This window comes from Homo sapiens, chromosome 2 (genome assembly GCF_000001405.40).
Source record: "Homo sapiens chromosome 2, GRCh38.p14 Primary Assembly".
NCBI classification, from domain to species: Eukaryota; Metazoa; Chordata; class Mammalia; order Primates; family Hominidae; genus Homo; species Homo sapiens.
The window spans coordinates 100,697,626-100,769,714 of record NC_000002.12 but is presented as its reverse complement, the minus strand read 5'-3'; the positions used below and the strand labels follow the sequence as shown (position 1 = coordinate 100,769,714).

The 72,089-nt window shown below is 42.9% G+C and overlaps 2 long non-coding RNA genes across 2 annotated transcripts, besides 1 other annotated feature; one reads left to right on the top strand and one right to left on the bottom strand.

Moving 5' to 3' along the window:
- Positions 1-22,313: 22,313 nt before the first annotated feature.
- LOC105373508 (uncharacterized) lies at positions 22,314-29,757 on the bottom strand. The gene is made up of 2 exons (XR_007087156.1): positions 28,504-29,757; positions 22,314-22,500 (listed from the first exon to the last, which is right to left on the bottom strand). It is a non-coding gene; the product is annotated as an uncharacterized LOC105373508 (long non-coding RNA).
- Positions 29,758-35,856: 6,099 nt separating this feature from the next.
- Positions 35,857-49,834, top strand: LOC105375310 (uncharacterized). Its single transcript, XR_001739612.2, has 3 exons — positions 35,857-38,271; positions 45,359-48,358; positions 48,495-49,834. It is a non-coding gene; the product is annotated as an uncharacterized LOC105375310 (long non-coding RNA).
- Positions 39,074-39,368: a silencer, noted in NCBI's record as "tiled region #3478; K562 Repressive non-DNase unmatched - State 13:Ctcf". NCBI's record gives its function as "represses a minimal TATA promoter and a strong SV40 promoter by Sharpr-MPRA in K562 cells {active_cell/tissue: K562}" and the evidence as "EXISTENCE:reporter gene assay evidence [ECO:0000049][PMID:27701403]".
- Positions 49,835-72,089: the final 22,255 nt, after the last annotated feature.

The window sequence follows — 72,089 nt, the reverse complement described above, 5'->3', positions numbered from 1 at the left end:
TGACCCACCCAACTCCTATGAGAGAAAAACCATTATTACCCTCATTTTTCCATGGAGGAAACTGAGGCACAGAGAGGTGAAATAGCTTAGTAAGTGATGGAGCTAGGATTTGAACCTTGCCAGTCTGGGTCCCAAGCCCTCTCTCTCAAACACTTTCCACTGAGGAGGGGAGACTTGGGATAACAAACTCTCAAAGCTTTGACAACGTGGCTTGGTGTCGATTCAGCCAGGACCTTACCTCTTCTCCTTTTCTCCTTGCCTGTGAGTTAGTGAACCTTACTCTTTGCCAGGTAGGAGTGTATGGAGGTAGAATGAGATTGCTGATTGCATGTCCCTGAAGACGGAAAAACCGCTCTGTTGGTGGCAGTATCAGCTCATGCCCCACCTCCATTGTTCTTTTATTGGTATTTCTAAAATTCTGCAGGACTCAGTTAAAAGTTTCCATCAGTTCAAGTGAACTCCGATCACATGCCTCTCTCTTCTATTCATTTTCTAACAACTTTCTCAGGTTAGAGCCGCCCAATTTAACAGAGAAAAAGTTGGTAGCCCTATAATAAATCTTGGGAAAGTGTAGAGAAAACACTCCCTTGCTGCCTTTGGCAAATCGAATAAGCAAATAAGCTCATGTTCTTAGAAGAAACTCAATTCTTAGAAACTCTTCTCCTTCACACAGCTGCGAGGACAATTGCAGATTAATTAATTGAAGTGCATTGGAAGAGATATATACTAGAAAACATTTTCCAAAGATGGCTTTCTCAGGGTTTTAATTTGAAACTGTTGATGGAAAAGCCTATTTCAGTGACTAGTCCATTGAGCAGGCTTCTTATTTGTATGCATGGGAAATCCCAGTGACCCATCCGCCGGGCTGGTCAAGAGGCTGCTGAGATGTTCATTACCACTCACTTTCTCCTCCAGTGGAGGCCTGAGACACAGAGACAAGACTAGGAGTTTCTTTGTTATTTATCTTTGATGAAGTTCTTCTCCACAGCCAGGGAAGTGTCCCAGTTTATGTGTGGGGTCAGCCAAGGTTAGTGCAGATGGCTGGCCGGGGAGCTGATTCTAGTGCCTCCAGTCTTGGGTGGCTGTGGCTGGGGTAGGGAGGGCAGGGTGTCAGGGTCCTCCCTGAGCATTGTGATGGAGGATCCTCTACCCTGTGCAAAGAAGTCAGCCAGAGTTTAGATTCTGGAGCAGTGTATTCAATTTGGGTAACGTCAGAAGCCAAAGAACAGACTGCCATTCGGGAGAGAAGGACCAGGAAGCCAGGTGCAGGGTTATTGGCCTCTGCTTTGCCTGTGGCTGGCTTACTGGGGGAGCTGCCTGAATTGTCCCTTGAGTCTGTGGTCTGAGATATCAGCTGAAAGGCCGCCTGCCCATTTCTCTGCCACCAGGAAGTTCTGGGGCCCAGACTTTGGCCCCTTCTGAAGCTCTCTCCTCTAAAGGAACCCAGCTGAAGCTTTGATTGCTACTTCACTGTTTAATATTTCCTTTTTATTCTCCCCTGGCTTCTAGCACCCAGTGACTAGCAATGGAGAAGGGAGGTGCTATGGAATTATAAGGGCTCATTTTGATTATCTTTTAAAGTATTGCTTTCAAACTTTAAAAAGAAGAGAGAAAACATCCACTGTATAGCAACCTGTCAAGCAGCTTGCGCCCAGGACAATGGTTATGGCACCTCAGCCCATTCATGAGCCCTGAGGCTCCCGGTGAATTCACAAGGCCATGTTTACTGACACACAGGAAGGGAGTTTAGGCTCCATTGCCTCACCTACTACTCACTGTCTATTTAAACTTTCTGAGTCTTAGTTTCTTCAGCTACAAAACGAAAATCAAAACACATAGCCCACAGCTTTATCAGGTAGAATATGACATTTTAAAGTGCTATGAAACTACAAATAATCATTCAAATGCAAACAAGAGCTTGTTCTTATAACAAAGATCATAAAGCGCTTGTATTTGGCTATACAAAGATCATATAGTCCTTCTTCTTATAACAAAGATCATACAGACCTTGTGTGTGGAGATCTGATACTAAAATCCATATGTTGAATACTGACCATCCTCTGCCAAGGCTCAGAATTCTATTGAGCCTATACTAAGGAAATTCTACAGAGCTTGTCATCCAACTGGCATTTAAAGGGTCACCTTCTTCCCTCTGTAATTGTTGGCAAGTCATATCCAGGGACTGTCATGCTACATTCATTTATTCCACAAATATTATGACTCACTTGCTCTGCAGTCCCGTGGATTTGATTTTATAGGGTAAGCAGAGCTCATTAACCCCTTTGTAAAACTTCCAGGAAGGAAGTGCAGTGAGGCTCTGCAGAGTCTTATTTATTCCAGCATCTCTAGCACCCAGCACACATGTCTGACAAATAGCAGATGCCTAGGAATCTGATGGATGAAAGGATAAGTCAAAGTACTGGAATGCACTGGCTTCTTCCATTGTCTCTGTAGGATGTTTTCCAAGAGTCTACAACTGCCTTTCATTTCTTTAAAATAGGAAGACAGATTATACCTTGTCACCAATGGAAATCAGTGAAAGTTAAACCGTGGGGCATGTAGGCTTTCAAAGGACAGGGTAGCTAGTTATTACGGGAAAGGTTTAAGACAACAACAAGAGCCACCCTGAAAAGTCTTGGCTTGCTTTCCATTCCCAGGATCAAGTCAGTGATGAATGACCATGTTCTAAACGAAGGCTGCTGCCTGTATGGTAATTCTTGCATCTGAGCAGAGGTGCTTTCCACAATATGCAGGAGTATCTGGGACTGCCCAGGGGAAGCAGAGACCTTCTGGAGGGCCTGCAGCTTTGAGTCCCCAGGGAGTAGGTTGTGATGAGGAGTGAGAGGACCCAGACATTTCTATTCTAGGGACAGCAAAGGCCAGTGCCCAGTCCTACTGTGAGGATAGGATTCCCTGCAGTAATAATTGTGTGGTAATGATTCACTGATGGAATCAATGTGGAGTCAGTCCAATCTCAAAACATTTTTGCACCTAACCTGTTAAGGACTTAGAAATCTATTCTTGTACTTGCAGGATATCCAAGGTCTTTCTCTCCCTTGTGTCTTCCTTTCCTTCTTTAACCAGGATTCCTTTTTCTCAGGGTTTCAATGTCGCTCATTGGTGGCCCTTATTCTGAGCCAGGTGCTGAGCAAACAGAGATGTAGGAAGCAGAGTCCTGTTCTCGATGGGCCTCCAGTGCAGTCAGGGAGGAACTCTTCATGGATAATTACTCTCCAAGCATGAGAGGGTAGGCATCCTAAAGCTGATTTGCACAATGCGTTGGGCAGGGAGTAGTTTATGTATGCTAGACTCAAGGGAAAGAGGGTGGCCTCCCAAAGACGACAGCCCCTGAGCAGGGCTTAGCAATCCGCCACGGAGATAGAGGCTGGGCATTCCAGGTTGAGGAAGGTCATGAGCAAATGTGGAGGGGGAAAAATTGAGAAGCCCAGACTAGAGCCAATGGGTGAATGCGAATAGCACAGGGAGAGGCAAAGCTTCTTGTGTCCAGAAGAGCAGATATTCCTTACCTGTTCTGCTCAGGACCTCAAATTTTATTCTGTAGGCAATGGGGACTCACCAAAGGTTTTTAAGAAGGAGAAAATTATAACCAGGTCTATATTTTGCAAGATCATGGTGGCTACCTCAAGGACGATAGATTGGGGTTAGGATGAGTAACAGGGAGCTGGGGACGTAGAAACCTGTTAGGGTGAGGTTGCAATTGTCCACATGAGAAATAGTGAAGGGAAGAGAAACCAACACTTATTAAAGCTCTATTATGTGTCAGGCTGGGCATACTAGGTACCTTGACTAGCTACCTCATTTAATTCCCAGGAAAGCCCTGCAAAGAAGCTATTATTGTTGCTACTCTACCTATGAGGGACTGAGAGGTGCAACTGTGCCAAGGTCATGTGACAAGAAATGCCCTCCCTGCCTCTACGGGGGCCACTGGCTGGAGTATGGGCTGGCAGGGGCCAAGTGAGAGTGAGCTGCGTGAGAGCTGCTGGAAGGAGAGGGAGGCATAGGGCAGGACTAGGGATGAAAGGCACGGGTGGGAGGGCAACAAAGACTTGTAGCTTAAGGAGGTGCTTGGCAGTGGTTCAGCCAGTAAAAGGGGCCAAGAGCAGATTACCGTCCAGACAGCAAGAGCTTATTCTGCCATACATACTTAGGCACACATCTTTATTACTACCAGACAGCATTATTTCTGATGAAGTATTTTTTTTACATAAATACTTTGGAATCTAACATCTAAAGCAAAACATAATATGCTAAGTTGATAATACAAACGTTGATATTTGGAAAAATATTTTAAATAGGCTTTGCTATGATTTGACATTAGCAAAATCATCAATAAGTCTTTAACTTCCTCTTCTTTTTAAAAATCTGCTTGAGTTTGTGTGCTCAGCACTAACTCCTTTAGAAGTTGTTGCACTATGGTTGCTCTTAAATAATATTAAATTAGTCTTAATTTTTAAAAAAGTTCTGTTCAGGGAAAATAATGAGAATTGTTAAAAATAAATAACAATCTCACTTAAACTTACTCTTGTTTTAGAGTTTTATAATAACTCTCAATGAATTCATAGATTTTAAAAATATTTTCAATTTCACTTCCTAACATCATACAAAGAAGTAATCACACCAGTAATGATTCTGCTTGGTTTTGTGAACGTTTATTTTGCATATTCTATGTTATTGTTTATGATAACGAACTTTTCATCCACTTGAATTGATTGGGTTGAGGTAAGAAATGCACCTGTCAGCAACTCAGCTTAACCCTTGGAAATTTGGGTCTAGCTGTGTATTTACTGTATTAGTTTGTCTGTGCTCCTTATACCTTGTATTCATCTGGGTTCTCCAGATATATGGAACCAATAGGACATATGTCTATATATAATATTTACTATAAGAAATTGGCTCCCTTGGGCAAGGAGGTTGAGAAGTCCCAAGACCCACAGTCAGCAAGCTGGAGACCCAGGAGAGCCAATGGTTTAGTTTCAGCCTGAGTCCAAAAGCTTGAGAACCAGGAGAGCTGATGGTGTAGGTTCCAGTGTGAGTTTGAGTCTGAAGGTAGGAGAAGACCTCCGCCCTAGCTTGCAGACAGCTGAGCAGAGGAGTTCCTTGTTGTTAGCAGGAGGGTCAGGCTCTTCATTCTTTAGGCCTTCAACTGATTGGATGAGCACCACCCTCATTAGGGAGTGGTAGACTGCTTTGCTCAGTCCACCAATTCCAATGTTAATCTCATTCAAAAACACTCTTACAAATGTACACCGAATGTTTGACCAAATTTCTGGGCACCTTTGGCCCAGTCAAGCTGATGCATAAAATTAACTATCACAAAGGCATGGCCCACATGTGGGCCTAAAAAATGTTATGAATCAAAGACAAGTAATATTGATTCCTGGGTTTTGACAAGTTGAAGTTGATAAAGCAGCAATATTAAATTTCACTTAGACGATAAGACGATCATATTTTCTACTATATGTTAATGCTAATTCTGAAAAACATTTTAGACTGCTTATGACTAAAAGTACCCAGATATCAAAGGGCTAGCAACTGTTGCTCTTTGTCATTGCCAATGCTTGTAAATTTTCTGAATCCTGTTTGCTGAAATCGCTGGCAAAGTTCAAAGAACTTTTACAGGAGAATCCCAGCATTGCCAGTGAGACCTTGGAATGTCTACTTGATACTTTTGCAGAAGTTAATAGATCAAATAATTGATATTCTGCTCCAATAACCTAAGAAGTAATAAATTGAGAGGGCTATTCTTTGGGGGAAGTAGAAAGAGTCTCAATTATACAACAAACTTGACTGTGTTATTGTTTACATTTGGGTTCCTATATTTTCTTCAGTAACATATAATTCAGTCTTGCAGCTACTTACACAATTAGAAATTAGGAAGGTAGCATTTACATGTTAAATTGACAGAAGGATTGATTGCTCTTTGGGTCGATGGAGAGAATGGAGTCTCATCTTTATGAAATTTCTCCTCCTTTATTGTCATGGAGATAAGGCACCATGCTACAGTAAGTATGCCAGGGCTGTGATTTAGAGCCAGATTTTAAAGAAAAAGGAGCTGAATTCAAAAATTTGAGTGCAGATTTTTTTTATTTACTAATGTCATATTGATTTTTTAGACGTAAAGCCAGATCAATGTCCATGATTGATATCATTGAAGCTCTGAACTTGGGAGTCTATATTAGTCTGTTCTCCCACTGCTGTATAACAACTGCCTGAGACTGGGTAATTTATAAAGAAAAGAGGCTTAATTGACTTATAGTTCTGCATGGCTGTGGAGGTCTCAGGAAACTTATAATCATGGTGGAAGGGGAAGCAAAAACATTCTTTTTTGCATGGCAGCAGGAGAGAGAAGTGCAAGGAGGGGAAATGCCAGATACTTATAAAACCATCAGATCTCATGAGACCCACTCATTATCACGAAAACAGCGTGGGAGAATTGCCCCCATGATTCAATTATATCCACCTGGTCCCACCCTTGACACTTGGGGATTATGGGAATTTCAATTCAAGATGAGATTTGGGTGGGGGCACAGAGCCAAACCATATGAGGGCCTTTCATAGCTCCATGGTCCTGATGTCATAAATTGACTGCAAATGTTCAGTTGTACCACAGGTAGGTCATGGATGAAGCCATTGATTGAAACAGGACAAATGAGCAGAAACAGATTTGGGGAGGAAGATAGTTTGGGACTTGGATTGGAGATGCTAGTGGAAACCCCACTGAATTGTCTAGCTGACCCTTACAATCTGGGTCTGGAATGCATGAATGAACACCAGCTAGCTAGTGGATTTGGAAATTGCTAGTTATGATTCTAAGATGGCCAGGCATGGTAGCTTACGCCTGTAATCCCAGCTGCTCAGGAGGCTGAGGCGGGAGGATCGCTTGATTCCAGGAGTTCGAGACCAGCCTTGGCAACATGATGAGACTTCGTCTCTACAAAAAATTTTAAAAAGTTAGCCGGGGTAGTGGCTCATGCCTGTAGTCCCAGCTACTGAGACTGAGGTGGGTGGAGGCTGAGGTGGGAGGATTGCTTGAGCCTGGGAGGTCAAGGCTGCAGTGAGCAGTGATCACACCACTGCACTCCAGCCTGGGCAGCAGAGTGAGATCCTGTCTCAAAAAAAAAAAAAAAAAAAAAAGAGGGCATAGGTTGGCAAGATTTTTCTGCAAAGCACCAGATAGTAAACATCTTAGGCTTTGTGGGCCAGAGAGTCACTACAGCAGTTCTTCCACTGTAGTGCAAAAGCAGCCACAGGTAATATGCAAATGAATTGTGTGTTGCTGTGTTCCAACAAAACTTTTTATTTTAAAAACTGAGGCTGGAATAGGAATAAGGGAGAGGACAGTGAGGGTGGAATTTGGTCAGAGGTCTACTGTAGACCATGGGAATGAATGAAATTATGAAAAGAGCATGTAGGGTGGACAGTGTCCAGATGAGAACCTGAGAAATGCCTATGTCTAAGGCAAAGGTACAGAAAAAGCCAGGGGAGAGAGATGCATTTTGAGAGGAAGAAGGGAACTCAAAACCTCAAGTGCCCTAGAGACTAGAAGTTGGTGTTTTAAGAAGGAGGTGTGTGCCACGATGTTAAAATACCTCCCGGAATTTCAGTGGGACAGGCATTGAGAAGAGACTGTTGGAATTAGTGATTAGGATGGCATTTCTGATTTTGAGAATGCAGTTTTAGGGGTAGTATGGACACTTAAGCTCATGAATGCAGGTGGTTGTCAAGGTGATGGGTGATGGGGTATACACGACAGCAGTGGGGGCAAGGCAGGCTCAGGGGGAGGGTGGGAAGAGAAAGTGTTTCAGGCTTGGAAAGATTAGTAAGTTGGGAATACTGAAGGGAAGAAGCCAGCTCATTAGGAGATTTTCAAGACGCCAGAGAGAAGAAATTCTAAATGCAGCAGTTCCTGGAGGGGATGCAGTCAGGACCTTGTGGCAGGTGATACGCTGGGCATAGTGCCCATGAAGCCTCATTGAGTGCCATTACAACAGCACAAACAGATATTTGTATCAGACACTGCTAGAAGTGACCCAACATCCTTTCCTCCCTGCTTCCTTACTAATAACCCCTCAAGTTTGCTCAGGGTAGCAATGTGCCCAGCTAGAATACTCACCTTGTCACACTCTTGAGCTGCCAGGGGTGTCCTATGGCCCAGATCTGACCAATGTGTTGTTCACAGATGTCTATAGGGTGGGGCTTTGGAGTCAATTGTTATTCATCCTATTTTTTTTTTTAAATACAGTCAGCTGGCACTACTTTTTTTCCTTTGCTCTTCCTTCTTTCTGCCTAGAATGCAGATGCCTAGAGGTGGGGCAGCCATCTGGTGGCCTTGAGGATAAATCTCCACTTGCTACGGATAGTAGAGCAGGAAGAGTCAAGGGGCCTGAATCTTTGAACAGCAGCACCAGCCCTGACCTCTCCGTCCCTGGACCCCTTCTGAAGTGAGAAAAATGAACCTCAAACTTGTTTACCATCGTTTGTCTGGTTCCTATTATGTGGAGCCAAATGCAAACCTGAACTCCTATTCTGTACCCTCCTGTTTTTCCCCAGTGGAGGAAATGGGCTCAGACAGTTCATCATCAAGATCATCAAGATCACTTAGGCCCTTGAGACTTGCTATGCAAAGTGTGGTCCACGGACCATCAGCGTCAGCAGCACCTGGGAGCCTTTTAGAAATGCAAAGTCTCGGGCTCCACTGCAGACCTACTAAATCAAAATTGGTTTAAACAAGACCCCCAGCTGATTCATGTGAAGTCTGAGAAGTGTTGGCCTGAATAATAAATAACAGAGCTAGGATTAGATCCCAGGTCTCTAAGACTACAAGGTTCACACTCTTCTTCAGAAATAGGAGGAAATGGGCCGGGTGTGGTGGTTCACGCCTGTAATCCCAGCACTTTGGGAGGCCGAGGCAGGAGGATCACGAGGTCAGGAGATCGTAGACCATCCTGGCTAACACGGTGAAACCCCATCTCTACTAAAAATACAAAAAAAAAAAAAAAAAAAAAATTAGCTGGGCGTGGTGGCGGGCGCCTGTAGTCCCAGCTACTCGGGAGGCTGAGGCAGGAGAATGGCGTGAACCCGGGAGGCGGAGCTTGCAGTGAGCCGAGATCGCGCCACTGCACTCCAGCCTGGGCGACAGAGCGAGACTCGGTCTCAAAAAAACAAAAACAAAAACAAAAGAAATAGGAGGAAATGACAAGATACTGATGTTTTCTGTACAAATATGAATGTCTGTTGAGGTAGAAAGAAAGGACGCTGAGAGAGTCTGTGGCAGAGGGCCTCAGTCTTCTCAGGATGAGGGAGTGCTAGAATGTTCATTCACCAAGCAGAACTGCTCATCTACTCTGTTCACCTGGTGCTAGGAGTAAAAGACCATCCCTGTCTTCAACGAATTCAAAGGTAGTGGGTAACAATGTAACCCACTGGTTACAATTGGTCATTATAACAGTAGCCAATAATCATAATATTATGATAAATGCAGTAGTAGAGTCTTGAAAATGGTGGAACAATACCCTGTTTCCTAATGCCACATCTCAGCCCTTAAATTTCTTAAATTAAATGGAATTGTATTGCATCAGTGGCTGTGACCACAACGCCCCGAGTTAAAGGAGGCACAATTGTTAGCAGATTGATTTGATCAGTACTGAGACACAGCCTGGACTAAAGTCCGGCCTGAATTGCAGAAATTACACTGAGCTTTTTAATTTACCTTTATTTTTATATGGAGCAGACACTACTCAGTACAAGTGGTTATTTCAACGTAGAGAAGAAAGGCAAGTTGCAGAGGGCTGAGAAGGGGATAGGCTAAGAGGAGCTGAACCAAAGGCTACAGTTTCTTGTGATCAAGAAATTTTATTTTGCAATTGGCTAAGGGAACTGCAAAGAAACAAGTGCTGCCAAGGCAAAGTCTCAGAATGGTGACTACTAAGCTGATGAAACTTATTTTATCGATGCTGCACAGAAGACAGCTTCATGCAGCTTAAACAGCATGCTACTTGATGCCTAAAGACTGGGTTTGAAGGTTGGGTTTGTGTACCAGCTCTGCCATTTATCTTGAGCCTTGTCTTAGGTTGGCTTCCCCACAAAGCAGGCACCAGTGCCAGATTTGTGCACAAAAATTCACTTGGGAAGTGAGATAGGCTAGGGAAGGAAGCAAATACAAGGTTTCTTTTTCTTTTCCAAATTTTTTATTGTGGTAAAATATGCGTAACATAAAATTTACCATTTTATCCCTTTTTGAGTGTACAATTCAGTGGCAGTAAGTAAATTCACATTGTTGTATAAGTATTATTATTATCATTTTTTTTCTCTGTCGCCCAGGCTGGAGTGCAGCAGCACGATTTTGGCTCACTGCAACCTCCGCCTCCCAGGTTCAAGCAATTCTCTACCTCAGCCTCCTGAGTAGCTGGGATTATAGGTGCCCGCCACCATGCCCGGCTAATTTTTGTATTTTTAGTAGAGATGGGATTTCACCATCTTGGCCAGGCTGGTCTCGAACTCCTGACCTCAGGTGATCCGCCTGCCTAGGCCTCCCAAAGTGCTGGGATTACAGGCATGAGCCACCATGCCTGGCCATTGTTATACAATTATTTATTACCACTATCTATCTCCACAATTTCCCATCATCCCAAACTAAAACTCTGTACTCATTAAACAACTCCCATTCTTCCTCCTCAAGCCCCTACTTTCTGTTTCTATAAATTTGACTACTCTCCCAAGTCTGGCAATAATATGTACCTCATATGAGTGGACTCATGTGGTATCTGTTTGTGTCTAATTGATTTTACTTAGCACAATATTGTCAAGGATCGTCCATCCAAGGTACACTGTGGCATGTGTCAGAATTTGCTTCTTTTTTAAGGCTGAGTAATATTCCTGTATTAGTGTGCTTGGGATACTGTAACAAAATATCATAACCTGGGTAGCTTTTAAACAATAGGGATTTATTTGTCATAGTTCTAGAGCCTGGGAAGTCCAGGATCAAGGCCTTGAGTGCTGAGAAGAAGATAGCCATGGAAAGATCTGGAGGGAGAATGTCCTGAGCTTTTGAGCACAGCAACTGATAAGCACAACGTCCCTGAAATTAAAGTGCAGAGAGAAGGTCAGTGTGGCTAGAGCATAGTGACTGAGGGGAAGAGTAGCTGGAAATGAGGTCAGAGCATGGTCAGGGGCCACATAAACCTTGAAGTCTTTCTCAAGAGGGTTGGCTTTTTTATGCTTACAATGGAAAGTCATTGGTTGGCACAGGGCTCTCTCTGACTGCTGGATGAAGAGTTTACTACAAGGATGACAATATAAGCAGAGACCTGTTAGGAGCTTGTTGTGCTTGTCCAGGTGACAGATTGTGATGGGCTAGGTGAGTAACAATGTTGTTTCTCTTTAGTTCAAACAGTAGGTAATTTACTAGGCCAAATTCCTGCTTTTGGTCTTCCCAGCGCAACCTCCAATGTTAAGGCTGCAGAGATTAGTTTTCCGGTGTTAGTCAAAGTCTCTACTCAACCAGGTGGGTCAGGAAGAAGGCTCTTTTCCATGGAACTGAAGCAGGGTGTCTGAGGCACAAAGAGCAGTGGCATGTCATGGATGTCATCAATCTTGGCTTTAGCAAGATATTAGACACTGTTTCCCATGACTCCTTTTGAAAAAAAAAAAAAGGTTGAAATATAGTCTGAATCCAGGACAGTGCAGTGAATTCACTGCTGGTGGGACAGCTCCACCTGAGAGTGCTGATTTCTGATTCTGTGAAGTCCTAAGGAGTCTCACTGCCTGTTTTTTCTCATCAACACTCTCATCAGGGACTTGAGAGAAGCTCTGGAAGTTTGTTTATCCTCTTTGCAAATGCCGTAGGCCAGGAAAGATGAGTCATGGGTTGGAGGACAGATTCACTATTCAAAGGTCCCAGAGCTTTATATCCATGTTTGTGTCTCTCCGCTCCATCTCTTGATAGGTAGCCAACATAACATGCGTAAGAATCAACCAGAATGCTGTTTTAAGTGCTTAATATGGTCTGGCTCTGTGTCCCCATCCAAATCTCATCTTGAATTGTAATCTGAATTATAATCTCCACGTGTTGGGGGAGGGACCTTGTGAGAGGTGATGAGCCATGAGATCTGATGGCTTTATGAGGGGCTTTTCCCCCTTCACTCAGCACTTCTCTCTCCTGCTGCCATGTGAAGAAGGACATATTTGCTTCCCCTTCTGCCATAATTGTAAGTTTCCTGAGGCCTCCCCAGCCATGTGGAAGTGTGAGTCAATTAAACCTCTTTCCTTTATAAATTACCGAGTCTCAGGTATTTCTTCATAGCAGTATGAAAATGGACTAATACAGTGCTGGTGGTTTCCACTCCTGGTGGGCTTTGGGGAGGTCAGGAACATGTGCTTTTAATGAGTGCCAATCAGATTCTCAGGTAGGTGGTCTGGAGTCCACACGTTGGTTAACCCTACTTGATGCCACAGCATCGTCACACGAGGTTTGTAACTGCTTGTCCATGTGTTCACCACCCCACTAGTCTGTGAGCTTCTTCTTTACCTATTGTCAGTGCCTAGGACCTAGTGCCTAGTACCGATACACAACAGAGCTAATCAATGTTGTTGAAAGATCAGGCTGGAATATTGTACTATAAAACCAACAAAACTACATTTTAAGGGGATACAAGTAGAGACCATTTAAGATGAAAAACTCAGTTGGATAAATACAAAATGGGGAATTCGTGGCTTGGAAATATTTCCTGTGGAAAAGAGCCAGGGCTTTTGGCTCAATACCAAAGGCTGTTAAATAATAGCATATGGTAGCATCAGGAAGTTGAGAGCCCTTCATCATTAAAGATAATCAAGCAGAGAATATAATGAACCCAGGAATCCTATGTCATATAAGAAAAATTTCCCTTTCCATTTCTGTAAAAGTGACCTCAGTTAGGTAGCCATTATTTCTTAGCTAGAATGATGCCATTTCCTTCTGGGTCATGTTTTTGCTTCAAATTCCTCCCTCATGGAACATATGTAGGCCCCATTTATTGACTCCTCAGCACCTGTTTCTTCCTTCTTCCTTATTTGCAGAATTCTACTTTTGTTGGGGAGTCCAGCCTTCCTCCCAATTTCTCAGGTGTAAATAAAAATCAGGTGAAGCCAGTTGTGGTGGTCCCATTCTCTTTATCCATGATTGGTTTAGGCCAGGACATCTGACTCAACTCTGGCCAGTGAGTTGTAAGGGGAAGTCTCCTGGAAGCTTCCGTGAATGATTCCCTCATTCCTGAGAGAGATAGCAGGAAGAGATCTTTTCTTCTTCCTCTGGATATCGTTACATATGATTGCCAGATCTGGGAACTGAGGCAGCCCCTTTCTTAGAGGGAGCTACACTGAGTAGAATGCTGACATTCTGAGAATGGCAGAGCAGAAAGATGGAAGGCTGCTACTGAAAGAACCAACACTGGGACACCTCAACTTCTCAACCATCTTTTGAATGAGTTAGTAAATGCCTTTGTTGGTCAAGTCATACTGAGTTGGGTTTTCCGTTCTTTGCAGCCTAAACATCACAGGAGATGCACAGAACACCCTACTACATACAGTGTTGCCAGACTAACCTTTATAAAAGGCAATTTCGATCATGCCACACCTCATCAAAAACCTCAAATTTCTCCCTCAGTTTCCAATGTGTTTAAAATCAACCGCTCAAGCCTTGCTTTCCAAGGTGATTTGTCTTCTGCACTGAAATCAAATTTAACTTCCTGATATTTTGTCCATACGGCTGTTCCTGCATGGGGTTCCCATCCTGGGGTCCACTTCCCTTCCACCCCTCTTTGTTTGTTGAAATGTTACCTCTAAGGCACCTTGCCAAATCCTACCTTTTCCATGACAACCTTTTATGGTTAGCATTCCTTTTTTTCTGAACACTGCTCCCTGCCCTAGTGCTTTTGGGTACCTCTCTTAGGACTTAATATATTCTTCCATGTTGTATTATTACTTATATAGCTTTCTCATTCTGCCTACTAGTTGGTGAGCCCTGGGCACAGGGACCACATCTTGCTTGTCTTGGCAGGTTCAACAAATTCCAATTTGGTGCTTCACAAGGTGGACGCTCAGTAACCACTTGTTTAAATGTTGTATTGGGTGAGACATCAAAGGTCCTTCCCAATTCTTAAGCTCTGTGGTTTCTGTGCCTTCAGCTTTCTAATTTTGACTTAATTATTAAAACAGAGAAGCACTGTAACCTCTAAGTAAGAATGTGAAATGGCTCCAATCGAGTTTGAATTCATTAGGAAGACAATTCTTGAAACTTGGTCCTGTTATATTTATGTGTGGATAATCATGCAAAGGATTTAAAATTCCTAGGCTTCAGTTTCCCCTCTATCAAATGGGGATAATAGTGGTTACCTCATAAGGTTGTTGTGGGGACTAAGTGAAATGAATTATATGTAGCAATCCCTTCTGAACGTTCACTCGCATCCATGTCCCTTCCTTCTGGTTTAACTCTTCCTTCTGGTTTAGCTCAGCTTTGTGCAGCCAGGAACATCTCCAAGGGAATTAGCTAGTCCAATTCCTTTGTCGGTGGTGAGTTGAGGCTTGGAGGGAATTGTGGCTGATATGATATGAGGAAACATCTGCTTGGGACATTCTTGGAGAGGTTTCCTCATTCATAGAAAGAGACCCAGTGGAAGAGTCAGCCTCTTCTACTGAGCATTATCATCTTGAGAATGACAGCTATATTGTGACTGCAAGCGGAGCCCCAGGATGGCAAAATGGGATGGTGGCTTTGATGGCACTGAGTCACTGAATTAGCCAACTAGGAATGATCCTACTTTGGGACTTCTGTGATGTGAGGTAGTAAACCTTCTTTATTGTTCATGCTATTATTCAGAGCTAAGTTTTCTATGACTGCAATTGAAAGCAGTGCCTTACACGTGGTATGTATTCCACAAATGTAAAGTTGTGCATCATTTAGTCCTTTCCTATCATCTCATATGAGAACATCTGAGAAAACTGGAAAGAAAAATACTTAACTAAATTAAAATAGTCTTGAATAAAACAACTTTTATAACTTGACAGTTCTTTTTTGTTTGTTTTTGCAGAGCTTGCTGATTATGAAATAAAAAAAATCAGTCAGGGCAAAGGCTAGAATAGGTGATAAATGCAACCCATCTGGTGCTATAAGAAATATTGAACATACCAGGAAAAAATACAAATAAATGTAAAGGTTAACTTCATGCCAATATTATCTACTGGAAACTGATGTCTTGTTAAAACTCTAACATGTTTTATTTTCATAAGACACAGTGAAAATAGAAAAATCATAAACCAGTGCAAGAAAAATAAATGGAGGCTACTCCTGGGATTGAAGATTTAGGATTGTTGAATGTTAACAAAACTAGGTTTTGCTTTTTGTTTGTTGCTTTGTTTGTCTTAAAAATCAATGGACAGCCTTTGAGTAAAAGAATCTGCCAAAATATTTCTGGAGAGATTCCTAGGGTCAGTAGAAGAGACTTTCTTCCTCTTTCAGCTTCTTAAGGGACAAAAAATAGAAGTATATAAGATAGCATCTCTAAGCAAATCTACCCATATACCAACTATCTGAAAGAAAGGCTGACATTTCATTGCAAAGAATGTGGAAAGTTAGTTGCTTAAAAGCTAGGTATAAGCAGGTTCTTCTCCAACTCAAACTTCTCCCTGTTCTGGCCTTAAACGAATCTTGGAAGCTTTGTCCTTTGTGGACTGTGTAAGACTTGGACATTAAAACTCACTAGTGTGTCCAATGGACTTGAAAAATAGAAATCCATGGGCTATTGTGGCTTCATGTAGGAGGAAATGAATGCTCATTTAGAATTCTTTACCTAAAGATTAGCAGATAATGCCTGAAGGACTGAGAAAGAGGATCCAGAAGCCTAGCAAAGACCCTCTGTGCGTAGTTGGAACAATGAATACAACTTTATTTCGAGCATCCCCCTGGTTCAAGCCTGAGATGCCTGTCACTGGTTCCTGAATTCCTGACTCCCAGCAGGCAGGACTCCCTCCTTCTGTGCTCAGTCTCAGGGCTGCTCCTCTTACCAGCAAGCCAGGCAGTTTACCCATATGCAACAAGGTCCACCCATCAGCTCAGGATGCATCAGTGACTTGGCCTCCAGCTCTCTAAGTCTGCTTCCAGAAGCTTCCCAAGTGTCTTTCTATGAAGCCACTGAAGGTTGAGAGCCTCCACGTTTCCCTCCCTGGGTAATGAGGTGAACTTACCATCCTCTCGTTTGGAATTTCAGTGAGCTGAAGGCAGATCTCTGCTGCTGGAGACAGCTTGGTGGGAGATTAACTCTTGAGGTAGTGCCTGCCCTTCATATCCCCCCTCCCTGATAGACACACTTGGAACTGGGAGAGGAGTATGGTAGTTTCAGGTAGTCATTATAGAGTTGGGGACCACTGAGGATCCTAAAGAGCAAAACTTTTCTGTTGTACCAAGACTATTTGTAGTTGGTTTGAGAACAGAGTGTTTTGATCTAATACTCCCCAAAGAGCAGTGGGCCCCATCTCAGTTCCTTTGGTACCATGCCCATGTTTCTGTACCATGTCATGACTGTTGAAAGGAGCTTAGGCTTTGGAGATATGCCAATCTGTGTTTGCATGCTGGTTCTGCCACTTACCACCTGGGTAACCTTAAGTTAGTTACTTAGCTTCTCTGAGCCTCAGTTCCTTCAGGTCTAATACTGAGATTATAACTCCCAATTAATAAGGCTGTGGTGGGTTGAAATGAGATAAAGTGTATAAAATGGCTTGCATAGAGTTGGTGCATGGCAAATGCTAGAGAAATGGGTGAATATTATTCCTCCCCATTTATCACATTGCCTTTGACGTGGTTTCATACCATCTGCAGTGTTTGATGACAAGCTTTTGAGAACAGGAACTATTTGTCTTCTATTTTGAGTATCTAACCCTGTACTTGACTCATAGGTATTGCACAATAAATACTTTTTGAATGAATGGAGAAAAGACATTCATGAATCTGAAATTTCCACTCTTCTAAACGTAGAATAATTGAGAAACTGTGTTTCTGTATACTTTTCTTGTTGTTGTCTTTTATGAGATGTATAGATTCATTTTCAGTTTTCTCATTCAGGCAATAGTTTGAAATGATATGCCACCTTCATACTGTATAATAATCATATAGTGAAGTGAAATAGCTACACTACTATCTTAGTCTGTCTCTATATTTGTTTTTTGTTTCCATATTGGTCAGGTCAAGCAAGATGACACTATGGTAATAACCCCCACATCTCAGCGACATGGCAGGTCGCTTTCTCACTCATGCTATATGTTCAATGTGGGGCAGCAGTGAGGGTCAGAATGATAAAGATTTTGTCAGAGCATGTAGAGGAAAGGGAAGCTGGTGAATGACGCACCAGCTCTTAAAGCTTCTCAGAAGGGGCATACATCTGGCAGGGCACGGTGGCTCATGCCTGTAATTCCAGCACTTTGGGAGTCTGAGGTGGGTGGATCATGAGGTCAGGAGTTCAAGACCAGCCTGGCCAAGATGGTGAAACCCCATCTCTACTAAAGATACAAAACTTAGCCGGGCATGGTGGCACATGCCTGTAATCCCAGCTACTTGGAAGGCTGAAGCACAGAATTGCTTAAACCCAGGAGGCAGAGGTTGCAGTGAGCTGAGATCACACCACTGCACTCCAGCCTGGGTGACAGAGAGAGACTATGTCTCAAAAAAAAAAAAAATTGTTGGGGGCATACATTCTTTGCCCTTGAATTTTAGTGGCTGACACAACTTGTATAGCCAGGCAATCCTTTCTTGAGCTCAGAAGGAAGAAAGACAGAAATACTTGGTAAATGGTCTGAGTGGCTCCGCAGTTCAGGAAAGCAGAAGTCACAGCTACAAAATGGAGAGTGGAGGTAAGAGAAGGCAGTCCCCAAAATCTCAGCCTGCAGCAGTACAGCCAGGGAAAAGGAGCTCACTTGGAAGCCCCTAGAAGTCCCAAGAAACCCCAAGAAGCTTGTGAAGACCATCTAAGCCTGCAGCATCTTAAGAAGCTGCCACCCGGCCGGGTGCGATGGCTCACCCCTGTAATCCCAACTTTTTGGGGGGCCGAGATGGGCGGATCACGAGGTCAGGAGATCGAGACCATCCTGGCTAACATGGTGAAACCCCGTCTCTACTAAAATTACAAAAAATTAGCTGGGTGTGGTGGTGGGCGCCTGTAGTCCCAGCTACTTGGGAGGCTGAGGCAGGAGAATGGCGTGAACCCGGGAGGCAGAGCTTGCAGTGAGCCGAGATCATGCCACTGCACTCCAGCCTGGGCGACAGAGGGAGACTCCATCTCAAAAAAAAAAAAAAAAAAAGAAGCTGCCACCTACTAGGTCCACTGCCTACATTTTCAGGCAGGGGATGCTTACCTGGAAGCTGCCATGAACCTCCTACCTGCTGGCTGCCCACACATCTGCCTGTAACTTCCTCCTGGAATAACTCCTTCTCCACCTCCTGCTCCTCTCAGTGGCAGACTCTACCCTGCAACTGCATAGGGAAAGTGATTCTGGGAAATGCAGTTTTGCATCTCCCCTGCCACAGAGGCCACAACATGTCAACATCAGACAATGCAGCAGTTTTAGTTGTCAGAAGGATGATTAGCTGCTTCAAGTTCCAGCCTGTCACCTAGGGACTGTCACCTCTGAAATAATCTGAGAGATTATAGGGGCAGAGTCAGGGGATGAGGGAGGGTGCACATCCAACACAGCAACATGATACTAGCAAGAAAAATTCTGCTAGACAGGAATACGCCAGGGTGATGAAAAGGAGGTACAGCCAGGTTGCTCATGTGAGATATTTCTCTATTTCAATTCTCATTAAAGGTAAAGGACCACCTCCTACATCCTCACTCCTGCTACATGCAAGGGGAAATGAACCTCCAGAGTATAGACAACGGGAACAGTACAGTGAAATGGGTTGGAGGGGGCACAGTCTGTGTTTGGGCTTGGTGTGTGGGCAGAAGAGACCCGGATCCTAGTCCATGCCCTGCTAACTGGTCATGTGACTTGAAGTGGGTCCCTTCCATTTTCAGGGCTTTCTTTCCTACATTGAATTTAAAGTGTGTTTCTTGTCAACAGCATATAGTCGGGTCATGATGTTTTAGCCTCTTTATCAATCTGTCTTCATATTGGTACATTTAGGTTATTTACATTTAAGGTAATTATTGACAAGTTAGCACTTATGTCTCCCATGTTATTATTGTTTTTAATTTGTTTCCTATGGTTCTTATTCGTCTATATCTTGCCTTCCTGTGGTTACTTGAATATTTTTAGGATTCTGTTCTGATTTATTTATAGCTTATTTTGAGTGTATCTGTAGGGTTTAGTGGTCACTCTGGTTATTATCTTAGCCTACTGTATCAATGTTTCCACTGCAAGTGAAGTGTGGAAACCTTATGTCCTTTTAGGTCCCTTTACCTTCCCCGCATTCAAATATCATTGGCCTGAATATTAGCTGTTGTCATAATTTTTGTTTCAGTTATCAAATTATTATTTCTAAAACTCAAGAAAAGAATTATCTACAGTATGTACCCATATTTCTTCTATTTCTGTTGTCCTTTTGTTTTCCCAATGTTCCAAGCTTCCTTCTTCTATCGTTTTGTTTGAAGAGCTTTCTTTAGTCAATCTCTGAAGATAGGTCTGCTACTGACAAATTCCCTTAGTTTCCTTTGTCTGAGAATGTCTTTATTTTCCCCTTTCATTACGTAAGGACAGTTTTGCCACATATCATGGTTGTCAGTTCCTTTCTTTCAGCCCTTGAAAAATGTTGTGCCACTGCCTTCTGGCCTCCATAGTTTCTGATGAAAAATTCAAACTGATGCTCCTCTGTAGGTAATGTATCATTTTTCTCTAGTTGCTCTAAAGATTTTTTTCCTTTATCTTTAGTTTTCAGAAATCAAATTGTGATGTATCTTGGCACAGATTTCTTTGGTTTGTCCTATTTGGGGTTTTCTCAGTTTCGTAATTCTGTAGGTTAATATCTTTCACCAAATTTGGGAAGTTTTCAGCTATTATTCCTTCAAACATTCTTTTATCCCAAGTCTCTTTCTTTTCTTCTTCTGAAGATCCAATGATGCAACTAAGTTTCATTTTTTCATGAGGCTCTTTTCACTTTTTTGCCTTTGCTATTTTCTCTCTGTTATTCATTGGGTAAATTCTATTGATTTGCCATCTAGTTCACTGATTCTAACCTTTGTCTTCTCCACTCTACTACTGAGATTGTCAGGCAACTTTTTCATATCTGTTCTTGTATTTTTCTGTAGTATAATTTCCATTTGGGTTTCCCCTTTCCTCCCTCCCTCCCTCCCTTCCTTCATTCCTTCCTTCCTTCCTTCCTTCCTTCTTATATGGCAAATGAAATTTTATATATATATGTGTATATATATATATATATTTACTGTGTACAAGATGACATTTTAAAATATGTATACATTGTAGAATGGCTAACTCAAGCTAATGAACACATGCATTACCTCATATACCGTCTTTTATAGTGAGAACACTTAAAATCTACTTTCATAGCAATTTTCAGGAATATAATACATGGTTATTAGCTACAGTCACAATGTTGTACAATAGATCTCTTGGACTCTTTTCTCCTATCTAGCTGAAATTTTGTATCTTTTGACCAATATTTCTCCAACCCCCTGAGTTTCTTTTTTTATAGCATCTATTTCTTTGCTGAGATTTTTATTTTTTCATTCACTTTAAGAAAGTTTGTAGTTGATTATTGAAGCATTTTTATGAAGGTGGCTTTAAATTTCTTGTCAGAAAATTCCAACATCTGATTCATCCTGGGGTTGGAATCAGTTCATTGTCTTTTCTTACTCAAGTTGAAATTTTTCTGGTTCTTGGTACAGTGGGTGACATTGATTGTGTCCTGGACCTTTTGTCTATTATGTTAGAAGACTCTGGTTATATTTAACTCTTATATTTTAGTAGGCAGTCACCCTGTTTAGATTTAGCATGGGAGTACTGACCTACTTCTAAGGGCTGTGCTTCCAATGAGAGTTAAATTTTCTGGGCATTTTAGCTTTGTTTAGCTGGTGCTGCTGAGGCTCCCCCAGGTCCCTGCTGAGGTCCAGCCTGAGGGGCTGGAGGGTCTCTTGGTTGCAGAGGGGAGTTGCAGGCTTGCAGGGACCAACAGGCTTCCCAGGCCAGGTGCTTATTGTAGGGTCCCACCTACTGATCCCCTCTAGCTCCCCTGGTGCCTCCACAAAGAGGCTTCCTGAGCCAGACCACTTGTTATGTTGTGGTTTTCCCTTCGCGGTCCCCCTAACATCCATCTCTCAGTAGGTAAAGGGAGTGTTGGACCTGTGCAGAGAGACTGTTTCCCCTTGCTGCTTAGTTATTGCGGCTCCTGATCAACCTACTTGCCAGCAGTTTGGGGCTCATCTGATATTGGAGAAACTCCCACTTGATCTGGGGGAGGAGTGATTACCTTCTGTTGTTAGGTTGGGCCGCCTCAGACATGATTTCTCTAGGAAGCCTTTCAGATCCACTTCCCCACATGACTCCCGATTCCCCAGCACCCTCTCCTCCCCCTGCCTGGCACAGGACTGCAATCATTATTTCCTCACCTCTTCCTCCCATCATGCTGCAAATCCCCTGAATCAGAGGCTGCACCTCAGAGGCTCTGTGGCTCCAGTGCCTTGCAAAGTGGCCACCACTCAGGGGGCCAGGATAAATATGACCAGATAAGTACAGAGTAAAGTCAATCATGGAAAAAATATCTGAGTTTTAATACAGCTTCTTGCAGATAATGTCTTCCCAACGGACTGAGAACACAGGGATTGAAGACACCTGAGAAGTTGCTAGAAGGGATATTTTTCAGAAACTAGGCCTCTTGTGGCTCCTCTAATCTCACCAAGGAGGTAATCACTACCTTCAGGACACTTAGACTAGAGTGGCCTGGCTTATCATAGGCCTTAATGTATGACTAATAGGGTTCGGAATTGGCCTTTATGAGGAAACTGGCTTCCATTTAATTTACTTCATGTAAAGATAATTTTTTTTCAGCTTACCCTCTATTCTATCTCTCTAGCAAGCATCTAACATGTCCCTACATCTGAACCACATGCTTCAGAGGCACTCAGAGCTAGAGGGAATGTAGACAGGCTTGCTTGTAGCCCATGCCTTCATTCCCCATGCGTGAGGAAAGGACATGCCTGAATTTCCACCCAGGGGGAGATGGGCACTAGTACCTAGGTCCCCTTCCTGGACCAAGTTTTCCTGCAGGTCGTCCCACCACCACCTTACCATTTTGGTATAAATGTGGCCATAAACTATTTTTAAAAATTATTTTTAAATTTTTTATTTTTATCTTTATTTTATTTTATTTTATTTTTGTGGAGACAGGGTCTCATTATGTTGCCCAGGCTGGTCTTCATCTCCTGGTCTCAAGCAATCCTCTTGCCTCGGCCTCCCAAAGTCCTGGGATTACAGGTGAGATCCACCACACCAAGCTGCAAGAAACTATTCATCACAGGAGATAAGAACACAGAAAATTAGCAAATGAAAAGAAAAAGCCACTTGTAACTCTATCACCCAAAGGTAACCATTGTTGATTACAGTACATATTTCTCTATTTCTTTTTTTTTTTTTTTTTTGAGATGGGGTCTTGCTCAGTTGCCAGGCTGGAGTGCAGTGGCATGATCTCGGCTCACTGCAACCTGCGCCTCCCAGGTTCAAGCAATTCCCCTGCCTCAGCCTCCTGAGTAGCTGGGACTACAGGTGTGTGCCACCATGCCTGGCTAATTTTCGGTATTTTAGTAGAGACAAGGTTTCACCATGTTGGCCAGGCTGGTCTCGAACTCCTGACCTTATGATCCACCTGCCTCGGCCTCCCAAAGGGCTGGGATTACAGGCATGAGCCACTGCACCCAGCCCATATTCCTCTGTTTCTAAAAGCTACATTTTAGAATTTAAATTAGAGTTATGCTAATCATCCACTTTTGTATCCATTTTAGAAAAATTGATAATATATTTGTGAAAACGTCTCATATCATTCACCTTCTATGATAGAACTGTTAATAGTAGGAAAATAATCCTAGTAGCTAATTCATATCGAAGGCCTCATACATATCAGCGAATTTTCTAAGGCCTGTGCTTCTCATCTTAGCCCCGCTTTGTGGATGAGGATGTAGAGGCACAGAAATGCTAAGTACTTGCCCAGGGTGCACCGCTGGCAAGGCCCAGGCAGCCTGGCTTGAAAATCTGGGTTCTCAGCCTGTCCGCACCTCTTACCTAGGCATGTCATCCAACCACTGTGTATAGTTAGGATGCTTATAATTCTCACTCCAATTAACAACACTGTTCCCAGTGACTTTGTATGGACATGTTTGTATAAATTTCTGACTATTTTTGTAGCACAAATTCCTAGAAGTGCAATTGTCAAATTGACCATGTTGAAGAGTTTTGTTACGCATGTGCCAAATTCTCCACTCTGAGACGTGAAGAGCTTGAGAATGTCTTTGTCACTCACCCCTCTGGGCTGGGAAAGCACAACTTGTCACTTTTGCAGTTGTCCCTAAGATTAATGAAAAGATGCTGTGATGGTTAATAATTAGGTGTCAACTTGATTGGATTGAGGGTTGCCTAGATGGCTGGTGAAGTATTGTTTCTGGGTGTGTCTGGGAGGGTTTTGTCAGAGGAGATTGACATTTGAGTGGGTGAACTGGGAGCAGAAGACCCTCCCTCAATGTGGGTTGGCACCACCCAATCGGCTGCCAGCATGGCTGGCACAAAGCAAGCAGAAGAAAGTGGCATGGTTTTGCTTGCTGAATCTTCCAGCTTCCTTCTTCTTCCAGTGCCGGACACTTGCTTCTGCTCCTCTTGCCTTTGGACATCAGATTCCAGGTTCTTTGTCCTTTGGACTCTGGGGCTTGCACCAGTGGCTTGCCAGGGGCTCCTGGGCATTTGGCCACAGACTGAAGGCTGCATTGTCAGCTTCCCTGGTTTCGACGCTTTGGTACTCAGACTAAGCCACTATTGGCTCCTCTTTCCCCAGCTTGCAGATGGCCTTTCGTGGGACTTTGCCTTGTAATCATGTGAGCCAATTCTCCCTAATAAACTCCTTCTCATATATACATATATCCTATTTGTTCTGTCCCTCTGGAGAATCCTGATTAATACAGATGTTCTCACTAACCAGTTCTACAAGAAGCTGGATCCTCATCTTTTCAGCAAACCTCCTTCATTCAACAGATAGCTCAGGCCAGGCACTAGGAACATGAAGACCAAAGCATAAACCTTGTAAACAAATGGTTGCACTGGACTAGAGTGTTTCCATCAGTTGAGGGTTTTCCTGTGTCACTCTTCATGCAGGTATATCATCTTACCGTTAGGTAGATATTCTCATTTTCCAGATGAGGAAACTGAGGCTTGAAGAGTGTGACTTGCCAGGGTGCCCACTGGAAAGAAGCAATATCCAGACCCCAGGTATCTGACTCCCACACTTCCTGGGCTCTTAACTATTGCTCCTACTGCCAGGGACAGCAGACACAGGATGGAAGCAGGGACAGGGGCCGAGGCAGAGGCAGAAATGAAGTGAGTATCTGTGAGTTGCTGGCAGGAAAGGCAGAGGGAACCATTTAGGCAACTGTCTGGGGCCCAGCATGAACTGGCAGGCTCTGGGCCTGAAATGTGGGGGTGAGTGTGGAGGGAGAGTAGCCACAAGGGAAGAATCTGGAGGGGAGATCAGGTCACCAGTGGTTGGGTTATGGCTGTCTCTCTGGATGTCAGTCTAGTGAAAAGCTCATTTTACTAGACTGCGGCCTCTGCAATTCCCCTCAATCACATTTGTGTGTGAACACAGGTATGCCAGGGAAAGTGGTGGTTGTTCAAGTTGCATGGATCTATTGCAGTAGTCCGGGTGAGAAACTGCTTCTGGTTTCTCCACTTTCACTTTCCCTCCTGATGAGGTCATCTCTCACTTGGAGGTAAGGTGACCAACTCAGCCCGGGTTGCCTGGGACATTCTGCTTTTAGCATTAAATGTTCTGCATCCCGGGAGACCCCTCCGTTCAAAGCTATCTGGGGGACAATCATTTTGGGGGCTGGGAAGCAGAGCAGCCAGTTTCAGAGGGGCATGGGTCTGGGTCGGTGCAGTTGCAGCCAAGAACAAAGGGACTGGTCTCAAGTCAGTCAAATCTGGATGGAATCCAGTGACGGGGGTAGGCGTTGAATGTGAAATCCGTGCGTCAAGCTTCATGAGGGCAGGCTTGGGTCGGCTTGTCCTCAGCTGCCTCAGCAGTGCTCCGCGAAGTGTAACACATCAGAGCTGCCTAACTCAGGGCTGAAAGGGACCAAAAGAGATTGTTGCGTTCAGATCGACTTAGATCTTCACAGCTGCTTCACGTCTGCTCACTGGGTCCACATGATTCCTAGTAAAGCCTTTTTCAGTTTTCCATGGTTGCTGTGACACCTCAAGTGACCTCCCCTTTAGCCCTGAGTTCTACGAAGGTGTAATGTATCTTGCAGCAGGTAAACACCCTCAAGTGGCAAGTGCACAGAAAAATAAATTTTGCAATGGGCCAGAAAATGGAGCCTCAGTCTACTCTTGTGTGTGTCTGGTCCCCTGCTCACAGTAGATAGGAACACACATATTTTGGTTTGAATTAAACCCTGGGAAAATTTGCAGCATTTATGAAAAATGTGGGAAATGTGAGTGGATGCAGCGTGGCTGTTTGCCTGGGCCAATTCTGCCCCAGCCAACGATCTGAGGAAGGAAGAAGGGTTACTTAGCACAGCGGCAACGCTTGTTCAATGGCCTTCACATCCTCCCTGGGTACCCCCAAAGCGGCCCCTTCCTTGGTTGTGCTCTAGAAATACAGAATAAGTAAACATCCAGGTGTCCTTGATGGAAAGATGAATAACTTTCCACTCTGAATGGGGAAGGGGCCAAGCTGGTCCTGTGGTGCTGCTGCCCAGAGAACAGTGGAGGAGACAGAGATCTCTTAACTGTTTCAAACACAGGCGGGATTGATACTCCATTTTTTTTGAAAAAAAATTTTTTTTTTGAGACACAGTCCCACTCTGTTGCCCAGGCTGGAGTGCAGTGGCACAATCTCGGCTCACTGCAACCTCTGCCTCCTGGGTTCAAGCAATTCTCATGCCTCAGCCTCCTGAGTAGCTGGAACTACAGGTGCCCGCCACCATGCCTGGCTAATTTTTGTATTTTTCGTAGAGACAGTTTCACCGTGTTGGCCAGGATGATCTCAGTCTCCTGAACTCAGGTGATCTGCCCACCTCAGCCTCCCAAAATGCTGGGATTACAGGTGTGAGCCACCGTGCCCAGCCTGATATTTAATTTTGAACTTCCATGTTGTATTGGAAATAAAGCATTAAATTGTTAATTCTTGCTTCTCTATTCACCCGTGACCTTAAGGTGTTAGGGTCTGTGGATGAATCAACCATTTGGACTCTTACATCTGCTCCTTTATGTGCAGAAACACAGGGAGAGAGTCAAGCCAAGTGCGGCTCCCCTACTTGGCCAATGTGAATAGTAAAGTGCTGTGTGAGTGGAAAAGCAGTTAGATTTCCTAACTTTACTACACTGGGATTTCCCAGGAAAGCACAGGCTGGAAGAATGATGTAATGGGTATATTTTACATATGTTTTCAATAAGCATGCCTGTGTGGGCCATTCATGGAAAAACCCTTCCCATCAAGTCACACCACGTGGGACAGAGTCTGGCAGTACCAGCAGTGCCCCAGTCCCCATAGTCTCCTGTTTCAGTCGTTAAAAGGCGATTTTGACTCTCCCTTTGTAGAAATCATACAGCTTCTGTATCTGATCAGAAGGTCAACAACACAATCATCTGATGTTAGGCTAGAGGTAAGAACAGCCGGCTCTGGGGTTCCCGGAGGAAGGAATTGCCAATCTCGCCTGAAAGAACTGGTAAGAACCCTCCTCCATTCCCTGACACTGAAACATGGGAAGAAGCTCAGTCCAGCTGTTCTTGATCAAGGCTGGGACTTGTCAAGTGTCATGAGTAGCCTGCCCAGACAGAAATGAGCGGGGGAGAGGGTTTTCTTAGTTTGGACCAATTCTGGCATCATAGTTTTGATCACAGTTGTCTGTTGGAGTGAACTTGGCAGAGAAATACAGTAAGTCTGTAGAAACTCAGTCAGGATGGAATGCACAGTCTTCAATGGGGAATTTTATAAAGACCACAAAATAGCTCAGTTAAGACTGACTAACCCCACACAATGGCAGAAGAACGACATAGTTTCATTTATTCCACAAATATTTGCTGAGTGTCTGCCCCAGGCCAGGCACTGTCGGCACTGAGGAGATAATAGTGTACGGTGTGGCTGCAGCCCCTGGGTTCAAAGGGCTTGTATTTTAGATGGAAAGACCCACGACTAAACAGTCCATGACACAAATGTGTAAAAAGTATGGTGGAAAGGGAAACTCAGGGTTGCACAGCCAACACACACCTACCTGGTCTAGGTGCAGCAGAAGATAGCCCTTGAGCAAATGGCTATTGGAAGATTTATTTTTAAAAAATTACTTGTGGTAAGATCATGTAACATTAGATCTACCCTCTTAATAAATTTTTGAGTGTATGCTACAGTATAGTGAACCACAGGCAGAATGCTGTACAGCAAATCTCTAGAACTTACTCATCTTGCCTAACTGAAACTTTATACCCATCAAGTCACAACTTCCTATGTCCCTCTTCCCCCAGCTCCTGGCAACCACCATTCTACTTTCTGCTTATAAGAGTTTGACTATTTTAGATACCTTTTTAAGTGACATCATGCAGTATTTGTCCTAAATATGTCACTTGCTATAATGTCCTCGCTTTCATCCAAGTTGTTGCATATGGCAGGATTTCCTTCTTTTTAAGGCTTAATAATATTCCATTGTCCATATGTACCCTATTGTCTTTATCCATTCACCTGTTGATGGATATTTAGTTTGTTTCCACATGTTGGCTATTGCGAATAGCCAACAGTAAACATGGGAGTGCAAATATCTCTTTGAGATCCTAATTTTACTTCTTTTGGATAAATACCCAGAAGTGAGATTGCTGTACCATAAACTAATTCTATTTCTAATTTTGTGAGGAATTAAGATACCGTTTTCCATAGTGGCTTCATCATTTTATATTCTCACTAACAGTGTAAAAGGGCTCTAATTTCTCCAATGCTTACCTTCTGTGTTTTTTTGGGGGGATAGGGGTGGGGGTGGGGGCGGGTAATAGCCCTCCTAACTAGTGTAATGTGACATTTCATTGTGGTTTTCATTTGCATTTTCCTGATGATTAGTGATGTTGAGCATGTTTTCATGTACTGTTTGGCCATTCGTATGCCTTCCTTAAAGAAATGACTACTCAAGTGCTTAGCCCATTTTTAAATTGGGTTATTTCACTTTTTTACTATTGAGTTATATGAGTTCCTTATAAATTTTGAATATTAACCCCTTGTCAGATATATAGTTTGCAAATATATTTTCCCGTTCCATAGGTTACCTTTTCACTCTGCCAATTGTTCCGTTGCTATGCAGAACAGCATTCCCATTTTCCCATTCCACAGGTTACTTTTTCACTCTGTTAATTGTTCCGTTGCTGTATTCTGTTTTTGTTTTTGTGTACTGTGCTTTTGGCATCATATCCAATAAATCACTGCCAATACCAATATAATGAAGGATCCTCTGTATGTTTTCTCCTGGGAGTTTTACAGTTTAAGTCTTTAATCCACCTTGAGATCATTTAAAAAAACTTTATCAAGGAAAAATTTACATAAAATATAATTTACCAACTTTAAGTGAACAGCTCCATGAGTTTTGACAGTTGATTGTAAATACTGTCACAATCAAGATGTAGAACTTGCCCACCACCCCCAAAAGTCAGGCTTGTGAGCCTTTGCTGTCAATCCTGACCTCACACCCCCAGTTTTAGATGACCACAGATCTATTTTCTATGATCAAAGATTAGATTTGTGCTTTCTAGAGTTTAATATAAATGGACTAATATATAATATATTCTTTTATGTCTGGGGTCTTTTCCTCAACATGACGTTTTTGACATTCATCGATGTTGTTGAATGTGTTAGTGGCTCATTCCTCTTGATTGCTGAGTAGTATTTTACTGTATGAATATTCCATACTTTAGTTATTTGTCTTTGGATGGACATTTGAGTTGTTTCTACTTGTAGGCTATTATGTATAAAACTGCTATAAATATTCATGTATAAGTCTTTGTATAAACACGTTTTATTTTTCTTAGGTAAATACCTAGAGCACAATGCTGGGTGTTAGGGTAAGTGTCTGTTTAATTTTATAAGAAACTGCCCAACTGTTTTCCAAAATGCTTGTGTCATTTTATGCCCCACCGTAACTGTAGGGCAGTTCCAATTGTTCCATCTCTTGGTTATCTAAAGCTGCATAACAAATTACTACACATGTAGAGACTTGAAAGAACATGCTTGATGACCCACAGTTTCTGCAGGTCAGGAATCTTGGCATGGGTTACCTGGGCCCAAGGTTTCAGAGTCTTTCATGAGGCTGCAATTAAGGGCAAGACTTATCTGAGGCTGGAGTGGAGAAGGATTCACTCCTAAGCTCTTGGGACTGTTGTCAGGATTCACTTCCTTGTGCACTGTTGGAACTCAGTTCCTTGCCAGATGTTGCCTGGTGGTCACACTCAATTCTTTGTTTCATGGGGTGCTGCATAATGTAGCCTACTTCATCACATCCAGCGAGGGAGACAGTCATTAGAGAGAATGGGCTGGCAAGACGGAAGTTACGGTCTTCTGTGATGTAAACACGGAAGTGACGTCCAATCCCCTTCACCATATTCTATTGGTTAGAAGCAAGTCATAGGTCCCACCCATACTCAAGGGGAGGGACGCCACAAGGACAGGAGTACCAGGAAGGGGGGTCAGTGGGGACCATGCATCATCCACCTTTTTTTAATTTTAGCCTTTCTGGTGGTCGTGTGCTGCCATGCTGCAACTTTAATTTGCATTTTCCTGATTATTAATATGTTGAGCATCTTTTCACAAGCTTATTTGCCATTTGTATATCTTTTTCTGCAAAGTGTGTGTTCATATCTTTTGCTCTCATCTCTTTTATTTTTTTATTTTTTTTAGATGGAGTCTTGCTCTGTCATCCAGGCTGGAGTGCAATGGCGTCATCTGGGCTCACTGCAACCTCCACCTCCTAGGTTCAAGCACTTCTCGTGCCTCAGCTTCCCAAGTAACTGGGATTACAGGTGCACACCACCACACCTGGCTAATTTTTTTGTATTTTTGGTAGAGATGGGGTTTCACCATGTTGGCCAGGCTGGTCTTGAACTCCTGACCTCAGGTGATCTGCACACCTCAGCCTCTCAAAGTGCTGGGATTACAGGTGTGAGCCACCACCCAGCCTCATCTCTTTTAAAATTGAGTTCTTTTTATTTTATTTCTGAGTTACAGAAGCTTTTTATTTCTTTTGGATATAAGCCCTTTGTCAGATAATGTTTTTGCTAACATTTTATCACAATCTGTAGTTTTCCTCTTCATTTTCTTAGTGGTGTCTTTTGATGGGCAGAATTTTAAATTTCGATTAAGGGTAATATATCAATTTTTCCTTTTGGGTTATTGCTCTCTGTGTCCTGTCTATGAAATTGTTGTCTAATCCCAAATCAGTAAGATAGTCTCCTATGTTTCCTTCTAAAATATATACGATTTTAGCTTTTACATTTAGGTCTGTGATCCACTTTGAGTTTTACTCTGAGTGTTCTTTGTTTATGCTGAGACGGCACCGAGCTTCATTTTCTTCCCTCAGTATGAATACACAGTTGTTCTAGCACCATATGTTCAAAGGACTCTCTTTTTCCTGTTCAATTATCTTAGCCCCTGTGTTAAAAATCAATTAATGTGTGGATCCACATCCCTGTGTTAAAAATCAATTAATGTGTGGGTCCACATTTGGCATTTTTTAATGTTCTGTTGGTCTCACATTGTCTTCATCACTGTAGGTTTCAGTGAGTCTTTAAATCAGGCAATGCGAAGACTCTAATGTTTGTCTTCCTTTTCAAAGGAATATCTTGGGATATTCTAGGTTCTTTGCATTTCCATACACATTTGAGAATTATCTAATATTTATAAAAGAAGCCTGTTAAGAACTTGATTAGGATTGTATTGAGACTATAGATTCATTTGAAGAGAATTGCCATCTTAATAATATTAAGTCTTTTTTCCCATTTATGTGGTATAGTTATTTATTTAGGTGTCCTTTAATTTATATCAGCAATGTTTTATAGTGTACGGGGTGTAGATCCTTAATATATTTTGTCTAAACATATTGCTATGTGTGTCATTTGGTGATATTGTAAATAGTGTTGTTTTTAAATTTCAATTTATTTTTTGAGACAGGGTCTCCCTGTGTCACCCAGGCTGGAGTGCAGTGGTATGATCATAGCTCACCACGGCCTCCAATTCCTGGGCTCAAATGACCCTCCTGCCTCAGCCTCCAGAGTAGCTGGGACTACAAATGCATGCCACCATATCCAGCCAGATTTCAATCTTCAATTGTTTGTTGCTAGTAAATGGAAATACAGTTCATTTTGTTTACTGGCCTGTGATTTTTACCCCATGTCCCTGTTACACTTCAGTTTGTCAGTCCCAGCAGCTTTTTTGCAGATTCTAAAAATCTTCTTTGTATATAAATATATTGTTTCTCAATAATGACAATTATACTTCCTCCTTTCCAATCTGTATGCCTTTTATATCTTTTATTCTTTGTCTTCATACACTGACTATGACATCTAGTATGATGTTGCATAAACCCCTAAAAGTAGACATACTGCCTGGTTGCTGCGCTTAGGAGGGAATTCATCATTCCTCTTGCTATGATGGTGGTTGTAGGTTTTTCAGAGATGCCTTTTATCGTGTTGAGAAAGTTGTCTTCTATTCCTAGTTTCCTGAGAGTTTTTTCTTAATTGGATTTTTAATTTTGTCAAATAATTTTCTTGCATCTATTGGTTTTGCTTTATTTTTTAATATGGTGAATTTACATTGATAATTTTCCAATGTTAAACGTTGAATTCCTGAGATGAAACCCAAGAATTATTATTTTCATATATTACTGGAATTAATTTTCTAAAATTCTCTTAGAATTTTTGAATCTATGTTCATGAGGGGTATTTGTCTGTAATTTCCTTTTCTTACAATGTCTTTGTCTCGTTTTGGTATCAAAGTAAGAAGGCTGATTCCATGAATTAATTGGGACATGTTCCTTCCCCCAATTTCTGAAAGGGTTTGAGTAGGAATGGTGTTTCTTCTTTAAGTCTTTCAGAAAATCTGCCAGTAAAGTCATCTGTGCTTGTGATTTTCTTTGTGAGAATGTTGTAATTATGAATTCAATTGCTTACATAGACATAGAATTATTCGACTGTCTATTTTTTTTCTTGAGACAATTTTGGTACTTGTGTTTTTCAAGGAATTTTTCCATTTTATTTATGGTTGTTGAATTTATTGGCATAAAGTTGTTCATGTATTTTCTTATCTTTTGGCTTTATTGAGCTATAATGACACCATAAATTGTGCATATTTAAGTGTATACTGATACATTTTGACATATGTCCAGCCCTGTGAAACCATTTTAGGGCTAGTTTTTACCCACTCTATAGGCAAGACCCTTCCAAGTGTTCTCTCCATCACCTCTCTCATATGAGGTTTTCATGTCCGGCTGGTTAGAATAAACACCATTTCTGTCCTGGTGTGAGCTCCAGGTAATGTTCCCCCTCATCTTTTTGGGCGGTTCCTTCTCTAGCCTCACCCATTTCACTGACCAGTGCTCTATCAGTAGTTGATGAGGAGCCTGCAGACCTCCAGAGTCCTCTCTGCAGCTCTCTCCTCTCTGGCAGTCTGCCCTGTAATCTCTCGCCTCTGTCCTCTCCCTGGGCCATCAGCTCCATCTCTTCCACTCAGGGAATCCACTAGGTTCTAGCTGTGTGCCCCATCCCTGCACCAGGGCCTGGAGACCCTCTTCAGGCAATAAGACAGGCAATTATAGGCCTCACCTCACTGGTTTCCTGTCTCTCAGGGATTGTTGTCCTTTGTTGCCTGATCCGATGTCTCAAAAGCCATTGTTTCACGTATTTTGTCTAGTGTTTTATGTTGTTTCATGCAGGAAGGAAAATCCTGTGCAGTGTTTCATGGGTTTTGAATCTCTGCTATTGGGTACAAACATTTTTAGTGTTGTTAAGTATTCTTGCTAAATTGATCTGTTTATCGTTTTTGAAATATTCCTCTTTGTCTTTGGTTTATGCCTTGTTTGGAAGTCTGAAGAATGTCTTTGTCTGACATGAATAGAACTACTCCAGCTTTGTTATGAATAGTGTTGGCATGGTATAGCTTTTCTATATTCTTTAACTTTTGATCTCTCTCTCTCTCTCTGTGTGTGTGTGTGTGTTCCCTTGAATAATAGTTCTTGCTTTTTCACTCAGTCTTATAATCTTTGCTTTTAATTGGAGTGCTTAGACTAACCCTTTTCAATAGACCTTTCTGTGATAATGAAAATGTTATAAATGTTCCGTCTAATGTGCTACCCACTAACCAGATGGCTACTGAGCACTTGAAATATGGCCACAGTGACCGAGGAACTAAATTGATTTTATTAAAGTTTAAGTTAATTTCTTTTTTTCTTTTTTTTTTTTTTTTTGACAGAGTCTCACTCTGTCACACAGGCTGCAATGCAGTGGTGCGATCTTGACTCATTGCAGCCTCACCAACCCAGGCTCAAGCGTAGCTGGGATTACAGGCGCACGCCACCGTGCCCAGCTAATATTTTAAATTTTTTTGTAGAGCCTGGGTTCCACCATCGCACCCAGGCTGGTCTTGAACTCCTGGGCTCAAGCTATCTGTCTGCTTTGGCCTCCCAAAATGCTGGGATTACAGACATGAGCCATTGCACCCAGCCTTAACTTAATTTCAATAGCCCCACGTGGCTAGTGGTTTGTGTACTAGACAGAATAGGTTGACTATATTTAATGTAATTATTGATGTGATTTGGGATTAATTTTACCATCTTGTTATTTGTTTTTAATTTTTAAAAATATTTTTCATCTCTTCTTTATTCGTTTTTTCTCTTTCCCTCCTGATTTTGTATTGAATTTATTTCTTTATTTTACCATTGGCTTATTAGCTATATCTTTCATTTTGTTTTGTGGTTGTTCTAGGATTTATCATATTCTTCTTTAATTATAAAGTCTACCTTTAATTAATATCATATCGGCCAGGCATGGTGGCTTACACCTGTAAGTGCTTTGGGAGGCCAAGGTGGGAGGATCTCTTGAGCTCCAGAGTTTGAGGCTGCAGTGAGCTGTCATTGCGCCATTGCACTCCAGCCTGGGTGACATAGCGAGAGCCTGTCTCAAAAAAAAAAAAAAGGAGATATTATACCTCCTCACATATAAGGACCTTATAATATACTTCCCTTCCCGACATCTTTTGTGTTATTATTATGTATTTAATTCCACTTATGTTATAAACCTCACAATATATTGTTATTTTTACTTTAAACAATTACCTTTTAAGGAATTTTTAAAAATTATAATAAGAAAAAAGTATTTTTATTTTTATTTTTTATAGAGATTGGATCTCCCTATGTTGCCCAGACTGGTCTTGAACCCCTGGGCTAGAGGAATCCTCCTTCCTTGGCCTCCCAAAGTGCTGGGATTACAGGCATGAGCCATGGTGTCCAGTCTAGAGTATTTTTATTTATCACATATTTAAATTTTCTGTTGCTTCTCGCTTCTTTGTGTAGATCCAAGTTCCCATCTGGTATCATTTTCCTTCACCTTGAAGGACTTTATTTACCACTTCTCATGGTGCAGGGCTGCTGATGAAGAATTAGCTTTTTTTTTTTTTTGTCTGAAAGTCTCCAATTTTTTTTTTTCATTTAGAAGATATTTACCGGGTATATAATTCTAGGGTGACTCTTTTTTGTCATCTTAAAATACTTTGTTCCAATCTCTTGTGTTCTTAATAATTTCTTACTAGGCATTTACTGTGATTCCTGTCTTTGTTTCTTTGTGTGTAGTGTCATTTTTGCCTGGTTGTCCGGAAGATAATCTTTCCAGGACTCGGTTTCAGGAATTTGATTATGACGTTCACCTGGTGTCGTGTTCTTTGTGTTTATCCTCCTGGGCTTGGTGATCTTCATGGATCTCAAGATTTATAGTTTTTGCAAAATTTGGAAAAAATTATTTCTTCTTGTATTTTCCCCTCTACATCTTCCCCTTTTTTTGGAATTCCAATTGTGAATATATTAGACTGCCTGATTTGTCTCACAAGTCACTGATATTTTGTTCATTTTTAAAGTTTTTTTTCTCTTTCTATTCTACATTTTGGATAGTTTTTTGTTTTGTCTTGTTTCTTTTTTTGCTACGTCTTCACCTTTGGGTTCACACCTCTTTTCTTCTGCAGTGTCTAATCCGCCGTTGGTCCCATCCAGGACAGGGGGAGAGACTCTGCAAAGGTACAGAGATAGGCAGCAGCCGGGGGGCTCTGGGAACTGCAGCGTCCCCTGTGATCTCACCATGCTCAGCTTCAGCTCAGCCTCAGCTCAGCGGCAGGGAAGAGAAGTTCTGTATGCTGACCTGCTGCAAGGAGTCCTTTCAGGCAACTGAGTGGAAATGCAGCCATTTCTCAACTGCAAACTCTCCCTAGAGAGTCAAATTCTCTTCCCTTTTGTAGTGCAAGGGAGTAGTCATCTTCCTATCTCTCATGAGGCAACCTCCCACTCTCGCCTAATTGGAAATATCTCCTGGTCCACACAATGCCACAGCTGGCAGTTCCCCCCGCCTCACCCCCACCCCGTTCCCTCCTTGCAACAGAGCTGCTTCTCTAACTGCTGTGAATGATGAGGAAATCTGAGCCACGTGAAAGAAGCATAGGAACCTATGCCAAGCCCTATTGTGCCACTGACCTTCGGATTTGAATGAAATTAACAATTGCCTAATGAATTGAGTTCTGATAATTTCTATCAAGGCACTTTAAAGTGATGGGCCCCAAGAATTCATCCTGGGGATGAGGTAAAGGCAGTGTCTTTTTATTCAATGTGCAAATTATTTGAAAGTCTCTTCCACGTGATTCAGTGTCCTCGATGACTCATTTATAATTTTTCTGCAAGGGAATGTTAAAGTGACGGGGCCAGTGACCTTCCAGAGAAAGTGCTTTGCTGCTCTTCTGAGACCTTTTAGCACCTATACTAAATGAATGCCAGTGCAGGAGCTTATGTGTGGAAAGACTCAATTCCATGAAGGGCCCTGTTAAAAATATGACAGTACCCAAACCCTCGTGACCCCAAACCCTCACAATCCTGTGCTTGCAGCAAAGCAACCGGGAAAGGTCAGCTCACCCTGGCTCATGTTGTTGTCAACTCTCTGAATTTAGGATTTCGAACTAAAGTTAGAAAAGTGTGCATTGCTTTGTGTAGTCAGTCTCTTTTCCAGAAAATACGTTTTGATTTTTTTTTTTTTTTGGTAGATAACATCATTTTCAGCTGACACTAGGTGAATAATTTATATTTAATAAATTCATTTAAATGGGTACTATAATGAACGAATTAACACGATGAGTGACAGAAGAGGCAAACAATGTGATTTTTGTGATCGAGCATTTAGAAAGGTTAAACTGACAATCTTGACGCTTATGGAAGTTAAATGGTCAGGTGCTGGGACACTTCGTAAGAGAACTGGCCAGGTTGGGGAGAAATTGAGAACACTTTGGAAAACGGAGACGTAGGTCCCAGACCTGCCAGTTATGGGCTAAGGAGGGTTTGTGAATCACTTAGTATTCTAAAGTTGTGGCCTCTCCCTTTGTAAAATAATTTTATCTGTTTAATAGGGTGCTTGGAAAGTTAAATGCCAAAATAAATGCCATGGTACTTTATAAACTGGAAAGCCCTGTTACTATTAAGAGGGGCCAGATTTCAAAGAAAGCAGAGGCCTTGTGGGCTGCTATTGCCCCAGAAGAGGATTTGGATGTAGAGAGACTGAAGATTGGTTGAACCTTGGAGAGGCCACGGAGAGGAGGAAGAACGCTCACTAGAAAGACGGCATGACTGAGGAAGTCGGTGGGAACAAGCCTGCTTCTCCCATGGGAATGTTTCTAATCCTTTACTGTGGCCACCCTTCTCCAAACTCTGCGGAGGGAGATTGCAGGCTGACCCTACCATGGTGCAGCATTTGGACCATGACTGTCTGGGGGCACGAAGTGCTTTGTGATTTGGTTTAAGGGTGAAATCAGTGGTTCCAAACATTGAGCGCACATTAAATCACCTTGGAACATTGCATTGCAAGAATGCCCAGTTTCCATCCCTGAGCTGCACTAATCAGACTTTCTGGGATATGACGGTTTGGGTGATGTCGTTTTCATAGATTTAAAAGTGATTCTGAAGAAAAGCAGGGTTGAGAACTGCTGTTGAGTTCTTGATGTATGGATTGAGAAATTCGTTCTGAATCGAAACACCCTGTCATCCACTAGTTAAGAAAAATTAACTCTGTTTGCTACTGGTCCCCAAATGGGGCCAGTTGGGCTCTTATGGGAGGGCCCAGCAAATCTGAAACCTTGTTAGTGTACTCCAGACTTCTGCCTCATGCCTGTGTCCTTGGAAACCTAGGCTCCTCCTCTTGCCCTGTGATCCCAGGGGTCTGGCAGGTGAAGGTTTCAGCCATGTTTCACAGTGGGACACCTGCCATGGCTCACAAAGTTGTTGACTGTACGAATTCTGTGTAGTGTCCACTCATGTCCTCCCTGCCCACACCAGCCCTGCCCAGCTGTCTACATGAATCCTGGCAGGACTGAGGGAGGCAACTGAATCCAACCATCCTCACACAGGACAAAGCTATTGTTATGACTAACAATAAGTCACTCTCTATCCGTCTTAATTGCATCAGATCTACTGTTATTTAAACATTGCGTTTATAGTCCTTCTCCTCAAGTAGAAAGTAAGATTCATGAGAGCAAAGATCTTTATTGTGTCACTCACTGCTATGTTGCCATTGCCTAGAAAGGTGCCAGGCATATAGTAGACACTTAATTTACACATGATGCATGAATGGATGATGCAATAGCACCCATTTATGGAGTATGTATTATGTGCCAGGCTCTATATCACTTCACATGTATCATCATGTTTAATTCTCACAACAAGCTTAAGAGGGAGGTGCTACTATCTGTTCTCATTTTAGAGAAGCGGAAATTGAAATTCAGACAAGTTTACACACCTGCCCAAGGTTACACAGGTAGGAAGAAGCAAAGCTAGGACTTGAACCCATGACTTTTCAACTGCAAAGACCACGATCCTAACTATTATATTATACTCATTCCTCTTGCTGGGTATGGTGCAGGGACATGTATTTAGCAAGGACTGGCTGCTTGTCTGTCAGCCAGTCACAATCTGGTTGACTCTGGCACTGAGTAGTCATGTTAGTGGCACAATCTCCAGGGAGAGTTATTGCAATCTAAGGGCTGAAAAGGAAATAGATTCCTATACCTTACTCCCCAAATCCAAGGTTCTTCAGGATATCTACTGCAATGCTAGACAAGCTTATTAACTTTTTTTTTTTTTTTTTTTGAGACAGAGTTTCACTCTTGTTGCCCAGGTTGGAGTGCAATGGCGCAATCTCGGCTCACTGCAACCTCCGCCTCCCAGGTTCAAGCGATTCTCCTGTCTCAGCCTTCCAAGTAGCTGGGATTACAGGCATGCACCACCGCGCCTGGCTAATTTTTGTATTTTTAGTAGAGATGGGGTTTCTCCATGTTGGTCTGGCTGGTCTCGAACTCCCAACCTCAGGTGATCCACCCGCCTCGGCCTCCCAAAGTGCTGGGATTACAGGCGTGAGCCACCGTGCCCAGCCAACTTTTTTTTTTTTTCGGAAGTTTACCCTAGCAGCATATTGAAAGGGCCAAGGTGAGATCAAAGTATGTCTCTCTTGGGTAGTGAGACCCTGAATGACTTTTATTTTACCCTTTATATTTTTCTGCAATGCATATGTATATTCATTATAACAAAGATCCCCAAGTGCATTAGCCTACGTGAGTTCAAAGATTATTTTTGCCTCAGGTAAACAGTCCAGGGCAGAAAGGTGAGCTCTGCTTCATAAGGTCATCAAGGTTTCCAACTGGCCCAGCATGTCTGCCTTCAACATGTGGCTGTTCTTTGGGTTAAGGCTCCTGCTCCAGTTGTTCTCAACTTCGTGGTTGAAAGTAGCTCGCCAGCACCACCTCCAGGAGAGGGGCTGGAGGATTAGGAGAATCTCAACAGCTTCATCTTTAAGTAATTACTTATATCCCACTGCCCAAAACCTAGTTACATGGTTACAACTAGCTGCAGGGTTGAGGTTCATGTTTTTGTGTGTATAAATGCCAACACAATTTGTTGAAAACACTATCATTTCTTCATTGAATTTCCTTTGCACATTTGACAAACAAGATTGATTTGTGTCTATTTCTGTACTTTCTATTCTGTTCTGTTGATCTATGTGTCTCTCCCTCTGCCAATACCACACTGTCTTGATTCTTATAAGTCTTAAAATTAGATAGTGGGATTCTTCCAAAGCCAATTTTCTTTTGGCTATGCTAGTTTCATTGCCTTTTATATGAATTTCAAAATCAGCTTGTCAAATATCTGCAAAAAATTCTGCTAGAGTTTTGATTGACATTACATCAAAAGCATAGATTGATTTGGGTAAAATTGTCCTTTTTCTTGTTGAGTCTGCCAATCCATGAACATAGTATGTTTCTCCATATATTGAGGTCTTCTTTGAGTTATTTCATCAGCATTTTAGTGTTTTCAGCACATAGATTCTATGTATGTTTTGTTAAAATTATTTATACGTATCTCTTTTTGGGGGGGAGCTCTTATCATTTTTTGTTTGTTTCTGATTGTTTATTACTATCTTTATAAATATACATGATTTTTTGTATTGACCTTATATTCTAGAATGTGTTTAAACTCAGTATTATGTTTTCCCCAAAAATTTACATATTGAAGCCAGTTAACTGTATTTGGAGATAGGGGTTTTAAGGATGTAATTAAGGTTAAATGAGGTCATAATGGTGGGTCTCCAATCCAATAGGACTAGTGTCCTTATAAGAAGAGGAGAAGATACCAGGAATGCAAGTGTAGAGAAAACATCATGTAAGCAAGAAGGCAGTGATCTGCAAGCAAAGGAGAGAGGACTCACCAGAAATCAACTTGCTAGCACCTTGCTCTTGGACTTCTAGCTTATAGAAGTGTGAGAAAATAAATTTCTTCGGTTTAAGCCCCTCAGTCTGCAGTATTGTGTTATGTAGCGCTAGTGGACTAATACACTCACTGATTCCTTAAAGGAGCTTTTGGTAGACTTCTTGGGTTTTCTATATAGACAATTGTGTAAACTGCAAATAGGGAAAGTTTTATGTCTTCCTTCCAATCTGTATGTATTTTATTTATTTTTCATGCGTTATTGCAGAGTCTAGAAGTTCTAGTGTTATGACGTATACTGTGGTGATAGTGGACATCCTTCCCTGGCTTTGTTCCTGACCTTAGGGGCAAAGTATTCAGTTTTTCCCCATTAAGTATGATATTAGATGCAGGTTTTTGTTGATGCTCTTTATCAGGTTGAAGTGATTCCCTCTATTCCTAACTTGCAGATAATTTTTATCATGAGGTAGTGTTGTAGTTTGTCAAATATTTTTTCTGTGTCAATTTACATTATCATATGATATTTCTCCTTAGCTTATTGACACAGTGGATAACTTTGAATGATTTTTTGAATGATGAAGCAATCTTGCGTAACTAGAATAAATCTTACTTGGTTGTGGTGTATAAGTTCTTTTATATATTGCTGGATTCCATTTGTTAATATTTTGTTGAATATTTTGACATTTAGATTCATGAGAAACAGCCTGGGCAACATGACAAAACCTCATCTCTACCAAAAAGACAAAAATTAGCCAGGGGTGGTGCATGCCTACAGTCCCAGCTACTTGGGAGGCTAAGGTGGGAGGATCACCTGAGCCTGGGAGGTGGAGGCTGCAGTGAGCTGTGATCATGCCACTACATTCCAGGCTGGGTGACAGAGCGAGGCCTTGTCAAATAAATAAATAATAAATAAGTAAATAAATTGATGAGAGATATTAGTTTGTAGATTTAATTTTTATACTGTCTTTGTCTGGTTTTGATATCAGGGTAAAAATGGGCTCATAAAATTAGGCGGGATATATTCCCTCCTCTTTTCTGGAAGAGATTGTGCATATTTAGTGTTATTTCTTATATGTGTGGTAGAAGTTGCCAGTGAAACCATCTTGGCTTGGAGATTTCGTTTGTAAAATTTTTAAACTATAAATTAGTACTATTCAGGTTATCTGTCTCATTTTGAGTGAGTTTGGGTAGTTCGTGGTTTTTAAGGAATTGATCCATTCCATCTAAGTTGTTGAACTTATGTATGTGGAGTTATTCACAGTATTTCTTTATTGTCATTTCAGTGGCTGTGGGATCTATGGTTAGTTTTATTTTTTAAATATTTCTTGTTACATTTCACAAGAAAGCATGCTGCATTGGTTTTTATAAGAAAGTCTGTTCTAGACACTTCTCAAAAGAAGACATTCATGCAGCCAACCAACATATGAAAAAAAGCTCATCACTGATCATTAGAGAAATGCAAATCAAAACCACAATGAGATACCATTTCACACCAGTCAGAATGGGAATTATTAAAAAGTCAAGAAAAAACAGATGCTGGCGAGGCTGTGGAGAAACAGGAATGCTTTTACATTATTGGTGGGAATGTAAATTAGTTCAACCATTGTGGAAGACGGTGTGGTGATTCCTCAAGGATCTAGAACAGAAATATCATTTGACCCAGCAATCACATTACTAGGTATATACCCAAAGGAATATAAATCATTCTATTATAAAAATACATGCATGTGTATGTTCGTTGCAGCACTAGTCACAATAACAAAGACATAGAATTAACCCAAATGCTCATCAATGATAGACTGGATAAAGAAAATGTGGTACATATACACCACGGAATACTGTGCAACCATAAAAAGGAATGAGATCATGTCCTTTGCAGGGATATGAATGGAGCTGGAAGCCATCGTGCTCAGCAAACTCACACAGGAACAGAAAACTAAACACTGCATGTTCTCACTTATAAGTGGGAGGTGAACAATGAGAACACAGGTACACACTGGGGGGAACAACACACACTGGATCCTGTTGGGGGAGGGAGAGCATCAAGAAAGATAGCTAATGCATGCTGGACTTAATCCCTAGGTGATGGGTGATAGGTGCAGCAAACAACAATGGCACATGTTTACCTGTGTAACAAACCTGCACATCCTGCACATGTATCCTAGAACTTAGAGTAAAAAAAGAAAGTCTGTTCTTAATTTGCACTAAATATTCTTTAAAATTTATAATTTTTGATTTTTTAAAATGAAAGCCTTTTGTATTCAATCAAGAAAATCTTGACTAATCAGAACCACACAAATTAACCCCTAAGTTAATCGATATTTTGGCTGCCTTCAGATCCAGTTAATGAGAAATAAGCAGGGTGTATTGAGAGGGAGTGGCAGTCCTTTCTGCCAGCCACAGCCTGCCTTCATGGTTCTGGGCTGACTCCGGGGCAGTGAGAGCCTTCAGCATCCAGACAGCCTTACTTGGGTTCATTAGCATGAAAGTACAAGGAATCTACCTGTAGAGAGAGAAAAACAGAAATATTCTTCTTCCTTCTCATTCTTTATCCCTTCCTCCTCTCTTGTCATTCCATGTTCTTGAAGGGATGGAAAACATATTCTCAGGACTAAGCTGGGAGCCAGCAACTAATAAAATACATCAATTTAAGCTTAAGTATGAGACCCCCAGGCCAGCAGTTTTTAAGATGTTCTCCCCCACATTCCCATTTTTTGAAATATTTCCACTTAACCTGTGTCTGAGTAAATTTAGACCAGTGTTTCTCAGATAAGGTTTCCAGGATCACCTGCATCATTCCTCCTGAGGTGCTTGTTATCATGCAGATTCCAGGGTCTTATCCTGGTCTTTATTGAATTAGATTGTCTGGGGCCATGAATCTGCATTTTAACAAGTGCTTCCAGGTGACTGCTGGTTTGAATGCTTTATTTTGACCTAATCATTCGTGTTTATATTATTCCACTCACTGAGATGATGAAACTCCAGTTCTAGTTCTAATAGAGCAGTGAACAATTGTCCACGCATAAGCCACCTTTTTAATTGTATTTTTATTTTACTTTAAGTTCTGGGATACATGTGCAGAATGTGCAGGTTTGTTACATAGGTATACATGTGCCATGGTGGTTTGCTGTACCTATCAACCTGTCATCTGAATTTTAAGCCCCACATGCATTAGCTATTTGTCCTGATGCTCTCCTTCCTCTCACTCCACATCCCCTGACAGGCTCCAGTGTGTGTTGTCCCCCTCCCTGTGTGCATGTGTTCTCACTGTTCAATTCACATTTATGAGTGAGAATATGTGGTGTTTGGTTTTCTGTTCCTATGTTACTTTGCTGAGGATGATGGCTTCCAGGTTCATCCATATCCTTGCAAAGGACATGAACTCATCCTTTTTATGGCTGCATAGTATTCTGTGGTATATATGTACCACATTTTCTTTATCCAGTCTATCATTGATGGGTATTTGTGTTGATTCCATGTCTTCGCTATTATAAATAGTGCTGCAATAAACATACATGTGCATGTGTCTTTATAGTAAAATGATTTATATTCCTTAGGGTGTATATCCAGTATATGGGATTGCTGGGTCAAAATAAGCCACCTTTTAAAAAAATTAAAATATAAATACCTTTATTGAGTCCCAGGGGAAAATTGTGTTTTAGGTCATTTACTCTTTGGAACAGAAGAATGTTGTGGTAGAGTGAATGGGAAATGTCTCAAATTTTTTCACTGTTCCATCCTTGCATCCATGTTTGCAATGTGACATTGCTGGGCCTGGCATCAGAAGGTAGTCTGTTCCTTTTCCTCTTGAATTTGGTCTGCTTTGTGACTAGCTTTGGCCAATCAGATGCAGGAAAAGTGGAGGCCCACAGAGGTCCTGCAGTGCTCCACTGTCTTGGGCCCCTGGCACTGTCCTGTGAACAGGCCTGGGCTGGCCTGCTGTGGGTAAGAAGCTCCTGAGGGAGAACCCAGCTGGCCCAGTCACAAGCATTTTGGAAGTTTATAGCCATAGAGGAGCCAAACCCCCACAAAACAAGGAAGCACAGCCCAGATCAAGAGAGCCACCTGCAGCGCCACAGCTGGTGGCACAAGCCCCCACTGAGTCCAGAAGGACTGCCCGGCTGATCTGCAGACTGTGAGCAATGGGAAATGGAATTGTTTTAAGCAATTGAGCTTTGAGATGGTTGGTCATGCAGCAACAACTGATTCCTGCAAATGTCAATGAGAATAATGACCATGAAAACATTGCTACTAAAAGGTTAATATTATAACTGGCCATGTTTTCTCATCTTTCATCCCGAAATCAAAAGTCAGGCAGCAAGGAGAAATGGGTCAGGCTACAGTGGCCCATTGGCCATGGTGACACATCCCCTCCTCCTGCCATGTGTTCTAATACATCCATTTTGTTGCTGATTTTCCCAATTCCAATGGTCCAGAAATTTCTGGATGGTGCTGTCATGGCTACTTCCCCATTTTGAGCCTGGCCACCTCCCTGCCCTTGCAAGGAGATTTGCTCCCTGCAAAATGTGGAGGTGGTCTAGGCTTATTCATCTACCAACCTAACAATAAAACAGTAAGCACTTGAGCAGTGATCATCTAGCAGGTGGGGTCTACCCTTGGACTTCATCCCCAATCAGAGACACTTAAGAAGCCAAGTGTAGTGCAAACAGCATATTCAACATTGTGTAGGCATTTACCATTACAAAGTTTTAAAAAAGCTATTAGTTTTTATAGTACAAACTACCCAAAGTAACATTCAACAGAAGTTTTTTTTGGGGTAAAGGAAATATGCAAAGTATATAGCGATTTTTAGCTGGGTGACTTGCAGAATTTGAGGGCGGGATGGGAACAGTATGAGATTTATACATTAATAGTAAAGAAGGGGCCTCGGATACAAAAGTTTAGATGCTGTGGCTTAGAGCACTGAATTTAACTTGTATCCCCCTTTCAGCAAGGCTTGAGTGGTCTCCCTATGACAGCACTGAGTGGGGTTTTAATAATGGAAATAATAACTGCATCATCCATACAGTGTGGCTTCTGCAAACCATAGCTCTTGCTTTTAGTCTAATAATATCCCTGAAATGTGCTGAAATCCCTTAAAAATCCCTTTTATAGATTCTGAACTAAGAACATTTTATTTTAAGGTGGTAGATTGAATGAGACTTCAAGCAAATACCAAAGGGTCAACCTTCATCCAGTCCTCTGAGCATTACTGGCAGACCTCCCTGAAATGGGCACATCACAAAAAAATTGTAAATGCTTCCCACCCAGCTCCCAGACAAAACTCCAAGAATGCACTAACACCACTCCCAAGGGGTTGCACCAGCTATTGGAGTGGCTTGGGCAGGGAAAATGTTTGTCTCTGCTTTTTTTCACACCTGGATGGGAAACAACTTGTGGAGTTTCCCATTGTCTACCAAAGGTTTCAGCTGGACTCCATCCCATGGGCTGCTTCCACTCAAGTAGCAAGGAAGCAGTGAGGATGGTGTCAGGGAAGGAAGAGTAATTTGCTGGAAAAGTGCAAGTGATCCAAACTGTACTTCTAAGAGGGCAGAAGCAGGCAGGGCAGATGTCCAGTGCTCATGATTCCTGGTGGGCATTTCTACTGGCAAAAATGCAGGTACCCAAAGGAGGAAGCTGCCTTGCTCAGGGGAGTAATGTGGGAGCACGGAGGGGGCTGCTGAGGACAGAAGCTACACAATATGTCCCTGCGTGTCCTTGGGTTAATCAGATGGTCTCAGATTTCTTTGGGGCCTGACTGCATTGCTAAATTCAGGGGGGAAATCCAATTCCATGGCCATGCTTAGGAACAAGGAAATATGCTCTACACATATGGTCCTGGGAGCACCCCCTTCTTCCTTGCCTCTGTGTATGACAGTGCACAGTACCTCCCTTACCTGGGCTAAGTCAGTTCAGACCCTAGTTACCTACAGTGAAGCTGAAGTGGTCTATTTGGAGAAGCCATGAATGACAGTTTGGAGGTCATGAAACAAGTAACTATATGGAAGTAAAAAACACATGGTGTGGTCCAGTCTCAATGACTTACCCCAGGGTTATGGGCAGACAACTTCCCTCCCTGGCAACTTTCTAACCAGCTCACCCTCTGAAATAAGTTCACCCTAAAAATTCCCAAATCTGCATTGCTCAGGCTGTTTCTAATACCTGCCAACATTCCTAGACTAAACTTGACACAGCTGTTTTTCTAGTAGAGGTAAAGATTTGGGGTGTCATCCTAATGCTTCAATAAGCCCTTCCTAAGGTTGCTGGCAGCCCTCTGCTGGGCTGCATCTGTGACTATATGGGAAATACATTAAACTATTTGGGGTCAGGTTTTCAAAGAGTCAATTACAGTTGAAATTAGGAGAGAGAGAGAAGTTAGACACATTGAGTGTCAACCATGAGCCAGGCACTATTCTAGGTCTTCAAAATACGTAATCTAAATTTGAATTTAAAACTGGATTGAAATTTACATAAGAACGGGGTAACACAGATAATTGGTATAAGGACTGCAGATATTTCTGCAGACTTTGAAGACTCCACTGGAGTTGGGGGCAGACGTGGAGGTGGGCGGGGCGGTCCTTTACATGGATGGTGTCTTTGTTACTAGGGTACTGTAAGTGCCTTTATCCAGAAGAGCCCAGTGAAGACCTCTGCTCTGTTTTCAGACCACGAGGACACTTGGGAAGCTGCTCTGAGAAATTTCATCAGCTGTGGAAGCAGAGGGGCTGTTGATGGATTTCTGGAGGAGGGATGGTTGTCTGTTCTCTTCGCTTGCCCTACTCAGAAAAATGTTCAGATTTCTTTTTAAGGCGTTGCATGTAGAATCATTCTTGTTGCAAGATATGCATATGTATCTTTTTAATTTTAACTCAAGCTCTATACCAAAAGGCAAGTTCATTTACTCAGAGCCTAGACAGAAGGCTTTCCCAGTCCTGACACCTTGCTTATTTGCTACTTAAAGTCTTTTGGAAGAAAAGAACAGATTTTTGCATTTTGTTCCCTTTCCTATTTCAGGAAAAAAAAAAGAATTTTTTTTAAATCTACACAACTGTCCTAATTGGAAGGGATTCTTGATCTGTTTCATTGCAGTCTGTTTATTTCTGGTAGGTGTCCAGACCGCTTGGCCCCCACCCCTGCCAGGCTGTTCTCCAACAACATCCCGACTCCATTCCAGAGCAGCTGGGAGCCTACAGCAGCCTAGGAATCTCCATGCAGCCCCAGGTGGCATGCAGGGCCATGTCTCCTCTTGAGGACCTGTCTTCAGCGTCTCTTTTAGGCCCACTCTGGCTGTCCTGCCACATCAGCATCCCTCTGTCTCCTCCTTTCAGGTCACCCAGCTTGTCTTGCTCCAGGCAGGGCTGCCCTACCCTAATATCCCCACACTCTGTACGTAGGCATGGACCTGAGAAGTTACTGTGGCCAAAATTTCACTCTGGAAGCAACTAGAGCCCCCGTAGTGTGGTGCATGAGCCCAGGCCAGCTCCCGCCTGCACAGAGCTGCTTCGGGTTAAGGACTTGGGTGTTAAGAAGGAAACTGCCTAAGGCAAACAGCTCAGACTGGAACAGGGCCAAATCTAGAGTTCTGGGGTTCAGGTGGAGAACAGTGTTGCTCTATAAACGCATGGTGATGCAGAGGAAATCAGCATCAAGGATAGCCTCAGGGCTGGTGGGGAGTGGAGAAGCCGCCAAGATAACATGCAGTCATGATAGGTGTTAAAAGAAAACCTTTAGACCAAATAAACTTAATAGGGCTTACTGGAGCAAAGGACAATTGACAAATCAGGCAGCACTCAGAACCAGAGGAGGTTCTGGGAGTTCTGCTGAGCAGTGTGGGCACTGGGCCTTTATAGGCTGGAGCGGAAGGGATACAAAGAAAATAGATTCAATTCGCTAGAATGGAAAGTCCCTGGTTAGAGATTCATTGAGGGTTTCTGACTGGAAAAGTGTCCAGGTTCGTTTGCTGTTTACCTAGAGTTTGTGCTTGCTTATGAAGAAATTTAAAGAACAAAGCCACCATCACCTAATGGCCTCCCAATTAAGATGAAATTTTAACACGGATGGTGATGGTGGATCCTTAACACAAGATGGCAGAGAAGGACCCTAGAGATGATATAGACCAGAAGTGGTCTACCAGTGTCCTCCAGGTATGTTCTATTTGTCCTATGTAATGTGTGTGGGGGAGTGGATGGGTGTGTGTGTGTGTGTGTGTGTGTGCATATTTTCCCCTTAGTTGATGCTGAATGCTTTTTGATGGCACATGAATTCTGTTCTTTCCTACAGCTCCTACGTATGCTCACTGACCTCCTCTTCCCTCTTGTATATTACCACATTACTGTATATTACTGCATCACTACTGTGATGTGGTATATTGTATATTACCATTATTATATTGTATATTATATTATATTGTATGTGGTATATTGTATATTACCATTATTGTATATTACCACATTACCTGCTGGAGCAGCGATGCAGGGCCCAGAGAGAAGGAAGGAAAGTGGTGGAGGAAGAGTACCTTGGCTGCACCTGGTCAAAAGCCTTGGGAAGGATGGCTTGGAACTCAGCATCAATTCCCCCGAATCATCAGACTTGGAAATGAGCATGGAAGTGGTGCTTCCTTTTCCTCATGGAAATCACATGCAGCTTCAGAGAGTTTCATTTGCATTGAAACTTAGAGACAGATATAATCTATAGACTCCAAAACATGGGTAAGGGCTGCAAAGAGCTGCAAGCTCACAGGAAGAGGAGCAGCATCTAGGGCGGCAGCGGAACTTTGAGAGCACAAGCAGAACTACACTTCCCAAGGATGAGGCACACACCGGCCCCTTGTTTGCATTTCCTGGGAAGGAGCTAGAGGTCCCTGCAGCAAAAGCCCTCAGGGACCCAGTATGATTCAGAGAAGCTGAGGAGGCAGAGCTCTATAAAGGATAATACCATATTTTCAGGAAGAAGTCTGTCTCTGTGAAAACAAAGAGAAAGAGGTCCTGTGAGATGAAGAATTCTGGAAGACTGTCCTTGCCCCACCCCTGGTTAGAACATCTTGCAAAAAGCTGATCTAGGGAAGTTCAACCAGTACACTCCATGAATAATTTAAAAGAAGATGGAATAACCTCAATACAAACATTCTATAAGACACAAAGAGCAGCAAATCACATCAACCGAAGAACATGCACCCGTAAAATGTGGGCTGGAAGAGGTGAAAATTATGATGAAACATTCCACCATGAATTAGAAACAAAGCACCTTGACAAGGCAATTTGATCTCTAATGGAAAACCACAAAGCACAAATGCAGGAACTCAAATAGAAGATGAAAAGCTGATGGGAAGTGATGAGATGGAGCTAGAAGACTCAGGAAAGAAGCAGAGGATAATAAGGGGGCGAAGTCACTGCAAAAGGCTCTGTAAGAGAAGCACAGGATGGGAGTGTGGAATGCAAATCTGATGTCGTAGAGACAGGGAGTTAAGATTAGAGAGAAAGTGATCGCAATAACAGGGAGGTGAAGGAAAGCCACACGTGCAAAACTAGAGTCTCTGAAGAAGCCAAAACAATAGGATGTAAAAAACGTTTTAAAATACAATTCAAAACATTTCCTAAAATAAAGCAAGACTTGAATCTGCATATCGGATGTTCACACTACTTCCCAGGGAAACCTGATTTAAAACAGTCTCCACCTGAGATGCAATCTAGTCAAGTTATTGGATTTAAAGAAAGTATCCTTTAGGCAGTAAAGCACAAAATACTAAGTCACATACAGGGAAAAAAAAAGTCGAGTTGAACTCAGACTTCATCAAAACAGCATTTAACATTAGAAGAGGATAGAGAAACATTTAGAAGATATTTAAGGAAAGTGCAAACCAAGAATTTTATATCATCCAAGCTGTTCAACAATTACAAAGGCTATAGCAGAATGTTTTGAACATACAAGAGCTTAGAAAGTATAGTTCTTGTGAACCTTCTTAAGGAAATGACCAGAAAATGAACGTCAGCCAATTGAGAGTCTACTATGGAAGCTTTAACCACAAGTCTGACTGTAAGTATTGATTATACTTAAGTTCAGATCTAAGACTAAATATAATGTGGGGATTAGTGTAACATAATGGGATGTAAATCTTATAAGCCCTGGCAATGTAGAAATAACACAACTAACACAAATTGGGATGGGAAAGGGGTAAAGATGGCAGGAAGTAAAGTAATTGCTTCTTGGATAAACTCAGGGAGACAAAAGAAATAATTTAAAGCCAAAGAAACAAACAGTGTTTTTGTTAAAAATGTATTTAAGAGTCCAAAGTAAAAATTAACAAAGATAATATTATTGAATTGAGTCAGGAAGTGGAGGGAGAGATAGGAGAAAGGGAAGAAAATACACACTTATTTTATTATGGCCTAATGCTGTTTATGAAGCAGATGACCAGAGTTTTATATGACAATATGATTACAAAGAAATAATGAAACCACATTAAAAATCCTTCTAAATACCAGAACTTAATTCACTTCTCGTCTCCTGTGGCCTTTTCTCCTTTCGTCGCCTCTCCTCTCTTCTCTCTTTTCTCTTTGCCCACTCCCAAAAAAGCAAACTGACCTTATGTTGAAAGACTTTAAATAATTGTATTCAGAGAACAACAACAAAAACAACAACAACAGATCAAAGATCAACTCACCTGTCATGTCAATAAATATAAATGACATTAACTCATTGTGATACGATGATATGTATATATCTATATATATTTTTATTAACTCACTGTGATATTATGATATCTATATAGGTTTTTATCCATGGTTCCTGGCTTATAACTCCCATAGCCCTTGTTATAATATTGGGGCCCTTGGGCCAGCCTCAGAAAACAGAATCTCTCTCTCTCTCTGGCCATCCCTTGCTCTCCTTTCACCTGCTCCTTTCCCTCCCCAAGGCAGGACTCTAATCTTCCCCTGCCTTTCTGTCTTGGCAATTCTCTGACCTACCTTATCTCATTGTGGGACATCAGATCTCCATTTCAGACATGATCCTGCCCTGCACCCTGGAGGAAGGAGTGTCACACAAAGAGGCCAGGAAGAATCTGAACAGACAGTCCTTGCCAGGTTTCCCCACTCAGTCTATTAGCATTAGATCATGCCCTTTTTGTCCAGTTACATTTCTACATGGTTATCAATCAAGCTTATCCAATGAAGGCTCCATAAAAGGCCCAAGAGGACAAGGTTCAGAGAGCTTCCGGATAGCTAGATGCTTGGAGGTTCCTACAGGGTGGTACAGCACAGGAAGGCAGGGAAACTCCACGCCCCTTCCCCCATACCTTGCCCTATGCATCTCTTCATCTGTATTCTTTGTCATATTCTTTATAATAAACTGGTAAACATAAGTGTTTCCCTGAGTTCTGAGAGCCGCTCTAGTAAATTAGTCAAATCTCCTATTTGTAGCCACTCAGTCAGAAGCACACGAAAAACCCGGGGCTTGCAATTGGCATTGGAAGTGGGGGTCAGTCTTGCAGACTGAGCCCTCAACCTGGGGGATCTGATGCTACCTCCAGGTAGATGGTGTTAGAATTGAATTTGAGGACACCCAGCTGGTGCCTGTGGCAGAATGGATTGCTTGCTTGGTTGTGGGGAACCCCTCCCCTAACACATCTGGTCACAGAAGTCTTGTGTGTTGATTGTTGTAGGTGTAAGAGCAGGGGAAACACAGTTCGTGATTTTCCCCCTTGGATTCATTCATTAAGGTAAATGATTTTCACATTGTATCATAAAGCAACATCCAATTCTATGCTGTTTAAAGGAAACATATCTAAAACAAGTGAACCATAAAAGATTGGAAATGATAAGAATGAACAAATGTGTACCAGGTGTATTAGTGTTATCTTAGAGAGACAGAACTAATAGGATATATATATATGTATGAGTTTATTAAGTATTGACTTACATGATCACAAGGTCCCACAATAAGCTGTCTGTAAGCTGAGGAGCAACAAGAGCCAGTCTGGGTCCCAAAGCTAAAGAACTTGGAGTCTGATATTTCAGGGCAGGAAGCATCCAGCACAAGGGAAAGACGTAGGCTGGGAGGCTAGGCCTGTCTCACCTCTTCATATTTTTCTGCCTGGTTTATATTCACTGGTGGTTGATTAGATGGTGTCCACCTGATTAAGAGTGGGTCTGCCTTCCCCAGCCCACTGACTTAAATGTTAATCTCCTTTAGCAACACCCTCACAGAAATACCCAGGATCAATATTGCATCCTTCAATCCAATCAAGTTGACACTCAGTATTAACTATCACAAGTCCACCCCTTGTCAACTTGAACCCATACACATCTCCTGAGATCATACATAATCTTCAAATAAAGACAATAATAAGGTCATAATTATACCTAACGTAATACAACTATCCTTCATACAACTGGAAACACACCAATCCCCAACCAAGTACTATTACATAAAGTTAACAATACTTAAATGCTGATATGAAGTCAATAAATCTTATGTCACATGATAAAGGAAAAGGAAATAAAACAAAGATATTTTCTTAGTACAAGTGTATACATGTACAAATATATTTTTAATAAAAGAAGGAGGAAATACTCATGACAATTACAGTCTTTATTTCTGCAGCTGGTCACATGGTCATAGCTGGTATTGATGACTACCTCCTTCTACTACCCATTCTGTATTCCCTTTGCCTTCAGCAAGCATCTCAGCAGGACGTATTTTTTTTTCCTGGTGGAGTGACCCAAACCTTCATTCCTGAAGGATCTGAGTCATTTGTAGTCCTGCCTGGATTGGGATGTAGTAGTTTCCCATTGACCTTAATCATGGGGCATGGTAATACTAAGAGACTGCCTAATCGATCTCCTATATTCCATTTTTACTCTTCTTTACCTCCATTGTGGAGTAGTAGACTGATTTTGTCTTGATATTCCAGGTCAATCACCCCAACCAACACTATAACTCCCTTCTTAGCCTGTTGACTTAAAGGTAGAAGGATCCCAAAGTGGCCAGGTGTCAATCTTAACTTCCAGTTTAATGGGATCGTTGTTGTTTCTCCTGGTGGCAGCATTCCTCCCTCTGGAACTAAGACCTCTAGGCCAGTAGAATGTAATGTCGTGGGAACAAGAATGGGGCTGATAGTGAGTGGTGCCACTTCCAAGTCCACTCCTTGATTCCTGGACCCATGAATCCTGGCTATGGGAGAAACAGTACTATATTTTGGACACTGATTCAGAGCGTACGTGGCCTTCTGGAGAACTTTGCCCCAGGCCTGCAAAGTATTGTCACCTAGTTGGCATTGTAATTGTGACTTCAGAAGGCCATTCCACCGTTCTATCAATCCAGCTGCTTCAGGATGATGGGGAACATGGTACAGTGAATTCCATGAGCATGAGCACACTGCCGCACTTCTTTAGCCATGAAGAGAGTGCTTTGGTCAGAGGCAATGCTGTGTGGAATACCATGACGGTGGATAAGGCATTCTGTGAGTCCACAGATGGTAGTCTTGGCAGAAAGATTGCATGCAGGATAGGCAAACCCATGTCCAGAGTATGTGTCTATTCCAGTGAGGACAAGCGTCTGCCCTTTCCATGATGGAATAAGTCCAGTGTAATGAACCTGCCACCAAGTAGCTGGCTGATCACCCTGAGGAATGGTGCCATATCAAGGGCTCAGTGTTGGTCTCTGCTGCTGGCAAATTGGGCACTCAGCAGTGGCCATAGCCAGGTCAGCCTTGGTGAGTGAAAGTCCATGTTGCTGAGCCCATGCGTAACCTCCATCCCTGCCACCATGGCCACTTTGTTCATGGTCCCATTGGGTGATGACAGAAGTGGCTGGGGAAAGAGGCTGAGTGGTGTCCACAGAACAGGTCATCCTATCCACTTGATTGTTAAAATCCCCCTCTGCTGAGGTCACCCATTGGTGAGCACTCACATGGGATACAAATATCTTCACAGTTTTTGACCTCTCAGAGAGGTCCATCCACATACTTCTTCCCTAGATTTCTTTGTCACACATTTTCCAATCATGCTTCTTCCAAGTCCCTGACCATCCAGCCAAACCATTGGCTGCAGCCCATGAATCAGTATATAATCAGACATCTGGCCATTTCTCCTTCCATGCAAAGTGCATAACCAGGTGCACTGCTCGAAGTTCTGCCCACTGGGAAGTTCCCTCCACCGCTGTCCTTCAGGGATGTCCTAGAAAGGGCTGTAGTCCTGCAGCTGTCCACTTCCGGGTGGTGCCTGCATATCATGTAGAACCATCTCTGAACCAGGGCCTAGTCTTCCCTTCCTCTGTCAACTGATCACAGGGAACTCCCCATGAGGCCATCGGTGCAGGCTAGGGGAGAGAAGGCAGGTGGCAGGAGTAGAGACCATGGGCACTTGAGCCACTTCCTCATGTAACTTACTTGTGCCTTCAGGACCGGCTCGAGCCCGATCACATATATACCACTTCCATTTGATGATGGAATGCTGCTGTGCATGACCCACTTTATGACCAGATGGGTCAGAAAACATCCAGTGCATGATAGACAGTTCAGGTCGCATGGTGACTTGATGACCCATAGTCAAACATTCAGTTTCCACCAAAGCCCAGTAACAGGCCAAGAGCTGTCTGTCAAAAGGAGAGTAGTTATTTTCAGAAGATGGTAGGGCCTTGCTCCAAAATCCTACAGGCCTCCACTGTGATTCACTTATGGGAGCCTGCCAAAGGCTCCGAAGGCCAAGTCAGTGGCTGCATACCAGGTACCAGATGTGTTAATTTGCTCAAGCAATGAAACCACATCTGGTACAGCAGCTGAAATTGGAGTCACCACTTGATTAAGCTTATGATAATCCACTGTCATTCTCCAAGATCTATCCCTATCTGCCACTGACATTTCAAGCACCTTTGGATCTGCTGGGTCATATGGCCCAAGTGGCAGAGCAGCTTGCACAACAGCCTGGAACTGTTGCAGAGCCTTCTTCTGTTCTGGACCCCACTCAAAACTGGCAGGCTTTTGGGTCACTCAATAAATGCGCCAGAGTAAGGCACCCAAATGAGGAACGTGTTGCCTCCAAAATCCAAATAGACCCACTAGGCATGTGCCTCTTTCTTGGTTGTAGGAGGGACCAAACGCAGCAACTTATCCTTTACCTTAGAAGGAATATCTCTACAGGCCCCACACCATTGGACCCCCAGACATTTTCCTGACGTAGAAGTTACTTTAATTTTAGTCAGATTTATTTCCCATGCTCTGTCATGCAAATGTCTCACCAATAAGTCCAGTGTATTTACTACTTCTTGCTCACTGGATCCAATCAGCATAATATCATCAATGTAACGGACCAGTGTGATATCTCATGGAAGAGAGAAGCGATCAAAGTCTCTCAGATAAGATTATGACACAAAGCCAAAGAGTTAATATATCCCTAAAGTAGGACAGTAAAGGTATATTGCTGGTCTTGACAGCTAAAGGCAAATTGCTTCTGGTGGGCCTTATGGACAGGAATGGAGAAAAAGGCATTTGCCAAGTCAATGACTGCATACCAGGTACCAGATATGTTAATTTGCTCAAGCAATGAAACCACATCTGGTACAGCAACTGATATAGGAGTCACCACTTGGTTAAGCTTATGATAATCCACTGTCATTCTACAAGATCCATCTGTCTTCTGCACAGGCCAAACGGGAGAGTTGAAAGGGGATGTGGTGGGAATCACCAGCCTGCATACTTCAATCCTTGATGGTGCCGCTAATCTCCGCAATCCCTCCAGGGATGTGATATTGTTTTTGATTTACTATTTTTTCTAGGTAGAGGCAGCTCTAATGGCTTCCATTTGACCTTTCACCATAATAGCCCTCACCCTACCAGTCACGGAGCCAATGTGGGGGCTCTGCCAGCTGCTATCTATGCCAATTATGCATTCTGACACTGGGGAAATGACCACAGGATGAGTCCAGGGACCCACTGGACCCACTGTAAGTTGGACCTGAGCTAAAATTCCATTAATTACCTGACCTCTATAAGCCCTTCCTTTAACTGGAGGATCACAATTATGTTTTGGGTCCCCTGGAATCAACGTCAGCTCAGAGCCTGTGTCCAGTAGTCCCCCAAATGTCTGATCATTTCCCTTTCCCCCACGCAGTTACCTAGAAGCAAAAAGGGGTGTTGGGGTTGGCTCCTGAGGAGAATCAACATTATTTTACCTGGCCACTGCCTCAGGGGAGGCTGTCACTATTGCCTCAGGCAGCTCAGGGTTTATCTCCTCAGACAAAAGTGGAAAGGCTGATGGCAGCATGGGTTAGAGAGGGGATGTTGCCACTACTGGGGATAGGGAAGCTGTTCCTTCTGGCAAAAAAGGTTCATCAGAGTTTACAAACATCAGGGTCCTCCCACATGCCCCTATTCCAAGTTGCAGGGTCCCATTCTTTTCCAATCAATGCTCTCACTTTAACAGTAGACAGCTGGCGAGGCTGTGCATGAACCTTTTGTTGCAGGTCAGCCACTCGCATGGTAAGAGCTTGTGTCTGTTTTTCCACAATTTCAGCTCTTTCTCTACAGGAGACAAGACTCTCACTCAGGGCAATCTTAGCAGATTTGAGGGTCAGTATCTGCTTCTGAAGCCAGGAGACAGAATCCCTGAGTTCACCATTTTCTGTCATCACTTTGTCCACTGAACTTAGGAGCAATCAACCAGCTTCATTATGTTCCTTGGGTCTCCACATATGGCCGAAGGTATTATGTGAAGTGTCACTAAACTCTCATGAGCAGTGAATCAGGAGTGTCAAATGCATTTATTTTGTGTAATTCTCTAAACAGTTTCCACCAAGGACTATCAGTGTTCTCCATACTATTAGAAGTAGAGTCCTTAGCATTTTTGTGTTTAATCATATTAAGCAGCCAACTCCAGAAACCCCAAAACCAATGAAAGAACTCCACCCGTAATATTCTGTTTCTCTAGAACCACTACCTGGTACCAAAATCTTTATTAGTCAGGGTTCTCCTGGAGGGACAGAACTAATAGGATATATATAATATATATATATATATATATTTTTGTTATATATATTATATATTTTATTATGTATATATAATATATAATATATGTTTATTAAATATTAACTTACACAATCACAAGGCCACAATAGGCTGTCTGCAAGCTGAGGAGCAAGAGGAGCCAGTCCGAGTCCCAAAACTGAAGAACTTGGAATCCAATCTTCAAGGGCAGGAAGCATCCAGCATGGGAAAAAGATGTAGGCTGAAAGGCTAGGCCCGTCTCTCTTCTTCACGTTTTTCCGTCTGGTTTATACTCTCTAGCAGCTGATTAGATGGTGCCCACCTGATTAAGGGTGGGCCTGCCTTCCCAGCCCACTGACTCAAATGTTAATCTCCTTTGCCAGCACCCTCACAGACACACCTAGGATCAATATTGCATCCTTCAATCCAGTCAGGTTGACACTCAGTATTAACCATCGCACCAGGCAAGCGCAAACCAAAAGCTAGCAAGTGTCGCCAGTTTGCCTTCAAAGAGGAAGAAATTCAGGGCCAAAGAACATTAAATGAGACAAACAAGGGAGCATTCTAATGCTAAAAGACACAACGCACAGAAAAGATGAAATAGCTAATAAGCGTCTGTGTGCAAAAGCACATAGCATCAATATTCATAAGGCAGAAATTACAGAGGATATGAGGAGAAATAGAAACACACTTGTAGTAGAAAACTTTTCAAAGCTATTAATTCATGTCAGATCAAATAACAGAAATAAGTAGAAAGTAAGAACATTGATCTGGTTGATATATGTCAAAAATCTATATCCTGAAAATGGAAAGTTTACCTTCTTTACGAAGGTCAGTGAAACATTCATGAACTCTGACTACATAAATGTACATAATAAAATTTCAACAAATTATCAAAAGTAGAAATAGTACAAGCAAATCCCCTAATCATAATAGGATTAAACTAGACATTGATAACAAAGAACTAGAAAAAGATTCTTCCATCTGAAATGTTTTTAAAAGAAAAAACTCTTAACTTTACGTTAACAAAGACATTTTAGAAAACAGCAATTGCAAAACTGTATAACAGAACCTGTGGGTATAGCTGCAGCAGTGCTCAAAGGAAAAGGCATATCCTTAAATATTTATGTTAATGAGGACAGAAAGAAAAAACAAATTATTTTAAACATCTAACTCAAGTTTTTAAAGCCCTGGTTGTTTTTAAACCCAATCTTCAGGCCGGGCATGGTGGCTCACTCCTGTGATCCCAGCACTTCGGGAGGCCGAGGTGGGCGGATCACCCGAGGTCAGGCATTTGAGACCAGCCTGGCTAACATGGTGAAACCCCCGTCTCTACCAAAACAAACAAACAAACACATTAGCCAGGTGTGGTTGCTGCACCTGTAGTTCCAGCTACTTGGGAGGCTGAGGCAGGAGGATTGTTTTTTGTTTTTTGTTTTTTTTTTTGAGACGGAATCTTGCACTGTCGCCCAGGCTGGAGTGCAGTGCGGTGCAGTGCAGAGGCGCGATCTTGGCTCACTGCAACCTCTGCCTCCTGAGTTCACGCCATAGGAGAATCGTTTGAACCTGGCAGGTGGAGGTTGCAGTGAGCCAAGAAATGAAGCAACCTGGGCGAAAAGGGCAAAAGTCTGTCTCAAAAAATAAAAAATAAATAAATTAATTAACCCAATCTTCAACCATAGTGTGTTATCTTAAAATAAATCCATGGTGGTATAATTGGTGTACAACTAACTGCTCGTACTTAAAATGCACGGTTTTGTGAGTTGCGACTTGTGTAGCCACCTGTGAAACCATCACCACAGTCAAGATAACGGACGTATTCATCACCCTCTCCAAAATTTTCTCAGGTGCTTTTGTAATCCTTTCCTCTTGCCTCTCCCAGTCCTGTCCCCAGTCACTGATCAGCTTCTTGTCAATATAGATTGGTTTGCATGTTCTAGAATTCTAAACAAATAATAAAATATATATTGTTTTTGTCCAGCTTCTTTCACTCAGCACAATGACTTTGAGATTCACTGAAATTTTTACAGTTGTAATAATATGATGTCTGGGATGTACATCGAAATTATTAGGAGGAGGGAATGCATGAGTGGAAGTCAAGATGAACGAAGGTTGGCTGTAAATTGATGAGTATTGAAGCTAGACCATGGACAGAAGAGATTCATTATACTATTCTGTCTACTTACATAAGTGTTTCGAATTTTCCATTAAGGAAATGTTTTAAAAAATACTTTTGCTACACCTTGCCACTTTTATGCTATTTTATGTCACACTGCTATATGGTTTGTCTTGAATTTTTATTTCTTGCTGTTATTCAAAATAATCATCCTTGATTTTCCTCTTTGAGGCTTTAAAATCCACTTTTTTTTCCTTGCAGGACCTCAGAAAAGTGGATCAATGTTACTAAAAACAAAACAAAACCAGTCCTCCATTTCAATGTCCCAAACCCTTCTGGCACCAGGGACTGGTTTCATGGAAGACAATTGTTCCATGGATGAGGAGGCAAAGGTGTCAAATGCATTTATTTTGCATAACTCTCTAAACAGTTTCCATCAAGGACTATCAGTGTTCTCCATAGTATTAGTAGTAATAGGATATATATATATATATAAAGTTTAACCTAAGCAAAATTTCTAAAACAAGAGTTTTTTCATTTTAAAAATGAAACTGTTCCATCTCACATCATCAGGCACTGATTAGATTCTAATAAGGAGCGCACAACCTAGATTCCTTGAATGCACAGTTCACAATACAGTTTATGCCCCTATAAGAATCTAATGCCACTGCTGATCTGACACGAGACAGAGCTCAGGAGGTAATGTGAGCTCACCCACTCATCACCTCCTGCTGTGCGGCTCAGTTCCTAGCAGGCCATAGACCTATACTGGTCCACGGTCTGGGAATTGGGAACCCCTGCTCTATTGAAGTTTTTTAAGCACCAGGTGCTAGAAATCATGAGTACCTCTGCCCAAGGGAGGAAATGTTTCAGCAGACTGGATATTTTCTGTCCTATAGACAATGGCATGTAAGATCTGCACCTGATGGCAAAGGCTTCTCTGAAGTGGACATATTTGCAGGGAACTGAGGCACCTCCTTGCAAACTTGGTAGTCTTGTTTCTCAGGTGAGGGAAGCACGAGAGAAGCCTGTGGGCCAGAGGTCATGTAAATAGTTACTGTCAATCAAATCTAGTGATTTAAAGGAGGTAAATAGTGAACTATGAGTTACTATTTACAAGTGTTATTTTTCAATTAAAATGTTATTAAGGCTGGGTATGATGGTCCACACTTGTAATCCTGGCACCTTGGGAGGCCAAGGCAGGCAGATCACCTGAGGTCAGGAGTTTGAGACCTGCCTGGTCAACATGGTGAAACCCCGTCTCTAAAAAAATACAAAAATTAGCCGGGCGTGATGGCGGGTGCCTATAATCCCAGCTACTCAGGAGGCTGAGGGAGGAGAATCGCTTGAACCCAGGAGGCAGAGGCTGCAGTAAGCAAAGATCATGCCACTGCACTCCAGCCTGGGCAATAGAGCAAGACTCCATCTCAAAAAAATAAAAAGTTATTAAAAATAGTAAAATAAGACAACAAAAAGAAACAAACCAAAAATGTGCTCAAACTTCCTTTGGTGCTAATGAGAATTTGCCTGGTAAGGAGAGCTGGCTGGCTCTTTCTTTCACACTGAGTGGCTCTATGTGTGTTGTAGCTTCCTCCCTGAGAAAGGGAGACCTGAAATTTGCTTACAGGATTTCATGTGTGCCAGACTCAGTTATCTCTAAGTAGGCTGCATTTATGGAATGATGGGTATGGTAGACTGTAATATCTGTAGCTGTCAAGGAAGCCTTCTGGTGCTGTCCACAGTGTCTCTGAGCTTGGCCACATGACGGGCTGAGGGTATTAGCAGGAGGGATGCAAACAGAGGCTTGGTAAGTTCTCAAGCACAATGGGGCTTATTAACCTCTTGGACTGCTTGCTCCTGGAGCCAGCCGCCCTGCTATAAGGAAGCCCAAGCTAGTAGCCACATGGAAAGATCAGGTGAATTGAACAAGAGGGCCCAGCCTTCCAGCCAGCTCCAGCAAGACCCCAGTCATGGGAGGGGAGCCGTCCAGGATGTCCAAGCCATCTGACTGCAGACCCCATACAAGGGACACCCCATACAAGGTCAACAGAAGAAGTTTCCAGCTGAGGCCTAGTCAACTCATTGAATCGAGAGAAATAATAAAATGGTTGTTTTAAGACATATGCAATGCAATCACATATATATCAACTCTTTTAGTTGTCTACTACCATGCTAGAAACCACTCCAATCAATGGTAGTGGACAACTAAAAGAGTTAATATATATGTGATCATATAAGTCTTGAAAGTGAAAATCTGCACATGAGAGCTACAGGTTAGGAGAATTCGTCCTGAAAACAAAATTCCTACAACAACTAAGATAATTATTTTCATTCCACACAAGTCTAGATTTTAAAAATCCCTGTCATGCATAACTTTCCTGGAACACATCTATTGTGTAGTGGCGGCTACCCAAGAGATGGCGTGTGCCCAGAGATGCCCAGAGGAGAGGATGCTGGAAAGACATGTGGATGACAGGCATTGGTTCAGGTTGATATGTCTGACTGTGGCTTCTCAGGATAATAAAACGCCATGGTAGAGTTGACCCTACCCTGCTGAGCCTATTTTGCCGTGGGCTGGTGAGTGGTTCTGGGCCATTCGGCAGAGAGGAGGGGACTAGGCCCAGACAGGAGTGGCTGTTGGCGTCGCTGGCCCTGGAGCAAGCCTATGGCAGGTCTGGGACATGTGATCTCTAGACACTGGCTTAGGGAATGAGCTAAGGAGTTGATGGGGGATGGGAGAAGCTTTACTTTAGTTGAGGTTGGAACTCCCACCTGGTGAGCTGGGTGCACGGCAGATGCCATAGTCACAGCAGTGCCCCAGCTACAAAAGGAAAAGCCAAAGCGAATGGAATAATTCCATGACAACTCTGCCTTTCTCTGCTTTGCAATCATTTCCTGTCTATATTCTTTTCCAAAGTGAGTGAAATTGTTCTAGCTCACCGCAGTGGGTGCAAACAGACCGCACCCACCATTTCCTGGGTGTGGGTGCCGTGGGCAGATGCCAGGAGGGATTTTAAAAGAAGCCGTGCTATTTCAGGCCTTAGGATTTGCCATAATGCCAAGGCAGCAACATGTCTGCCCCTGCGAAAGTCCCATCATCCTGTCGCTGAGCTTCTGCCCACATTCCTCTTAATCCGCCTTTCCAGCACATCCCTTCATGAAGTCACTCTGTGGTCTTTCCCTTACGATTCCCATCACGGTGCGGGGGCTTCTGCCTCAGTCTAGGTATGGAGCTCTGACCCCCGTCCTGCCTGGCTGATCCTGTTCAAATCTCTAGTGTTTTTGTCTCACGGGCTAATGTCAAAGGTAGGCAGGGCAGGGATGCCATCGTCACATCTGCAGGCAAGTCTGACGTTTGCCAAGAAGGTTCCAGATCTGCTCTGTCCCCAGAGATGACTGACTCACAAGTTGCAATAGAAAACCCAGGAAGAATAGTTGAGGCAGGCAGGCCAGCACCCTCCCCTGCCCAGCGCTCGGAGCTGGTGCACATCAGGAAAATGAGGTCATTCCAAAAAGAATGGAAGGCTATTTTGGGGAAAGTAAAGGCAAAACGGATGTCAGTAGACAAGCCAGGAAGACCTCCAGTTATGTATATATTTTCTCATTTTGGAGAGTTTTGCGGAGCTTGGAAGCAGGGCCCTATTTTTAGTGTCTATTGTGTGAGGCTATGGCAGGGATGTGTGAAGCTGCAGTTTTCTTCTGACAATGATTCCATTTTAAATAGGGAAAGAAGGTAATGAGGGCAAAAATAATAACCATTTTCAGGGCTCAAAATTCAGGGTGTTTGAAACAGAGTTTTCTAAAATGCCAGCCTAGTGGAAGAACCATTTTTCCTTCCTGCCTTTCATCTGAGAGCCTCCTAACAGATGCCTTGCTCTGGGGGAGGCGATGTGGCCTCCCCGCCTTTCTCCCTGTGCCCGCTTAGGGCCCAGCTGTCTGGTTTCCACTATTTAGCACGGAAGGAGAGAGAGGAAGCAGCCTCTCACCATGGAGATTCTCAAATGTTGGTGTGCCTTGGATTCAGCAGGGCTGAATCAAATGCAGATTCCCTGGCCCCGGCTCCAGAGTGTCTGGTTTCATTGGTCTAAGAGAGGCCTAGGAATCTGTATCTGGCTTTTTGTTTTTTCAAACCTACTCTTTCCAAGGCATTGGGTTGTGGATGGTTCCTGCACCCTGTTTTGAGAAACCTACCTTGCAGCCAGTGCCCCTATAAACTGTACTCATGAGTTAATGAGCTTGAAGGAGTCTGAGATGTTTGGAATGAAAAGGCACTGATGTTTGGGTTGGATAAGGCTAAGAGGTGACCTGTGGCAAGGCCATGGCCTCCAGAGTCAGGCTGACTTGGTGAGAAGTTGAGTCCCGCGGACCATTTGCTGGATGTCTGTGGCCGCTCTCAGAGCCCCAGCTAGTTAAAATCGCCCTAACTCAAATAGCTCACCTGCCTCTTCCTCATCCTACACTGCATGATAGCAGAAAGGATTTTATTTCTCCTTTAAACATGAGGACAAAGATGCAGTTGCGGAGTGCCCTCCAGGGGGAAAAGAAGCCCCACTGGGGTTGGGGGAAAGGCCTCCCTGAATGCAGAAAGGCACAGACACACCGTGGCTCCACAGGGTCGGCCCATCTGCCGGTGCTGGGCAAGGGGACAGTGCACACAAGAGCTGCCTGCACATAAGTGATATTTGTGGAGGTGGCGACGCCAGCGGAAGGAAGGAAACACTGTCAGACTCAGAGTGAACCTGAATTCAGGAATGATGGAAATGGCTTCTTAGTATTAACATGCTACAGTTGCATCTCTGGCTACATCAAATGGAAGATCGTGATTATTATCAGAAACAGGCCATTTCTTACCAAGTAAAACAAAGGTGATGATATTTTGGCCTTTCTCTGAGTGTGTGATGTGGCTTGTTCTGATTTCAGCCTGACAGCACCAAGCCTCCTTCTCCCCACAGTAACTGGGATGCCTTGGGTTTCCTGGGGGGTGCCTGGTTTCCCATCCTTTATGGACTAAAATGGAAGGATGGCCAGATGCTCTCCAGTTGTACCGAATCAGAATCTCTGGGGATAGGACCTAGACTGTCCTTTTAAGAGGCCTACAGGTGATTTGGGTACATAACAGGGTTGACTATCGCCCATTGTCATTGGTGCGCACCCTTATTCATGGTCTCCACTCTGTGTTGGGGGATGGTATGCATTAGACAGGGCTTTCTGGAGGTCAGAGACAAAAATCTAACTTAAGGTAACTTTAGCTGAAAAGAGGACCTATTGGCTCCCATAATGAGAATGTGTCAGGGGGTGGTGCTGGCTTCTCACATAGCTAGAACCTGGGGCTCTAGGGGGCCTTCCAGATCTCTCCTTCCATCTCTCAGTTCTTACTTCCCTTCATCGACTTCATTCTTAGGCAGAATCCTTCTAGGGAGGAGACAGAGATAATCCTGCAACATCACCAGACAGAGAGTAATTCCAGAGACAGGAGCATTGCTGAAGGGGGTCACGTGCCCCCCAACCCACAGCTACACTGCGGGGGAAGGATGTGTTAATAATTGTCCAGGTTCGTCAGGTGCCCATTCCTGGGGTGGGCAAGACAGGACCACTCACATGGAGGAACGGATCTGCAAAAGAAAAGAAGCCGAGACCAAAGAGTCGGCATCTCCGGTGGAGGCCAGAAAGCTCATGTTAATAGCCAACTTTTCCCTGAGCACTTGGTGCCTGTGTATGTATCAGGGACTTTAAAATAAGCAGTTGATACACACTGCCTTTTGAAATTCTTCTAACAATCTTACAAGATGTGCCCCTTGTCACCTTCTTGTCCTAGAGGAGTGCAGAAGGCCTGGAGAGATGCAGTGCTTACTCAGGCTTGCCAGCCAGTTGCTGGTGGAGCTGGGGATTGAACCCAGGACTCTGATGCTAGAGTTGAGTGGTGCCTGCAGGACCGGTGTGAGCACGAGGCTCCCTCCTCCCCCAGCGCACCATGGGCCTCACTTTGGCTCCAGGGTGGCTGACCGCTACCCCTTTCTTATTCTTTTGACTTAGGGGAGGATACCCTTCCCCCATTTTGAACCCCCAGAAGAGCATTATTGTGCTGGGGGCACTTCCCAGCAGTTTATGAACACTGGCCCCTACTCCAGCAGGTCCCCGGGTTAGCTGGCTGTGGGTCCAGCATTGGCTTTGCTCACAAAGTGGAGCATAGCACCAACAGCTGGGCCGTGGGCACCCTGACATCCACACACAAAAGAAATTCCTACGGAAGTAGCGCTACAGAGGTTTTAAAATTTGTATTTTATTTTCCATTACAAACACTATTCACAGGGTGAATTCCTCCTGGCCGCATCCTTGTTCTTCACAGTCATGAGGGTTAAGACTGTGTTCTTCACAGTCATGGAGGCAGTGGCAAGGCGTCAGGTGCCTTGTCCTGACTCTTCAGGAATCACATGCATCAGGGTCCTCAGGAGCCTGAGCCAGCACCTCACCGTCCTCTTGTCTCCTTTCTTCCCATGGACCTGCACCTCCCTTGCATCTTTATCTTCCCTTCCTGCTGCCCTCCAGTGGTCCCCATCCCTCCTTCACTCAGAGGCAGCTCTATGATTTCTAAAGTGCAGTATGTACTTTTAAGATTTTGCCTTCCTGCAGTGGTGTCAGGACTGAACTTTAATAAGACTGTAAACACCCTTTTAAATCCTTTTTTGGGCTTTCACTTTTTATATTATACAGCATGCTTGTCTCTCTATGAATAAACAAATCTTGCACCAAGTAGGGTGAGAAAACGAATTTCCTTTGTTGTTGCAGTGGTTCTTGCTGGAGGCACCGTGACTTGTAACGCAGGCATATTTCAACCTTCTTTCCTTCTCTTGCAAGAAAAAGAAAACAAGTGCAAAATCCAAACCACAACCTTACTCCACAAGGATGCAGAATGAAAATATCACCCATGCGATGGCTCACCAGTAATCTCTCTGTGCCTGACATCTGCTCCATAAACTCTAAAATGAGTAACTGGGTGCTCCTGGGTGCTGTCCATAACTATGTCAGGCAGGGAGGCAATAAATACGCAGAGAGGTTTTAAATGGGAAAATTGTTGATGAATGTGGAGGAAGAGATGAGGATTGTGTAACACATGGCGGGCATGAAACCAAGACAACATTTTATCCTAGCAATGCATCATTTTTATGATTGGGAAGATATTTAATAGTAATATAAAACCTTTAGGGAAAAGAACAGAATAATATTAAAACCTGTCTCTCTGTGTCTTAATCTGTTTAGTGTTGCTATAAAGCAATACCCAAATCTGAGTAATTCATAAAGAAAAGTGGTTTATTTGGCTCATGGTTCTGCAGGCTGTACAGGAAGCATGGTGCAGCATCTGTTTCTGGGGAGGGCCTCAGGCCGCTTCCATTCCTGCTGGAAGCTGAAGAGGCACTGTGTGCAGAGATCACACGGTGAGAGAGGAAGCATGAGAGAGGGGGAAGGTAGCAGGCCCTTTTTAACAACCAGGTCACCCTGGATTGAATAGAGTGAGAAGTTATTCACCCTCCCCCAGGGAGGTCATTAATGTATTCACAAGGCCTCCACCCCTCCATGACCCAAACACCTCCCACGAGGCTCCACCTCCAACAATGGGGATCAAATTTCAACATGATTTGGAGGGGACAAACATCTCGACTATAGCATCATGGGATTTTTTTTCCCAGAAAAGTGACAATGAGAAATTTAGTTCTCTATGGGGCTGATCTGCCACTGTGGTACAACTCACCTCTGGTTAGAAACTACATTGGTGACATCATCACTAACAGCTCCCATAGCCTTAAACAGTGCAGTCATTTTGGGCCAGGAGAGAGGGATGTATGAGCTTCCTTCTACTGTATCAAAACATTTCATTGGAGGAGCGTATCAAAAAAGTTCCATTTTGAACAGATTGATTTTAAAGTACCCAAAAGTTTTGCAGCCTCCAGGAAGAAATGTCTGATGGGCAGTTTGAAATCTGGGGTCCAGACACCACTGCATTTGAGAATCGGAAATTCTGATCATACTACAAGCTGTAAGAGAGAGGAAGCGCTTTCTTCTAGAGGCTCTAGAAAGAGGAGATGTGTGGAATTTGGGGAGGATGGTGTCATTGCAGAGCAGTTGGAGGAAGAGGAAAAAGCAGTTAGAGAAAGAGAACCACGAGAGAGTTGCCTTGGAGAATACAGGAGGCCAGAGTTGCAAAAAGAAGTGCTCAGTCAGATGCTGCTGAGGATTTGAATATAATAAAAACCAAGGAGAGAACCCTGAACCTAGGAGCTTGGAGTGATTTTGCCGAGGGTGTTTGGCAGAGGCACCATCTGGGGTCAGAATCCGTACTGCACTGGCTGAAGATGAGGAGGAGACGAAGAAGTGCCAAGGGTCCTTACAAGAAATGTGTGGACGAAAAGAAGGAGTGGGATGGCTGATAGTTCATTGGAAAGAAAATACTGACAGACGATGGTGCAGGAATGGGAGTGCCCAGATTCCAAGGGTAGGGAAGGCAACACAGCCAAGGGGTGGGAGCTTCTGCGGTTGCAAGAAGAGGGTGATAATTGATGGAGGCTGAGAAGGTGTCTGTTTCTGTTCAACTGTTCCTGTTTCTTGTGAAGGTTTCAGGTTCTTAGGCCACATTTCTAAGTCTGGGTTTATGCCCAAGGCTACTTGTTCTTCCCCTCCCTGCAGCAGGTTCTGTGAAGCGGCTCTCAAGGCCATGGCCTGGAGATGGAAGATCCTGCTGGAAATGGAAAATCCTGCTGGAAATGGAAAATCCTGCTGGAAATGGGCATCAGAGGGTCCCTTCTTCTCTCCCACACTGATGCCTTTTGCCTGCTCAGAAGTCTCTGTCACATACAGACAAGTGGTGTTCTCACGCTCAGAAAGGCAGGTATGGAGGCATCTGCCTGTCTCCCTCCAGATGAAGAAGAGGTGAGGTGTCTCCGCTGAGAGGGGTGTGTCAAGGCTGAAAACAGCAGCGAGGTGAATGGGAAAGCCAGTCCATTGAGGAAGTATGAGGAGGAAATGAGAACCTGCTGAGGAGCCCAAAGATGGGAGGAGGAGGAGGAGGAGGAGGAGGAGAAGGAGGAGGAGGTGGTCAAGAGTTTGGGGTCTGTGGGACACAGAAAAGTAGATTTTGCCTGATCCCACCCTTTAGGGGAGGCCAGTGTAGACTGACAGGAGTGAGCCAGAGCCAAGTAGGGAAGCTGGTTAATGAGTGGGGAGAGGGCGATACAGCCTGAGGGAGAAACCCAATGAAGAGAAGGATCAAGGTTGAGCCACAAAAACCTGACTCTGTGTTCTTATTCAAGGGTGAAGGGTGTCCAAGACAGAGGTCAGACACCAACAGGAATTAGAAACAGTGGTGGTTGAGAAGCCATGTCTGACTAGAGATATAGAGACCAGATGTTGAAAGTGGACCTCAGCCTCTTAGAGATCTCTCTTCTAAAATGATGCTTTAATAGTGTGGAGGGGGAACAGCGTTGAGGTGGACAGGTTCAGTGGGATTGGGGAGGTGGGAGGCTAAGAGGTCATGATAAGAGAGGAAATGTCAGATGAGGAGTAGTTCCTGCTGACAACGAGGTCCAGGAGGGAGCTGAGGTGGAGGGAACAGACCTGGGAATGGGAAATCCAGGCATGGTTAAGGCTGGGGTGATGGAGGGACATCGGGTGTGGACGTTAGTGTGAGAAGAGGAAGCCTTGGAATCAGTGACCTAAAACCTAAAGGAATGTGAATCAGAGGCTTAGAAATTGTCCAATGCTTGGAGTAAAACTGGGAAAGGATTGGATGCCACAAAGGGGTTGGTTTGGAGAAGAGGCCATTGAAAAATGGTGGTGGAGAGGAAAGAGCTTCAACTGAGTCAGGGTCTTAGCCATCCTCTCTCCAGCAAAGTATCTGGCCATTGGTCTGGGTACCCCACACCTAGGCTTTAGAGTCTTTCAATGTGGTCAGGAACCCAGTTCATAAATCACCCTTAGTCTTCAGGAGTCTTGCCAAGGAAAGACTCTGTAAAGGCCTTGCTGAGGGTGCCAGGTGCAGCAAGATTCGAAAGAGAAGATTCGGCTTTTGGGGGAATGTGCCTGGATCAGGCATTCACTATCCTTTCAGGACTCTAGATGTAAATTGGAATCCCCTGTATTAGTTTGCTAGGGCTGCCATAATAACATACCACAAACTAGAAGGCTTAAGGAATAGAGATTTAGCCTCTCACAGCTCTGGAGGCTGGAAGTCCAAGATCAAGGTGTCGGCAGAGTTGGTTCCTTCTGATGTCTTTGAGGGAAAGATCTGTTTCAGGCTTCTCTACTTGGTTTGTAGATGGGTGTTGTCCCTGTATACGTGTTTCTGTGTCCAAATTTCCCCCTTTGATAAGAACTCCAGTATTGCTGGTTTAGGGGTCACCCTAATGACCTTGTTTTAGCTTGATTACCTCTATAAAGACCCTATCTCCAAATTAGGTCCCATTCTGAGATACTGGGTGTTAGAACTTCACCATACGAATGGAAAGCTGGCACAATTCAACCCATAACATTGCCCTCCATGGCAAGATTTCATCACATTTCATCTTCCTAGGGTTGTCTGTTTTATAAAAATGAGTTTTCACAGTTGTCTGATTTATACCCCTGCTTGTTTGGAAGGTAAAAGCAAGAGTCACTTTCCAAAAGAAATATGATCAAACTGCACACTCTTTATAGATCAGGAGAATGGAGGCTCCTGAGGCTCCCAGCTCCATTTTCAGGACCTGAGCCACCCCCAGCCATCAGAGCGACCCCAGGAGCAGATAGATGCATGAAGAGCATGAATAACTCTCTCTCGTCTGCATCCCTCCACCCCCAGGTTGTCTGAGACTCAAATATCTGAAGGGCCTGGCATATTGGAGCCAGCTCAGGCTGTCCATCTCAGGGATCAGACAAGGCCAATGAGGTTCCAGGCAGGACACTTCAGTCTCATTGGGACCATCTCATTCAGAGCATTTCAGTAACATCTGAGGAAGTCAGGAGATTGTAACTGAAAACTGACCCAGTCAAATTTCCTGGTTCTGGAGTCTGGGACGGGAGGCCCCTCAGTGCCAGGCTTGTTTCAGGACCAACAAACTGCCCAGGCCACGAATTGGGCAGCCTCCCGAGCCAGAGTAAGCTCTGAGACTCCAGCATAGCCATGTGGCAGAAGATTTATGGAGAGAAAAAGGCAAATGACCTACAGAAAACAGAAGCGAGTACCGAAATGGCTGGATTGGCTACAGGTTGGCATTTGCCTTATTTGAACACAGTTTGAACAGTTGGCTACATTTGATTGGCTAAAACTCGGTGATTGGCACAAGTGTAGGCTATGGTCTGTTTACACCTCTGCTTGTTACAGTTCATGATGTACAGAGAAACTTTTAGGCCAAACTTAAACTATGTAAGGGGGCAGCTTTTGGCTAAACTTGATTTAACAGATCTTTCTTCTGTTTTAATGTAGGCATTTATAGCTATTAGTTTTACTACCTTAGTTGCAGTTCATAAATTTTGTTGTTTTGTATTTTTGTTTTCATTCATCTCAAAGTATTTTCTAATTACGCTTGTGATTTCTTCTTTGACTCATTGGTTATTTCAGCAGCGTGTTGTTTAATTTCCACATATTTAGGTATTTCTCTAATGTCTTGTGGTTAATTTCTAACTTAAGTCCATTGTGGTCTGAGATCATAATTTGTATGATTTCAATTACTTTAAGTTTTTTGAGGCTGGTTTTATGGCCTAGTTCATGATCTATCTTGGAGAATGTTCCATGTGCACTTGAGAAAAATGTACATTCTGCTGTTGTTGGGTAGTGTTTTCTACAGATATCTGTTAGGTTTGCTTGGTTAATAGTGCTGTTGGAGCTTTCTAGTTCCTTATCATCCATGTACCATAGAACATCCATGGTGTTCTATCCATTACGGAAAGTGGGCTGTGGAAGTCTGCAGCTGTTGAGTTGTCTATTTCTCCCTTTAATTCTGTCTAACGTGTTTTGTGTATTTTGGGGCTCTGTTGTTAAGTACGAAATGTTACATTTTTTATTTTCCTGATAAATTGACCCTTTTATTGTTAAAAAAAGTCTTTTTTTTTTTTTAGCCCTGGTAACTTTTTTTTTTATGTTTTAGAGTCTATTTTATCTGATATCAGCATAGCAACTCCTACTATCTTATGACTGCTATTTAGATGGTATATCTTTTTTCCCCTGGTTTTATTTTCAATCTCTTTATATATATTACCTTATATATAACACCTGCCTTTTAAAGAGGCTGAGAAAAGAATGGAGAAAAAGTATATATTTAGCAACTTTCTTATTTACCACTTTTGTGTCTCTTCATGTCTTCCTGTGGATTTGAATTACCATCTTGTGTCATTTCTTTAATATAATTTTGTATTCCCCCTAACTTCCTTTGCGTTGTTATTGGTAAACATATTACATTTCTGTAAGTTATAAATTCAACAATACAATAATATATGTTGTTTTATACAATTGCTTAATCAGTATAGAGAAGAAACATGCAATTATCTTATCTTTTAGAATTACTGACGTAATTACTACATAATTACTCGATGCTACACAAACCTTCACTGGTGCACTCTGTTTCCTTGTGTGGATTAGAATTATTCTTAGCCCTCACCTGTTTTCAGTCTGAGGGACCTCCTTTAGTATTTCTTGAAAGGTAGGTCTGCTAGCAATGAATTTTTTGTTTCTGTTTATCTGGGAATGCCTTTGTTTTGCCTTCAATTTTGAAAGATAGTTTGGCTGGATATAAGATACTTAGTCAACAGAATTTTTGTT